This window comes from Notolabrus celidotus, chromosome 10 (genome assembly GCF_009762535.1).
Source record: "Notolabrus celidotus isolate fNotCel1 chromosome 10, fNotCel1.pri, whole genome shotgun sequence".
Classification (NCBI taxonomy): domain Eukaryota; kingdom Metazoa; phylum Chordata; class Actinopteri; order Labriformes; family Labridae; genus Notolabrus; species Notolabrus celidotus.
This window is the reverse complement of record NC_048281.1, coordinates 13,625,093-13,697,181: the sequence shown is the minus strand read 5'-3', so window position 1 is coordinate 13,697,181 and position 72,089 is coordinate 13,625,093. Positions and strand designations below refer to the sequence as shown.

General features: G+C 41.0%; 4 protein-coding genes and 3 long non-coding RNA genes across 9 annotated transcripts in view; 4 read left to right on the top strand and 3 right to left on the bottom strand.

Moving 5' to 3' along the window:
• Nucleotides 1–1,086, bottom strand: part of LOC117820214 (rho GTPase-activating protein 6-like) — a 20,366-nt gene extending 19,280 nt beyond the window's left edge. Inside the window, exon 1 of one of the 2 annotated variants that reach the window (XM_034693928.1) lies at nt 766–1,086. In XM_034693928.1, coding sequence (XP_034549819.1) covers nt 766–912 — 147 coding nt within the window. In that variant the 5' untranslated portion in view covers nt 913–1,086. The remainder of the gene's footprint in view (nt 1–765) is intronic. The other variant, XM_034693927.1, reaches the window with a different exon arrangement.
• An 8,747-nt stretch (nt 1,087–9,833) lies between these two features.
• LOC117820222 lies at nt 9,834–11,593 on the bottom strand. The gene is made up of 3 exons (XR_004632726.1): nt 11,480–11,593; nt 10,365–10,464; nt 9,834–10,245 (listed from the first exon to the last, which is right to left on the bottom strand). It is a non-coding gene; the product is annotated as an uncharacterized LOC117820222 (long non-coding RNA).
• Nucleotides 11,594–16,263: 4,670 nt separating this feature from the next.
• LOC117820221 lies at nt 16,264–18,023 on the bottom strand. Its single transcript, XR_004632725.1, has 3 exons — nt 17,910–18,023; nt 16,795–16,894; nt 16,264–16,675 (listed from the first exon to the last, which is right to left on the bottom strand). It is a non-coding gene; the product is annotated as an uncharacterized LOC117820221 (long non-coding RNA).
• A 4,141-nt stretch (nt 18,024–22,164) lies between these two features.
• frmpd4 (FERM and PDZ domain containing 4) lies at nt 22,165–53,069 on the top strand. Its single transcript, XM_034694016.1, is given in 22 exon segments — nt 22,165–22,205; nt 30,604–30,720; nt 37,997–38,157; nt 38,458–38,532; nt 38,535–38,559; nt 40,654–40,699; nt 41,666–41,770; nt 43,957–44,064; nt 44,292–44,423; nt 45,041–45,160; nt 45,340–45,445; nt 45,448–45,475; nt 45,766–45,892; nt 46,101–46,190; nt 46,312–46,494; nt 46,656–46,834; nt 46,926–47,848; nt 48,336–48,360; nt 48,362–48,434; nt 48,436–48,492; nt 48,494–48,856; nt 52,420–53,069. Coding segments are annotated over 22 exon segments (3,606 nt in total). The 3' UTR covers nt 52,942–53,069.
• A 3,966-nt stretch (nt 53,070–57,035) lies between these two features.
• tlr7 (toll-like receptor 7) lies at nt 57,036–68,563 on the top strand. Its single transcript, XM_034693926.1, is given in 7 exon segments — nt 57,036–57,402; nt 57,639–58,260; nt 58,263–59,114; nt 59,117–59,419; nt 59,422–60,084; nt 60,087–61,256; nt 65,305–68,563. Coding segments are annotated over 6 exon segments (3,150 nt in total). The 5' UTR covers nt 57,036–57,387; the 3' UTR covers nt 60,782–61,256; nt 65,305–68,563.
• LOC117820215 (toll-like receptor 7) lies at nt 65,393–68,563 on the top strand. Of its 2 annotated transcripts, XM_034693930.1 has the most exons (2): nt 65,393–65,428; nt 67,434–68,563. In XM_034693930.1, the coding sequence occupies exon 2, from the start codon at nt 67,527–67,529 to the stop codon at nt 68,379–68,381; it is 855 nt and encodes a 284-aa protein (XP_034549821.1). In that variant the 5' UTR covers nt 65,393–65,428; nt 67,434–67,526; the 3' UTR covers nt 68,382–68,563. The 2 variants fall into 2 exon arrangements, with proteins under 2 accessions (XP_034549821.1, XP_034549820.1); XM_034693929.1 differs by lacking the exon at nt 65,393–65,428 and having other exon boundaries at nt 66,474–68,563.
• Nucleotides 68,564–69,997: 1,434 nt separating this feature from the next.
• LOC117820219 lies at nt 69,998–71,362 on the top strand. The gene is made up of 3 exons (XR_004632722.1): nt 69,998–70,050; nt 70,767–70,879; nt 70,975–71,362. It is a non-coding gene; the product is annotated as an uncharacterized LOC117820219 (long non-coding RNA).
• The last annotated feature ends 727 nt before the right edge of the window (nt 71,363–72,089 follow it).

The following is a 72,089-nucleotide window of genomic DNA, read 5'->3' as shown; positions in this document are numbered from 1 at the left end:
TATAGTATAAGCAACTTTAAAGAAAGACTTCTTTTATCTGTGGTGAAGTAAGTATGAAAAATTGTTCTGTAAAGATAAAGGGCTTTGCAACAATTCACAATGGACTTTTTCATTTTTACAATTTTGATGTCTTCCTTTTTCCCAGAAATAAACCTTGTTTTTTTCATTCTGAAACACTTACCATATGTGTCACTAAACACTTGCCAAATGTGACAAAATTTTCCAGTCACACTTTTTTTTCAAAATAATCTGCAAGTTAGAACTAGATGTGGTTTCTACTGACATCATTCCATCAGGAGTAATGGCCTCAATCAATTGTTATGTTCAGTGACGCAGCTATAAAGCTACACAGAGCATGACTGGGTCACACGTGAAGCTTCACTGTTTGTACTGTTAGTCACAGACTTGGGGATGTTGCAATACAAGGGGTGCAAGAAGACTTAGATTTTCTTCATTTTGCAATCTCAGAAGGAAATAAAAAAAAAATGAAAATAAGCATTGCATGTGATATTCAGCGATACAATGTTAAAATGGTGTGTATTTAAGATCAAAGGGAACTGCCGACAATCCTTAACTAGGCGACATCATCCTTCAGGGAATTTCAGCCACTTCCGGAATTTAGATAGTATGTTTCTACAGCGTTGCTCATAGTTCTTTTTTTGAAAGTGGTTATTCACATGCACTAATTTATTAAAACATCATTTCCAAATCTATATTAGCAAAAAATACAAACCTGCTGAGGACACAGATACTAATGTCACTTACCTTATACGGCGTCTCCTCAACTTCTGTCCCATAATGTCGCATCAACACCGGGTCCAAACTCCTGGTTTGTCTCAGTTTCCGCTTAGAAATGATTTTGGGGCTCAGCGAGCATGAGAAAACACTGCTCAACAATCCGTGAGCGGACATGTCTTGTTTAATATTTCAACTTCTGCTTTAAAGAATTGTAAAAGTCCTTCATTTCTTCCAGCACTCCAAGCACAAGGAAGGGGTCAGCCTCGACTCAGCAGCAGCAGCAGCAGCAGCAGTCCCACGCGTCACCATGATATTATGAAATACGCGCGTGGAGTAGTCACCTCCCACTTACTGTAACTTGGTTCGACCTCCTTTTATGTGATTACGATAGCAAATTAAATGTTAATTTTCCTTAAAAACAACACAAACAATAAAGCATTCCCCTGGGGCATTATGGGAACAAATATTACTGTTTTATCTACGGGTGTGACACAGTTTGTTCCTGTTACAGTTTGACTCCTGCTGTTAAATTAATAATGGGGAATTTTTATGCACCGCAGTCAGAGTAAACACCATGTTAATTAAGCTCACTAAAATGAGTCATGCTGTTTGTAAAAAAAAAAAGAAAGAAAGAAAGAAAGAAAGAAATGACCCATTTAGACCAAAGCAAATGTTCTCAAGTAGTAAAAGTAGTATCCGTTTAAATGAAACCAAACCCAAATATAATGTGAAATAAAACATCATTTTAATTATGAAACCTGTTATACCCCATTACTGCCTTAAATTATTCAGTACACAAACTTAAAAACAAACCTTAGAGGTGATAACAGTGAGAAAAATAAATACCTTTTCCTCACTATCATACTCAATATACTGCATACTGAATTAAAGGTATTTTCGTTTGCAGGCTGTAACACTCTGTGTGACACTGACCTGGTAGCAGTATCATGCATTAAAACCTACCTGGAAACCAGAGGTTGGAGCAGGGGGATGATCGCTCCCCCTGGTGCCCTCATGTCCAAAAGAAACAGCGCTAAAGTGCCCTCTTTGACTAGATAAACATAGAAAATTGCCTTCTCTGGAGCCCTTTCATTGGAAAATGCTTGATAAAGTGCCCTCCTGATGCACCTCCAATGTATAATATTTTAAAAAGTGCCCTCTGGATGCCCCTCAAATTTATAAAATATAAAGAAGTGCTCTCTGGATGCCCCTTCAATGTACAAAACATAAAAAAGTGCCCTCTGGATGCCCCTAAAATGTATTAAACGTTTTTTCAAAAAAGAATGCCTGGATGCCTTTCTATTGAACTTAATGTGGAAAAATCCACCTTGAAGTTATGTTATATAAATTATGTAATATAATCAACATTAAAGAAAATATATCAATAGTTATATGTTTTCCTTTTCATAATTTAAAATTCCCACCACAATTGGTAATAAAAATCTTCATCATGATACAGGGAAATTAGTGTTAGATGCTCAAAATGTTGAGACCGCTCTTTTGTCACCACTGCTTCAATACATTTAAATTCTTCCTAAGCTGTGAGTATGGGAGTTTGAAAGGAGGTGCCCTTATTTTCAGCCCTGCCCCTCAAACAGCCTGATTACGCCACTGCTGAAAACAATGAATCATATTCCAGATTTTTATATTCCCTTTTGTAGATCATTTAGAAGTATCTGTATTAATTTCAGTCTGTTTCGTGCCCAGCTAAAAGTTTCTCATAGATGCTTTAATCTGTCGTCAGTCGTGTTAGTTCTGTCATGGGTTACTTTAGTTTTGTATTTTCTTTGTAATGTCCTGACTTTGATTTCTGGTTTCACTTCATATTCAACCTTGTGTCTTCCCAGTGTTGTGTTTTAGTAATTCATGTTCTGTGTTTTATTTGTTACCTTTTTTGTGTTCTTGTGTGTTTAGTATTTGTCTTGTTACTCCCTGTGTGATTTCCTGTGGTCTTGAATTGGTTTTCAGTGTTTTATTTTGTAGAATAGTCAGTTTAGTGTTACTGTGTTTTCCTGCCTTTGTGATCTTCTTCAACTGTGCCTTGTTGTCCTCACCTGTGTGTCCTCACTCGTCATTACTCCCTTCTGTGTTTGCTCATTGTGCTTGTGACGTGTTTGTCAAGTAATGGTGTTTCTAGTGTTCGTGTTTCCAGAGTTTGTGTTGTTTGAAGTTAGTTTTTGTTTTATCTCAGTTTAAGTTTATTAAATCCTTTTTATGTGAATCTGCACCTGGGTCCCCTCCTTTCTTCACTCGTGACAAGTTCTAGGCAGCCCTCATAGTCGTGCCATTAACAGTGCAGATGTTGGCTAAATTCACAAGCCTTTACTGACCACAGAACATTTTCCCCTCACCATGTGGCAGTGAGGCAGTTGGAATACTTGGCATGTGGTACCCTGGGAACAGATTCTTCCTGTGGGAGCCCTGGGGAAGGGACCTGTGAGATAACATGACATGTGAACCAGCACTGTAAGGCTTCGATAAGGATTCATCAGATACCAGAGTCCACCAAACAGACAGGGGAAGTGGTGATAAGAGGATGGCCTTTGCATTTGATCCACTTATTCGTGTTGGTGGTGAGGTTTGGAGTACGACTCCTGGCAGATTCTCATCGCACTTCCCGTCGTGCCCTCAGCGGGATGAGTGCTGCCCGAGGAGCGCACACATCCAGAAACCTTGTAAAGACATTTTGCCTACTCATGTCATGTTTGTGAGCTTTTGGAATATCTCCGAAATTAATATATGGATTCGGATAAATATGCCTAATTAGAGAGGAAGCTTAAAAGATTATCATCATTTTGCTTTGTAAAATGTAATTCATATTTATGCACATAAATGCTGATTTGACTTAATCAGCTAAACAGTTTTGGAGAGGCACTCAGCTCTACAGTGCTGCATTATAAAGTAGGAACATAATGAGCAGTTTGTGCAGCCTGCTGGTAGTGATGGTGTTAAGGAATCTGTCTCTCTGGAACCTTGCAGGTTTCTGGGGATGTATGTGGGAGGTAATTTTTCAGAGTGATTTATTAGGTCAATTCTCCAGTGCCGTGAAATGTTGAGGGGGTTTTGAGATAAAAGCAAACCAGGCTCTGTTCTAGCAGTACGATTTTCTTATGTAAGCTTCTATGTATGTGATGAGGTTGAAAATGTTTGTTAAGTGTGTAAAAATGTCTGTAAAGCATGTAAAAATACCTTTTTAATGAACTGTTAATATTATGTATTTAATATAATGTCTACATTTTGTATATTTTAATACTCTGGGAACTGTCCACATCAAGTTTAATATGAATAAGTGGTACAATTTGAAGATCAAGACCATGGGCTAGGATTTTGTGTGTGTTAGACAAGCTCCAGACAATCATATGAGTCAGCATGGCATGAGGTGAGCATCCTCCCTGTGTCGAGGGGAAAAAACACGGCATTCCAGGCCACTAGATGGCGGTAGTACACCTTTTAAAGATTTAAACTGGAGAGGGTATGATGTGATGAACTGAAGACTGATTCAGGGAATAAACCCGGGTTGTTGATGCAATGACCAGACTAAGCTGCTTTCAGAATCCAGGAGCTGAAATGATTTGCTGAGCTCTAATTAACCTCCAATTCAACCCTTGTAGAATAATTATTTGCAAGAAAACTACAGCCACAGATTCAGTTTTGAACTTGATGCAACATAACTTAGTTAGTAATATGATCCATAGAGTACATTTTAAGACTTTATCCTGCAGAGTCCCCTGAGGGCAAAGCCTCAGTATCTGTTAACATAGTAGAACCTACCCTAAGGCCATCCTAATATGAGTGAATATTATGTTTTAGTGGTGCATATGATAGTCCCATGTACCCAAACAAAATTACACTTTATCATATTTCAACATAGTGAGCCTGCAGCTTCTTGGGCCCTTGAGGAGGCGTCAGCCGATTTCCCTTCTTTTTAACCATAGTTCAGATATAATGAGCGCTTTACCTGTGCAATACAATGCATCATAATCAAGCAGCATGTTTGAAGTACAGGTTTGCAGGTCTGCCTGACTGCATGAAATAAAAGAAAAACACAAAGCAACCATGCAATTTGAAGAAATATAATTGGACAATGTTGAAACTGTGCCCCTCAAAATGATCCAACTGAGGATTCAACTTTATGAGCTTTGCAAAGATACCCCAGATAGCAATTTTTTGTTCTAAAAATGTTCTTTTAATGTTACAGAGATTGTTACTGGAATGTTTTAAGCAGGACGTTTTATTTGTGTTCAAAGAAAGTTCTATGATAACATTCTCTAAAAATATAGATAAAATGTTAAGTGGCAACAGTGCTTGAATATTATGCCCAAATGTTCTAGAAACGTTCTCAGCAGGAAGTTTACTTTATGATCACAATATGATCTCAGATAATGTACTCTAAATACATTCAATAATCAACGATCCAAAGAATGTTATGAAACATCCTTTGAATGATAAAGATAAAACGTTCTTTGTTCTAATGAAATATCACCTGAATATTCTTAAATAAAACATTAAGTGATCTGAGGCGTCAGAAACACCCTGAAAACATTTTTTCCGTGTTGCTTTCAGAATGTTGCTTCTTTTTTATTGAGAAACATTATGTGAAAATTTTATAGAAAACCTTCAATAATCTTTTACCTAAATAATAATATCAAAACATCATCTGAATGTTAAAGACAAAATGTTCTTCTTCCATTAAAAGTTAACAATTTAGGAACATTATCTAAATTTTAAAACATCCTCAAGATGTTCTTTGAATATAACACTCAAACCCTTGTCTTGAAATATAATCAGAACGTATAGGGAATGTTAGCCAATGTGGTGAGAACATTCCCTGCTAGCTACCACAGGTATCACATTTGAACGATCAATCTTTATTTGTATAGCCCCAAATCACAACATACCTTATCTCAAGATGCTTTTACAAACATAGCAGGTCTAGACCATACTCTATGTTATTAACAAAGACCCAACATCAAGACAGGATAAGATCCAGTCCCCTCTTACTGACAGGACTCGATCTTATCTCATCTTAATCAACATGAACATTGCACTCGGCAGTTTTTAGCTAGTTACAGTGGCAAGGAAAAAATGTCCTTTTAACAGGCAGAAACCTCGAGCAGAACCAGACTCATGTTAGACAGCCATCTGCTTTGAGCAAGTTGGGGTTGGAAAGACGGATAGAGGAGAATAAGAGGGAGAGAGATATGTCTCTTCTCTGTACGGAGGCTACATTGCAACCCTTACAAAAGAAACAACTTAACAGTCTTGAAGTTATATCATGCTGTATGCAAGTTCTGCTTGTGTATTGAGCTCTTTACATCAAACATATCACTGCATTATCAGTCCATCTTAGCTTAGTCCTGATCAAACGCAGTGCCCCTTCTCTGTCACTTGTCTGTGCTGGTGGGCTATCAGGCACAGACCAAGCAGAGGCAGCCAATGGCATGCTAGTGTTATAAACCTTTAATTACACACATTAAAAAGAGAATCTGTCCTTGTGGGCCTGCAAAAGAGAATGAAACAGCACCTTTGGAAGTGTTGCATATGCCGTTCTCTTTATCACACCTATTTCTCTGCCATTAGTGTGCAGATATTGAGAAACAACACCAATAAGCTGTAATGTAAATGGCTTGGTTCTGTCTCAAATGACAGCTATATGGGAGGAATTTCAAAAGGCTTCATGTGTAGGTGGGAGATATGTTTTGATTGCATCATGTTGCTGTATTTCTCCCTTTCTTTATTTAACATCTCAACAATATAGGAAGGTTTGCTTTAACAGAGCAGAAATGTCACATTTTAACTCTGTGAGTCATCCCAGACACCCCATCATTTCCAGGAGACTGCACACTCAAGAATCAAACATGTGTATGGCTCGTGTGTGCCGACCTGTCTTAGAAGTGAAAAACAGTGCCTCTTGAAAACTGAGATGTTGAGACAAAACGCTACTTTCAAATCCCTTCATTAGAGTGCAGCTTTATCAGATTGATCCCCACTATTATAACTCTGATTACCATCTCTTACATTCGATAACACATCTTCCCTACAGTGAAGGGGAAAATGGGAGTAATGGTGAGAGGAAAATGCAATCTAGATGTCAGATAAGCACTTGATTAACCACTTACAGAAGCAGTGTGTGCGTCAGGACCCGGCCATGCCATCTCACATTTCCACTCAGCCCCATCCTTCAAACATTACTGGCCACAAGGTATTGATTTTTCATTCTTCTAAATATCCCTTTGCCGTTAATAGAATTTACACCGACTATCCATGTTTCAAGGAGGCCTCCCCTCCCCTTGCAGTGCTGCCTGGATCTTCTAACCCACAAAGAGGTTCACTTGAAGCTTGCCGCACATTAGCTTCAGTTTGTGTGTGTCTACCTGAGAGAGAGGACATGGAAATGGACAGTACAGGCAAAAATGAAATTTGTGTTGGCGCCACATTGGACCAAAAGCAGGAGCAACAGAGGTGAGTGAGGCTGTCTCATGTCTTTTAAGATTTAAACTGATTCCCAGCAGGGAGGTCTTATGTTGAGCAATTTTGATGTTTAGAAGTGGAGCATGTGCCCCACCCATCTGTGTTTGATCATCAAGACGTTGGCAAATCTAATCTACGACTGGATCAAAACAGATTGTGGCAAGCTCTGCTTTCAAGTTCAAGTATAAAGGCATTATGTATCAAATTAACGACACTTAATTTAATTAGGAGTGGGGCATAACTAACTCAAAGGAATATGACTGCCAATGCTAAATATTGTGTTTGACAAGCATGTTCCACAAACTCAAAGAATGAACTTTATTCCTGTTCAAAATGATAATTTATACTTCTGTTTATAGAAAACTATAATCTTTGATGACCATCCATTATACACATGCAATAAACAATTATCTTCCACACCGTCAGGTCAATAATTATGGTAATCCATGGCAGTACAAGTGATGCGTGTTCTCACATATACGTCCTGATTGTCTCCAAGCTCAGCCTGCAGCAGCACAGTGCTTCTGATTCAAGCAGCAACGCCGGCTTGGTGACCTTAGCAGCTTTCCATGGGCACATTGATTTTTCTCCCACATTACAGATAATTGCTGGATGCTGCGAATCCTATCCTCCCAGGCCAGCAGGGAGGAGCTTCTGTAGTGTGTTGACACGAGAGTAGCTATCTGATTTGAGGAATGTGATATCCTGGGATCTCATTGACTGCCATCGACTTCTGTGTACTTCCTGTCTATGGTATAAGTGTATTTACGGGTTTATTAGGACAGTTGTTGTGTTTTTATGCCTGTTGGGCTTTTCCACGCTCTACTTTACTGACAGTTAATTGTGCCCCAGAAAAAGTAATGAGAGGTAGAGTGAAAAAGCAGTTTCATGAAATAGTGCACTTTGACGCTGTTTGATTTAAACAGCACAAACACCTCAAGAGCAATTGCTTTTTCAAACTTTACTAATTGGTTTCTTACTTGTTGAATTAATCATGATCAACAGCCTATTAAGCATCATTCTGTGATGGCAAAAAAAAAAAAAAAAAAGAAAAGCTAATTATGCCAGCACAGATTTGTAGCCAAATAGTGTAAACCATGTTATTAGAATAAATGCAGTCAAAAGCTTCTGAAATACTTCCCTAACCTTTGGTGAGGGCCAAGCAGCAGCTCTTATTATATTAACTTGTGTTTTTCCTGTTCTGCATCGAGCGACTCTCATCAATTTATGCAAATGAGTGCATCTTCTGTTTGTTCTGCTCCATAAAGTAATGAAAAAGTAGCTTCCTTGTTGTTATGAGAGGGCAAATCTGCTTTGATGGACTGAAAGCGTGATTGTGCTTTTTGCATGTGGATGTTACGGCACCTTTTGCTTTCTCTCTACCCACTGTTAATTAACTATTGTTTAAAGCTGTGAAGTAAAAAAGTGATGAATGTTGATTGCTGTCCTACAATCTGTCAGAGCTATTTGCAAAGAACCTTGCAGCCTCTTATTGTTCTAAAGAAACAAATGAGCAACCCTCTCCTACGCACAGCGCACAGCACATTAAATCAGATGAGTCTCAGAACACACACAGCCTATCATCACAACATTAACTCATCTGTGTTGTGACCCCAAGACAACACACTAAACGTGATCCTGAGTCGTGTACACTGCGCGGGGTTATTGCACTCTGAACAGCCCCGCTCTAAGTGATGCGCCCTGTGTGTCACGGAAAAAAACAGGCCACTGATGTAGCACGCTGTGGCCCAGGGGCGGGTGTCAGGCCACATGATTGGATGGATTCATGTGCGGTATTTATCTCACAGAAAGGTCTGCTTTTGTCTGCTTTAACCTCACGCAGCGCTCCATTGTGGCCATATGGCCCTGCACAGCTTCTGTACATGCATAAAGAGAAGCAGTGTGCTCCAATTTGCACAGTGCACTTCTTAAGGAAACAGTCGCACAATTTTGTAAATATAGCAAGGAAAGTTGTCACTAGGAGCCTTTCTGTTCCACAGTGCTGTTTTACAGAACACTAAACTTTCAGTTGTCACAGCCTGCTGTGTGTACATGGCCTGAGATGTGTTATGCAAGCAGTTATATTTGCTTGCAGAGGCAAAGACACGTGCCTCAGTTCATAACTAATGGAAGACTTTGTATGCCATTCATGCATGAGAGAGCCTGCATGGCATAATCCAGCGTGAACTATCATGATGTTAAAGTGCCACTGCTCCATGGGAAAATACTCTAAAAATCCCCAAAAAGTGGACTTTATGAATATATTAAACACACTGTCTTTTTAGGTTAAAAATACAGTGTGACAAGCGCAGAGTCTCATCATTACCAATCATATAGTGCAGTGATACCTGATGCTATCCGGCAATATTTAGGTTGGGATTTAATTCTCTGGTTTATATAGGATTTACTTTTGGCTCTGTTAAGGGTGACAGTTGGCAAGCAGATAGTGATAGAGTTTGGATTACGGTAGAAGCTTAATTTTTAAGCTCTCATGGATGATAAAACACATGCCATTTCCAAATGCCTCTCACAGGGATTAGATTAATATTTCAGATACCGCAATTTGGTTGTGTGCTGCAATGTTGTAAATGATACCATCAAGACAAAGCACTCCAACACTCAGCTGTGTTTTAACTCCATCTATTAACAATCAAACTGAGTTGAACCATAACACGTCACAGGTGAACTTCACCCAAACAGAGCATGATTTTCACGACTGCTGCGTTTATCGAGGCAGCCTGTACGAGCACAGCAGCTCATTGGAGTCCAGCTGTTAGGCATTGATCCCTCTTGTGTTTTCTGATGCACTGGCCCGGAATGTGATGTTGTTTCATTACCGAGGCAGAAGCGACGGGCTCGGTCTCCACCCCCAGGGCACTGGACACTCACTTGGGCAGGGGCGCTGTATGTAATCACAACTGAACGGCTTAGTCAGACAAGTTCAGTTGCCTATGGAGAGCCTAAATCAAGCACAGAGGAAGTTTGGAGGCAGGAGGTAAGACGGGAGCACACATCAGTGAATGAGATTTGAAAGGCCTGGACAGGAAAAAAACAGAAACAAGCACTGCATTAAAGACTTGTCATCAGCAATGGACCCAGACGACAATGAACTCGGCGTCTTCACTGTCATTCAGTGAGTAGTGTGCTGTGCTTACTTTATTATTCGGTCAGAGTTGATTACTCGCAACTGTCATATCTCTGAGTGCACCAGTGGTAGATATTGTACAGGGAGTTCTGAATGTTGGGACCAAGTATCTGTGTGCAGGTAAAAGGTAAACAACAATCAGGATTTAGAGAAAAGGAATGATTCATTCAGTTGTGGCATTTGAAACAGAAGAACGGATCTTGCAATTGTAAGCTATGCTATAACATGTGACTGAAGGCCACTGATTACTCATCCTATTCTAAGTCTGCATTGATGCTATGATGTATTGTGTGTTCCTGGGGGGAAAAGCAAGGTTTTCCTTGAAGATTCAAAGCCCTCTTTGATGCACTGTTTAAATTATGCACATGAAACATGCACATATTTTCTATTTTGCACTTGAGTGCATGCAACATCATGCTGAAACCATTGTGAATGGCTGCAAAGCAATAACATGAAAACTACAGATTATGACGCAGGTGGTGGATAGAATGAGATATCAATAATACATGCTTAAGCTTCGGTTTTTAGGGCTGCATTTGAACATGTCATTGTAGGAAAATAAAAATAACAGTAAACATTTGTTGAATGCACTCCATGTAGATTCAGTAGTTAAAGGGTGAAGATATAAATAATGCTCAATCACTATGCTTGAGGCTAACATGTGGCTAGCTGCTGCTAGAACAGGGACGACAATTGTCTTATTGTCCAAAGGTATCATGTGTGCACATATTTTCAACAGTGAAAAATAAACAGTTGATCTACATTTTAAAGCTACAATTCTGTACTTTATAAGTCACCATTCTGAAGTACATGAAGAGGTCAAAACTGCTCAACATATTGTCATAGAAATCTTGTAGCCAACTTCAGCTTCAGGAGATGCAATACATCTCCTAATGCTAATGTAGGCTTTGGTGCAGGCTCAAAGCAGTATGAGTTATGCTGTAATGACAGCACACCCACATTAGTGAAAATTCAAGATGCCTGTTGAAGCTTGTGTGTATCCTGAGAGAGCAATAAATCCCAAATTCAGCTAGATGTAGATCTAGACATGTAGTGAGTTAGCAGTAATCGGTACGAGGTTCATGACAATTCTACATAAATTAAAGTAGTAGTAGTGATACTCACATATCATCAGTTGGTGAATCAGTTAATCAGTGAATGCAAGCAATCACTTTGAGGCAGTGCTTTGAGCGGGCCAGTACGCAGACATTTTTTTAACATAACCCCTTGGTGTATCAAGAGATTTTTTTTAGTTGCTGGTACCCCTTCTTGTCTTTTTGGAGATTCACAACAGCATCTAAAATGCATTACCCAAGGTGCACTATGTAATGCATGCATCCTTTCGTGGATGCTCACTTTAATGGTTTGTGAGTAACATCAAATTAATGCAAACTCGCCTGGAGTGTTGGATGAATATCTAAGCCAAATGAACACAGAAGCAACGTTAGCCTAGCACCACACTTCATGATACGTATGTCAACATGGGAACAGGGGGAGTACCAATACCAGCAACTATTTTCTTTCACTTTAAGCACTGCTTTGAGCAACAAAACACATTGAGTGTGCTGCTTATCTAGTTGTCTATCCTCTCATTTTCATATACATGGGCCTTTAGTTTAGCATAACACACAGCTCAGTACAGTCAACACTTGACATTTTGTGCAAACTTAAGCTAATGTAAAACACTCTCCAGTATCTTTTATACTCATGCAAAAGTGAATAATATCAGTTTAATATCAGTGGCAGCCATCTTGGTTGTTTACAAAAATGCCTCAACAGCTCTCTCTATTGCAGGGAGTTGTTTGTGACCTGACTTGAATCAAGACGGGTAGAAATCTTTCCATGCAGGAGGAGAACAGATGCTTATGCCAGAGCAAATAAAACACAAGGTTGCAGATTGGTCTTGTTTCCAGGCTGAACATGCTGTAGATCGACTGCTGAACATCCATGAAGCATGCGGGCTGTATCCTGTGAGAGCTGGGAGAGGCCTGAAGAGACCCTGAACAGGATTTAAGCGGATGCTGAGGATGAATGAATGAATGGAAATATCAAATGTGACCTGACAATGACCCACATGAGCATGTGTTGTAAACCAGGCTGCTTGTGTGATTCTCTCCACGCAAAATAGGCTACAGCCTCCCAGTATCACTTTGAACTTTATCAGCAGCTGTATTTAAACTGGCATACCAAATCTGTAATCTTTTTAAAGCGAAGCATAACTCTGCCAGGTAACACTTCACTTCTTATCCCAATTAGTCACACCGCTGAATATCCACGGTAAAATTGTGTTCAGATCTTTAAACTCCCTCCTAAAAACTGTTTAATTCACTGAATAATTCAGGCGTGGCACAGGCGTAATTTGTGCCGCACTAGCAAATCCGGAAAGTTAAAGCACCGAGGTGGCTCATAGGCAGATGCATGCAGACAGACACACAAAACAAACCAAACACTGCAGATAAGACGGCTGTGTGTTGTTTTTTCTGAGGGCTGTTTGCTGTTGTGGTCTCTGGCACACATCTGGTTGAGGACCAGGGGCCATTAATGCTAAGTTGGGATCAGAGGGCAGTAAATGCTACAAAGTCACATCACTCCACTGCACACTGCTGTCTATAATGCTGCTCAATCTGCAACACTTTAGATGAAAATATTCTCAGGACATTTCCTGATTAAATCCAGTGTTTTGATGCTTTTTAGCATTAAGCATTGATGCCTGTGCTGTTAAGCATGGTGAGCAGTTTATGCAAAAGGGTTATGCTTTGCTTGTCTTAGCTTTAAAAGGTGAGCAATGTGACCTAAAGGCAGGGCTTGCAAAATTTGAGCACCGCTGGGTTTAAAGTGGCCAAGTGTGCCAGAATGAGTGAAATCAGCTGTTTTAAAGGGACTGAGAGAGCAGAGAGTTAGGGATCAGCGGGGCAGCAGGGTTTTATCGGTCAAAGCTTCTGCCGTAGTCTCCTTAGATCTCGCTCCTGTTTGACCCTAATATCCTGTGCCATTCGTGTTGGCCTCTGGGCTGAAAGCCCACACAGACAAACATAGCTGTCCAGAATACGCTGAGTCTCTCAATCTTCCCGCCACAGGACCCCACGGTTGCATTTAAGGCAATTTGTCAGACATGTTCTCCTTTGCTCATCAGTGCATCCTCGGTGTCTGGTGTGTGCTCCACAAAAACAGACTGCCTGTTCCCTCTACCTGAGAGAGAGGACATGGAAATGGACAGTACAGGCAAAAATGAAATTTGTGTTGGCGCCACATTGGACCAAAAGCAGGAGCAACAGAGGTGAGTGAGGCTGTCTCATGTCTTTTAAGATTTAAACTGATTCCCAGCAGGGAGGTCTTATGTTGAGCAATTTTGATGTTTAGAAGTGGAGCATGTGCCCCACCCATCTGTGTTTGATCATCAAGACGTTGGCAAATCTAATCTACGACTGGATCAAAACAGATTGTGGCAAGCTCTGCTTTCAAGTTCAAGTATAAAGGCATTATGTATCAAATTAACGACACTTAATTTAATTAGGAGTGGGGCATAACTAACTCAAAGGAATATGACTGCCAATGCTAAATATTGTGTTTGACAAGCATGTTCCACAAACTCAAAGAATGAACTTTATTCCTGTTCAAAATGATAATTTATACTTCTGTTTATAGAAAACTATAATCTTTGATGACCATCCATTATACACATGCAATAAACAATTATCTTCCACACCGTCAGGTCAATAATTATGGTAATCCATGGCAGTACAAGTGATGCGTGTTCTCACATATACGTCCTGATTGTCTCCAAGCTCAGCCTGCAGCAGCACAGTGCTTCTGATTCAAGCAGCAACGCCGGCTTGGTGACCTTAGCAGCTTTCCATGGGCACATTGATTTTTCTCCCACATTACAGATAATTGCTGGATGCTGCGAATCCTATCCTCCCAGGCCAGCAGGGAGGAGCTTCTGTAGTGTGTTGACACGAGAGTAGCTATCTGATTTGAGGAATGTGATATCCTGGGATCTCATTGACTGCCATCGACTTCTGTGTACTTCCTGTCTATGGTATAAGTGTATTTACGGGTTTATTAGGACAGTTGTTGTGTTTTTATGCCTGTTGGGCTTTTCCACGCTCTACTTTACTGACAGTTAATTGTGCCCCAGAAAAAGTAATGAGAGGTAGAGTGAAAAAGCAGTTTCATGAAATAGTGCACTTTGACGCTGTTTGATTTAAACAGCACAAACACCTCAAGAGCAATTGCTTTTTCAAACTTTACTAATTGGTTTCTTACTTGTTGAATTAATCATGATCAACAGCCTATTAAGCATCATTCTGTGATGGCAAAAAAAAAAAAAAAAAGAAAAGCTAATTATGCCAGCACAGATTTGTAGCCAAATAGTGTAAACCATGTTATTAGAATAAATGCAGTCAAAAGCTTCTGAAATACTTCCCTAACCTTTGGTGAGGGCCAAGCAGCAGCTCTTATTATATTAACTTGTGTTTTTCCTGTTCTGCATCGAGCGACTCTCATCAATTTATGCAAATGAGTGCATCTTCTGTTTGTTCTGCTCCATAAAGTAATGAAAAAGTAGCTTCCTTGTTGTTATGAGAGGGCAAATCTGCTTTGATGGACTGAAAGCGTGATTGTGCTTTTTGCATGTGGATGTTACGGCACCTTTTGCTTTCTCTCTACCCACTGTTAATTAACTATTGTTTAAAGCTGTGAAGTAAAAAAGTGATGAATGTTGATTGCTGTCCTACAATCTGTCAGAGCTATTTGCAAAGAACCTTGCAGCCTCTTATTGTTCTAAAGAAACAAATGAGCAACCCTCTCCTACGCACAGCGCACAGCACATTAAATCAGATGAGTCTCAGAACACACACAGCCTATCATCACAACATTAACTCATCTGTGTTGTGACCCCAAGACAACACACTAAACGTGATCCTGAGTCGTGTACACTGCGCGGGGTTATTGCACTCTGAACAGCCCCGCTCTAAGTGATGCGCCCTGTGTGTCACGGAAAAAAACAGGCCACTGATGTAGCACGCTGTGGCCCAGGGGCGGGTGTCAGGCCACATGATTGGATGGATTCATGTGCGGTATTTATCTCACAGAAAGGTCTGCTTTTGTCTGCTTTAACCTCACGCAGCGCTCCATTGTGGCCATATGGCCCTGCACAGCTTCTGTACATGCATAAAGAGAAGCAGTGTGCTCCAATTTGCACAGTGCACTTCTTAAGGAAACAGTCGCACAATTTTGTAAATATAGCAAGGAAAGTTGTCACTAGGAGCCTTTCTGTTCCACAGTGCTGTTTTACAGAACACTAAACTTTCAGTTGTCACAGCCTGCTGTGTGTACATGGCCTGAGATGTGTTATGCAAGCAGTTATATTTGCTTGCAGAGGCAAAGACACGTGCCTCAGTTCATAACTAATGGAAGACTTTGTATGCCATTCATGCATGAGAGAGCCTGCATGGCATAATCCAGCGTGAACTATCATGATGTTAAAGTGCCACTGCTCCATGGGAAAATACTCTAAAAATCCCCAAAAAGTGGACTTTATGAATATATTAAACACACTGTCTTTTTAGGTTAAAAATACAGTGTGACAAGCGCAGAGTCTCATCATTACCAATCATATAGTGCAGTGATACCTGATGCTATCCGGCAATATTTAGGTTGGGATTTAATTCTCTGGTTTATATAGGATTTACTTTTGGCTCTGTTAAGGGTGACAGTTGGCAAGCAGATAGTGATAGAGTTTGGATTACGGTAGAAGCTTAATTTTTAAGCTCTCATGGATGATAAAACACATGCCATTTCCAAATGCCTCTCACAGGGATTAGATTAATATTTCAGATACCGCAATTTGGTTGTGTGCTGCAATGTTGTAAATGATACCATCAAGACAAAGCACTCCAACACTCAGCTGTGTTTTAACTCCATCTATTAACAATCAAACTGAGTTGAACCATAACACGTCACAGGTGAACTTCACCCAAACAGAGCATGATTTTCACGACTGCTGCGTTTATCGAGGCAGCCTGTACGAGCACAGCAGCTCATTGGAGTCCAGCTGTTAGGCATTGATCCCTCTTGTGTTTTCTGATGCACTGGCCCGGAATGTGATGTTGTTTCATTACCGAGGCAGAAGCGACGGGCTCGGTCTCCACCCCCAGGGCACTGGACACTCACTTGGGCAGGGGCGCTGTATGTAATCACAACTGAACGGCTTAGTCAGACAAGTTCAGTTGCCTATGGAGAGCCTAAATCAAGCACAGAGGAAGTTTGGAGGCAGGAGGTAAGACGGGAGCACACATCAGTGAATGAGATTTGAAAGGCCTGGACAGGAAAAAAACAGAAACAAGCACTGCATTAAAGACTTGTCATCAGCAATGGACCCAGACGACAATGAACTCGGCGTCTTCACTGTCATTCAGTGAGTAGTGTGCTGTGCTTACTTTATTATTCGGTCAGAGTTGATTACTCGCAACTGTCATATCTCTGAGTGCACCAGTGGTAGATATTGTACAGGGAGTTCTGAATGTTGGGACCAAGTATCTGTGTGCAGGTAAAAGGTAAACAACAATCAGGATTTAGAGAAAAGGAATGATTCATTCAGTTGTGGCATTTGAAACAGAAGAACGGATCTTGCAATTGTAAGCTATGCTATAACATGTGACTGAAGGCCACTGATTACTCATCCTATTCTAAGTCTGCATTGATGCTATGATGTATTGTGTGTTCCTGGGGGGAAAAGCAAGGTTTTCCTTGAAGATTCAAAGCCCTCTTTGATGCACTGTTTAAATTATGCACATGAAACATGCACATATTTTCTATTTTGCACTTGAGTGCATGCAACATCATGCTGAAACCATTGTGAATGGCTGCAAAGCAATAACATGAAAACTACAGATTATGACGCAGGTGGTGGATAGAATGAGATATCAATAATACATGCTTAAGCTTCGGTTTTTAGGGCTGCATTTGAACATGTCATTGTAGGAAAATAAAAATAACAGTAAACATTTGTTGAATGCACTCCATGTAGATTCAGTAGTTAAAGGGTGAAGATATAAATAATGCTCAATCACTATGCTTGAGGCTAACATGTGGCTAGCTGCTGCTAGAACAGGGACGACAATTGTCTTATTGTCCAAAGGTATCATGTGTGCACATATTTTCAACAGTGAAAAATAAACAGTTGATCTACATTTTAAAGCTACAATTCTGTACTTTATAAGTCACCATTCTGAAGTACATGAAGAGGTCAAAACTGCTCAACATATTGTCATAGAAATCTTGTAGCCAACTTCAGCTTCAGGAGATGCAATACATCTCCTAATGCTAATGTAGGCTTTGGTGCAGGCTCAAAGCAGTATGAGTTATGCTGTAATGACAGCACACCCACATTAGTGAAAATTCAAGATGCCTGTTGAAGCTTGTGTGTATCCTGAGAGAGCAATAAATCCCAAATTCAGCTAGATGTAGATCTAGACATGTAGTGAGTTAGCAGTAATCGGTACGAGGTTCATGACAATTCTACATAAATTAAAGTAGTAGTAGTGATACTCACATATCATCAGTTGGTGAATCAGTTAATCAGTGAATGCAAGCAATCACTTTGAGGCAGTGCTTTGAGCGGGCCAGTACGCAGACATTTTTTTAACATAACCCCTTGGTGTATCAAGAGATTTTTTTTAGTTGCTGGTACCCCTTCTTGTCTTTTTGGAGATTCACAACAGCATCTAAAATGCATTACCCAAGGTGCACTATGTAATGCATGCATCCTTTCGTGGATGCTCACTTTAATGGTTTGTGAGTAACATCAAATTAATGCAAACTCGCCTGGAGTGTTGGATGAATATCTAAGCCAAATGAACACAGAAGCAACGTTAGCCTAGCACCACACTTCATGATACGTATGTCAACATGGGAACAGGGGGAGTACCAATACCAGCAACTATTTTCTTTCACTTTAAGCACTGCTTTGAGCAACAAAACACATTGAGTGTGCTGCTTATCTAGTTGTCTATCCTCTCATTTTCATATACATGGGCCTTTAGTTTAGCATAACACACAGCTCAGTACAGTCAACACTTGACATTTTGTGCAAACTTAAGCTAATGTAAAACACTCTCCAGTATCTTTTATACTCATGCAAAAGTGAATAATATCAGTTTAATATCAGTGGCAGCCATCTTGGTTGTTTACAAAAATGCCTCAACAGCTCTCTCTATTGCAGGGAGTTGTTTGTGACCTGACTTGAATCAAGACGGGTAGAAATCTTTCCATGCAGGAGGAGAACAGATGCTTATGCCAGAGCAAATAAAACACAAGGTTGCAGATTGGTCTTGTTTCCAGGCTGAACATGCTGTAGATCGACTGCTGAACATCCATGAAGCATGCGGGCTGTATCCTGTGAGAGCTGGGAGAGGCCTGAAGAGACCCTGAACAGGATTTAAGCGGATGCTGAGGATGAATGAATGAATGGAAATATCAAATGTGACCTGACAATGACCCACATGAGCATGTGTTGTAAACCAGGCTGCTTGTGTGATTCTCTCCACGCAAAATAGGCTACAGCCTCCCAGTATCACTTTGAACTTTATCAGCAGCTGTATTTAAACTGGCATACCAAATCTGTAATCTTTTTAAAGCGAAGCATAACTCTGCCAGGTAACACTTCACTTCTTATCCCAATTAGTCACACCGCTGAATATCCACGGTAAAATTGTGTTCAGATCTTTAAACTCCCTCCTAAAAACTGTTTAATTCACTGAATAATTCAGGCGTGGCACAGGCGTAATTTGTGCCGCACTAGCAAATCCGGAAAGTTAAAGCACCGAGGTGGCTCATAGGCAGATGCATGCAGACAGACACACAAAACAAACCAAACACTGCAGATAAGACGGCTGTGTGTTGTTTTTTCTGAGGGCTGTTTGCTGTTGTGGTCTCTGGCACACATCTGGTTGAGGACCAGGGGCCATTAATGCTAAGTTGGGATCAGAGGGCAGTAAATGCTACAAAGTCACATCACTCCACTGCACACTGCTGTCTATAATGCTGCTCAATCTGCAACACTTTAGATGAAAATATTCTCAGGACATTTCCTGATTAAATCCAGTGTTTTGATGCTTTTTAGCATTAAGCATTGATGCCTGTGCTGTTAAGCATGGTGAGCAGTTTATGCAAAAGGGTTATGCTTTGCTTGTCTTAGCTTTAAAAGGTGAGCAATGTGACCTAAAGGCAGGGCTTGCAAAATTTGAGCACCGCTGGGTTTAAAGTGGCCAAGTGTGCCAGAATGAGTGAAATCAGCTGTTTTAAAGGGACTGAGAGAGCAGAGAGTTAGGGATCAGCGGGGCAGCAGGGTTTTATCGGTCAAAGCTTCTGCCGTAGTCTCCTTAGATCTCGCTCCTGTTTGACCCTAATATCCTGTGCCATTCGTGTTGGCCTCTGGGCTGAAAGCCCACACAGACAAACATAGCTGTCCAGAATACGCTGAGTCTCTCAATCTTCCCGCCACAGGACCCCACGGTTGCATTTAAGGCAATTTGTCAGACATGTTCTCCTTTGCTCATCAGTGCATCCTCGGTGTCTGGTGTGTGCTCCACAAAAACAGACTGCCTGTTCCCTCTCAGAGATGTATCATCAGCTAGAACTGTTGTTTTCAGAATATGATTAGCATAATGATTCACTCCACTCTCTTTTAAAAAAATTTTGTTTTTAAACAATTTCTCCTCAGAGGGTTTTAGTCAAATCCTAAATCTGTCAGGGACAATTGGTAGCTTCACCTTTTTATCCATCAAGTTGCATCCTCTCTGCAGCAGCAAACAGGCCTGAGTCTGAGTGGAAGTGACAACATTCTTTATTGCATGTATCACTCTCAGCAAAGGCACATTGACTCACCCTGCAGAGCCTTATAAGTTGTGGCATTTTAATATAGGATGGCTGCTACTTCACTGTGGAAGCAATAACAAAATTGTAGCTCCAAACTCCAAACCTCAGCTCGGGGTTTGCTTTCTGTGCATTTGTATTTATTTACCCATTAGCAGCTGACATTTTTATTGATCAGAGCATTTATTATTCTGTCTAAGTCCAAGCTGATATTCACAACGAACATAACAAGGTCCTTTAACCCTTTAAGTTTTATTATTTTAACTGTGCTTTAGTATTGTGGATGCTTTGCCGTTATTGCCTTTCTGAGCAGTGTTTATTGATGACTGCAAAAAGCTCTGTTTAAAAGCACATTTCAAGAAGAGTAGATGCCTTTTCTTATCAAACACATGTGATGCTAGCTTTATCTAGCAGTGGTTTCCTGTAGGTACATCACAGATTGTTCGTTTCATTGAAACTGTCTGAGACACAGGGAGAAATATCAAACCTCCTCAGATCAGAGACGAGGCTAATTGCCTCTAGGGAGGTTTTCGACAGACTTGCCTCATCTGTGCTGTTTGATTAATGATTCTTCCTATTTGGGGAATAGACATAAATATGTTAGGATAGAAATGTAGCTGGAGTGGTTTGAGTTTGTATAATTTCAGGACTCTCATTTAAACCCTGATAGGAACACAGCAGAGTCCAGAGAACGATCAAATCTGCTTTCTTCTTCCATTTTACGAGAGGAAGACATGAAAAATCAGGGGAGATATTTTTCAATCGAAAGAAACATCACAAAGGAAAACAGACTCGGAGCATCTGTTAACACGTAGCTGACTCCTGGAAGCACAATGAATCACGTAATGCAGGAACAAAAAGAGGAGCATCTTCTTATCTTCTCCCTTCGGGCATCGATTAATCACACACACGTTCATCTCTTTATCTGCTTCCAGTGTGCGCATGACGATCCAACAGTCCTGATCTTCTTTGGAGTCCATTAGCTCCAAGTTGTGTTGGGATTTTTCGAATGTGAGGACGCCTCTCATGAATGGCCTCATTGAGAGTGAGCATATAACAGCTGAACTGTTTTGAAAGGTTAAAAAAGAATGCAGTGTACAGTATGGGCATCCTAATGTGCAGCTGCTTGGAGGCACAGACCTCAGCTGGGGAGGGAGACACATTAGGTCCTCCTGTCTGTCCAGCTGCTCCCTCTGCTCCTCTTTGCTCTCACATTATGAGCCCATCATGCAGTGTGCTTCTGTCATATCATGCCTCCCATCCCTTTTCAACCTCTCCCTGCTGTCTGCGGACCCACCTCCTGGTTGATGATTGATGAGGTTAGCCTTTGGGGGATTCTTGGAAGCTGGGGCTGCATCCCTCAGTAGTAATTCTTTTGGTTCTTCATACACACATACACACACACACACACACACACACACACACACACACACACACACACACACACACACACACACACACACACACACACACACACACATCCTCTCACATTCCTCTCTCCTCCACTCTCATCTCCCACCTCCACCCCTGTCTCTCCCTCCCTCCCTCTCTCTCCTCTCTGCCCCTGGCTCCGGCTCTCTTTGCCTCCCTCCAAAGCTGTTGTTACTGCACAGCTCCCGCGCATCATTCCACCGCGATGGAAATTAAATGAAGGTGGCTTAACACAGCTAACACAGGCATGTAACCAAGGGGGGGAAGCTGCTCTGCCAGATCCTTTTCCACGGGGCTGTGGATTTGCGCTGCCGAGGCGAGGACACAGCAATCACTCAGCCATGCAGAAGCCCAGACAACAGGACTAATCTCTCCACCTGACTTGTGGAAGCTCCACTTTTTCCCTGAATTATTTATTCCTCGCTGCCAAAGAGTGTTGGGACAATGGAGCTGGAGTGAAGTAGATGCTAGATTTGTAGCTTTGACTGCAGTCTGCAGCACACATGGATGTGTTCAGCTTTGTGAAGATGCCAAAGCTGTCAGGGTGAGTCCGACCGACGCTGCTATGTGTGTTTGCCTGCCTCTGTATGTGTTCTCATGTAGGTAGTGTTTGGCGTGTTCACACAGGGCACGACTCAGAGTCACACTGGAATCACATGTTGATTAAAAATGCTGAGTTATTGATCGCTCGGGGGAGCAAGTTGTGCAGTCATGTATGATGAGGAATGAATGAGCGAGTGAGGGAGATGAGAGTGGGGGTGGATGCAGGAGCTTTGCATCTTAACTGTCTGCTTTTAAGTTCATACATTCCTGATATTGCTGACAGCAGACATGCTTGTTGCTTTATGTACGTATTTAGTGATGTAATGGACCCATACGTGTTATGAAATTCTACAAAAATCTACTTGATTTTCCCCGGGTTCTAAATCACATCCACGAAAGAGTCCATGAATAGTGATTTCTAAATTAGGATAGAGTTTAAATCAAAATCAAACGTCATATTTTGGCAGAGGAATAGAAAATATTCATGTTGAGTTCAGCATTATTAGTCCTAATAATAAAAATATGTGTGTTTTTTATTGTGGATTGTCAAGTTAACACACCTTTGGCGAAAGCAGAGGAACTCTATTAAAAAATGCTGTCTTTTATTAAAAAAATAGATAAAAATCAGAAAACTAACCCCACAATTTAACACCCCTCTGACTTGAATTCTTAACTTGTTTCGGGGGATTTTATTAAAAGAGAATAAAAAGTGGAACTCTAAGTGATGGAAGAGTATTCAAAGTATAAGCTAAACACCATTCCCCAAGAATCTATTCATTCATTTCCAGGGCAGACTCCTCACCTCATGCACCCATGGGTCTGCTAGATTGAGTTGATCTGCCCCAGTGGACAGTAATCCTCCTAGGGGATTTGGCTCCATCAGAAACACCAAAGACCAGAGGTGGTGGGAACAGCTGATCAGAAGAGGGAATCATTACATTAGACACCGTAAGTGTGACAGGAATGCATGTTAAGAGCCTGTCATTTCACTTATGAGTCATCAGCAGACTGAGGTGGTGTGTTTGTATTAGTTTGTAAGAGTTCAGACACTTGATCACAGCTTTTTACTTTTAGTTTTGTTGAATTCAGCTGTTTCTACTCTATGGAAATGCTTCTTTTTAAAGTAAGCAGGTAGCAGGGATTTTCCATCAGATGATAGGATCCTTGTTTCCCACTTAGTATCCCTCCATGGCAGCATTTCTGATGCGTCTCCCAGTGGACCCCAATGTCACTGCATCCTGTCACTGTTAATAACACCACACACTGCTCTCCCTGATTATGAGCTACCACTGCTACACAGGCTTTTTTTTTGGGTGTATGTGTGTGTGTGTTCTCCCACTAAGCTGCCAACAGGAATTTAAGTCAGCAGGATGCTGTTTTGCCAAGGTTGATGTTACACTTTACAGAGAGACCCACAGTGTGTGTTTAGAGATGGGAGAGAAAGAGAAGTATTTCTTTCATTGTGCCTTCCTCCTGCCTCACTGTGCCCCCAGATGTGTCTGATGTAGGAAACAAAACTATCTTTTGGCTTTTATTTTCTGCATTCTTTGTTGTGTTTCAATCAAACAAGGATTCTTTTTCACTCTTGAATAAAAAAAGGGGGAGTTTGAGCTTTCTGATCTTTGCTGTGTTTGAAGCTTTCCTTGTAAGAACTTTGGATTTACTTAGCTTGAAGTGCAGCTACACTTTGAATACATCCTGCAGGTGTTTGTCAGTCACAACACTGTGGGCTTGAATATGTATTCGCAGAGAAGATTCAATTATAATGCAATATTCGTGTGACCCAATATGGTTGCTTAACTGTGGGCTTGTGTAGGCGATTTCTAAGCATCCTTGCAATGCATAAATTAGAAAAGATCTACATTATTTCTGCTTGTATGCAACTATTTTTAGTTGTCTTTATATAACAGATAGATGCATTTACTAAATGCATGAGTGGAAATGATTTATCTGGATGGTGAGATGAACACAGTTCCTCACACTGGACGGCAAGACTTCACCCCTGACCGCGTTTCTCAGAAGAAAATATATCTATAACACGAGCAGTTGTTCATTATGTTTTCCTGCAAACTTATTCTTTCTTTTTTTAATGCACAGGAAAGCACTGGTCCGGACACAAATTGATTAGCCTAAATGTTCATCAGGGTACACAAAGAGCAAAAGATCCGGCATTCTTTCGGAGGAGCGGATCAGAAATCGCTCCGGGACAGAAACAGGAGCCAGCTGGCTAGTGGACCAGGTCTCAGGCAACCATTTGCTCTGCTTTGGCCTTTGGAGCTTTTAGCATGAAAGCAGTGAGCAGCACAATGAGGTGGAGGAGAATGCGAGTGGAGCTGAGTGCCCATGGGCTTAGCTCATTGCTATATTTGGTTAATATTTTACATGAGGCTATGTGGAGCAAAGGAGGCCTTGGAAAAAGTTACAAAGAATCAGGATGAAAACCCAAATATCCTCCTTTTATATTTGAATATGTTAGATGTGAAAGTAGAAATTCAGTCTCAGAGGGAGAGAAGATCTACTTCAGCGTGATGACAATCGTTTGATTTATTTCCTGTGTTGTGAGTGCTGCAGCAGGCTATCAGGTGTCAGCTCTTCAGTGAGGTAATCGTGTTAAACAGGTAAACCAGAGGCAGAGGGACCGTGAGGATCACTCACTGTCTGTAAAATAGCAGCAGGATCGTAGTGGGTGGGTTGTTTCCCAGATGCAGTATTATTCCCACCCAGAAGAGATTAACAAACCAAAAAACCCTTTCTATATAGAGGCAGCAGAGAGCTGCTCAGGATAGTGCGGTTGCCCATGGCAACAATATCAGTGCTTCCAAAGACAAACACAGAAATGTAATATTCAGCTGGAATAATGGGGGAAATAGACTCTCTTATTCTGAAGTGAGTGTTATCGTGCAGAACATTTCAATAAGACGGCATAATGAACCAGATTTAAGTCGCCCCGGCTGCCTGATTGGGCTGTCTTGATTTATTTTTTATTGTTCGCTTTATATGAAAGTGTTATTTTATATATTAAAGAAAGCACTGTATTTCTTTTTGTTGTCGAAAAATGAAATGTTGAGCTCTGAAAAATCTGGCATGTATAAGTCATAGATAAGGTGAGAACAGCAGCCTGAAACGAGGATCCTGGATAGCAGTGACTGAAAAAACACGGTGCACAATATGAAGAGCAGGTTGTACTACTTTCTATTATGCTGAAGTATTGAACCAAGGATTAGAGCCAAGGTGGTGGTTGGAGAAGTCAAGCAGAGGGCAGATGATTTCTGAAACAAAAGGATTAAACAGGATGGAGGTTGTGTAAAAAACAGTCGAGGAATAAGGCCTCTCATCAGAGCGGTTCCTCTCTGTCTGAGCCACTTCTCCGCAGCAATCCACTCCCCGGCCTCCTCCCGGGAGGTGGACAGCTCATCTGCTGCCTCTCCGCAGATTTCATATCCAAACAGAATCACATTAGCCATCCAGCTCTGCATAAATGTCTCTGTTTAATTCAAGAGTGCCGTAAAAGCAAGCACCACTCCTCTCTTCAATATGAAAGTCACACTTGAAACACCTCACTCCCTGTCTCACACTGCGGGAGGGAAATACCTTTGATGTTTGTTTGATTTTGTGCAGAGATTGGCTTATGTTTAGAAATTCAGTGCCAGAGATAAAAGTTATTATTATGTAAACCAAGAGTTTAAAAAACATGACTTGCAACTCACCTTGTATTCTCTGAGTGAGATTCAAGTGTTTCACGTGTCCATGTATGCTGACGACTCTCTCCTTAAGTGATTAGAGTGAGGAATGGTAGAGGAAGGGATTTCAGTCTGCAAATAGTAGATAAAAGAAATCAATAAAGATTCAAATTAATTATCCTCACATATCTCTGTATTGACACAACTAAATGTTGCAAAATCTTATAACAAACAGCTTTTAATACAGTCGTTCTTAGACCTTTATAGACAATCCCACACACATTCAACTGGCTGCACTGTAAGAAAATAATGTTACATCATTGTATAACAGTTATATAATAATTTTTAGTCTATTTGTTTCATTTAACACTGTGAGAGAGTATGAGCCTTTTTTGTACTCTTCATCAGGGGCGTGTATGAAGTATGTGTGCAAACACACACCAATGAATTTCACTAATTTACTTATCATATCTCCACCAATCATATTGATTTTAACTACTTACACTATTATATTGTACAGTTGTTATACTCCTTTGTATATATACCATTTTCTAAAGTATCACAACAAAGTGGCAACATTTAAACCTTGTAAGATAAAGTCTTTGAGCTCACGTCTCATAGTCCCAATTTTTGATTGATCGGAGCGATCAAAAGTGCCCACTATTATTATGCTTGCAGAACCAAGGCTGCAGTTTTAACACAGCTAATCTGGGACCACATCTCTAGTGTTGTTGCGTCAAGGTTAAGATTAGCGTAAAGGTTAGGGTTACAACTAGACACTAAAAATGTGGTCCTTGGCGGCGATCCAATGCACTAGCTGGTGCTGCCTCAAACCACAAGGGTCTTTGAATTATAGTCCCAGACATACGGCCCTGAATCTGCAGCTTCCAGATCTGCAGACACATACTACTCCTACCTACTCCCCTGCCTCCTTAATGCCGGGATGGATGTTAAACAGTGCATCTCTGATGCATTGTTTAGCATTTTTTATAATGCACTAGAGGGCACTCAGACAAACTACTCATACGGATCTGTACTTCTCCTTCCCGTCTGAGCTCTGCCTAGCTGTGGTTGTTTGTCTCTTTGCCTGGACAGGGTAACATAATTTTGTATAATTATAGTGCACATCATAGTGCATAGTGTAATTTCTAACCGTTGACTGTGTATAGAATGGACAAAGTGCCTTCATGTCACCTATATGAACTTAGAGCCAAAAGGCTACTTCGATTGGTGTTGACATATTTGTGCACAGAGGCAACATGGCTGGTGCATCCAGTCACTAGGGGGGATGTGAATATTTTGGTTTCACAGTCAGTGAGCACTTATGACATCCGTTTTAATATACAATCTATGTTTCTAACCAATACGACCAATCTTTCCTCAAAATGTTCTGCCAATGATTTTTCTTCATCATATTTTTCTGGTTTGGCTAGAACAGTTGGCTGCAATGCTCAACACTGCCCCAATGATTCCAGGGGTGGTTCTGGGGAGGGGCCAACAGGGGCCAGTGCCCCTGTAAAACTGAACCTGGACCCCCCCTGTGGCCCTCCCTCCACACCAAACAAATATTATACAATAAAAAAAAGCTTTGGTAACGCCGATGTTACATGCGTGTGGCACTTGGTTCCAGTCCCTTAGAGCACTAAGGGACTCATGTTGAGTGTAAACAGCCAAACAGCTGCTGTCAGTCTGTATTTTGATATAGTACACAGTAGTATATATGTCTAGTATATAGGGATGCACTGATGTTTTGCCAGTTTGTTCTCAGCCAGTCCTCGCCCTTCTCAGTCTCTTTTGTCAGGGTTGAATGTGTCCCTCTGACAACACCCTTGGCCCCAGCCTGCCGCCCCCCCTAGTAAAATTGGTCTAGAACCGCCACTGCATGATTCCTAAATGGTAATGCAATGCTTGGCGTGTATCATTAAGCTGCCAGAACACGAGCAGAAATACAGAGGAAGTCAATGCAGAGTACGTGCCGAAGGCTTTGTTCATATCCTTATGTGTATAGGATGTAGAGCATAACTTTCTCATGGAAAACACACACATCCTTAATTCTCAGTACATCTAATGGCATGCATGTCGCACCACATAGCGGTTTCATATAGCCAACCCTCATTGAGACTTCCAATGTAAATAATTCAGCCAACTTGAGTGTCTGTGTTGGAATGTCCCCTTCTTAGCTGAATGCTTGTCTATAATGCATACTAACCCGCTGCACTTGCAGGACCTCAGCCTTCAAGGCTCACCATAATGCTCCTGATGAACTTGTATTCAGGGAGAAGAGAGGGAAAGTGAATGACTGTGATAAAGCAAGGATCACATGGTTCATGCAATTTTTATGAAGGACTGAAAAGCGATCTTCTACCCTTCTCTCAGACAATTAAATTAATATCTCCCAAATTAAAGTCATTTTGAAAAAGTTAAGAGACACTTCTACTGAACATTTTAATCAGATATCAGAAAAGAAGCAGGATGTGAAGCTTTTTGATAAAGTGATGCAGTCTTTGAATATAGATTATAAAAAAAAACATGTTTGTTGTTGTGGTAGCAGACTTTCATACAGTTGTTGACATTGATTTTTATGAACTATGAGTCATCTTTTCTTCTCCTTTTGTAGTTGTGGTCTGTAAAAGGTTATTTTTACTCACTACTGACTAGTAAAGAAAACAAAATCCTGAGACAAACCCTGAAAGTCACTGTGCATTTTCTACTTTTGAGCCCAATTTGTCCTCAGAGAAATCCTTTGAGATCTTGCTTGCAGCTTTGTGTCCTAATTGTCCTCGCTCTGACTCTTGGGTAACCTGTTCATGAATTGTGCAGCGTGGCTTGCCCACTTGGCGCTCGATTACTTAGTCCGATGTGACTGTGCAAGGCATCATTTATTAATGTAAGCTGTGGAAGATCAGTTTCACTGTCCACCAGCGGCTGAACCTTCTCAGCCTCTCTTTATGCCGGAGTGCTTCGACTCAATGGCATAAAGCGGCTCCCGCCTGCAGACAAAAGAAATCAAAGATCACATTATCTTTGACTGTGCTGTTAATACAGAGACTCTGTGGCTGAGGGACAGGAAATGGATTTCGGGGAGCTATTTGTCAGTTCAGAAAGATATTTTGAAGGCAAATCATCTGAAAGAGTAAGTACGAAAAGCTTCATTATGATGTAAATCTTTGTGGATATGTTGAACATATCTTTGCTGAAGGTGTTTCTCTCCACAAAGGACTACCATCAAGAAAATATGTTTTCAGGCGAAGTCTCTTTGGCCTTTAATGCGTAACATCTCTTGACTTATTTTGGTAATTCCGCGACATCAAACACTGCTCATGTTAACGCGGGTGTTAGTTTTATCCCAGAGGCTGAAATGGAGTGCACAAGTAGGACTCATCAATGGGGTGAACACGGCTCCAGCGGTGTCAGACAGTATCCAGTTGTGTCCACACACATCATTTGAGCTGCAGGAAATGTGTTCTAAATATACTCCATGGAGGCCAGCTCCCAGCTAATGTACTGTGGGTCAAATAAATCCATATCCATGTGGAAACAGTAATATCCCCCAAACACACCCGCCGAATGAGAAGGAAACACACTGCTTCCTGTGTCCAACTTCCAAAACAGCGTTTCCAGCTGCTGTAGTTGTTATTTATGAATTAAATATGATTAATGCGTACAGGAGCACTTAGGTGTGTTTTTTGGTTAGTTGAAGTGAATATGCATCAGCTTAGCTTGCATTATTCTGCAGCCATGCGCCTTAACCTGTCACTCAGCTTATACATTGTGATGATAAGTTGGCGATATATTATTAATGTCTCATGATTCGACACGTGGGCCCACACATACACACACATACACACACTCTCAGGGAGATACAAGCACACTGCGCAGTTTATTATCATCGGTACAGTAACTGGGGAAACATTTAGAGGGAAAGAAAGAGGAGCTTTGAATAATGAATGCGAAGAGCCCTGTTACATGGCAGACAAGCCTTTGAAGTGACATAACTTACTGCCACCGCTTCCATAGCATCGCCAGCATGCAGACACAAAGACAGAGATAAAGGGAAGAAGTAGAAGAAGAAGAAGAAGAAGGAGGAGGGGGGGAAGCAGACAATGAGACAGATGAAACATTTTTAACCAATTACGGTTCCGTTGAATTCCAGCACCTTTACAACTTAGTAGAAGGGAAGAGTCAAGCTTTTGGGGCTGAAATCACACAAATCAGCAGATTTCCCACAATACACTGGGATTATTGTGTTGTGAATGGTGGTTTTAGCTGGTTGATAAACTTCAAATCTCCCTGGCATTGAGTGAATCAAATAAGCACTTTATAAGGAGATTCCTCTGGGCTCCTTGTGTAAAGAATGTGCTGACATCTCAAAAATAAAACCAATTTCATGCCTCTCAAAGCACAAGAGTGAGGCATGACAACTCCGCCTGTGTGTCAAGCTTATGTAATTAATTTGATTTGTATTCACTGAGTGAACTGTAGCTATGGGACATTGTTTATCACGCTGGAATCTCTCGTCAATTGAGTGGAATCGCTTCGTATTAGTCCATGACGCTTTTTATTTCTATTATGATTTAAATGTCTCCGTGACAAATATTATTACGAGATTAGATCTCTTCTTTTTAATAATCTTTGAGCTTGCAGTACTTTTAAATGAAGCCACGATTTAAGATATAAAAATGCATGCTACATTTCTGCTCTCTGTCTCCCCCTCTGAAGCCACAGGACCAAATCCTCAGGCTGGCCGCCGCCTTCAGGGACCTGGAGCTCTTCACAAGGACCCCCCAATGGCTGGGACATGGGCAGCAATAGAGAGGGGCGTGACTGCTACATCAAGTAAGTGCCCTGTGTTTAAAGAAAAAACAGAGAGGAACGGTTTTTTCTCCGTCCCAGATGTTTCAGACGCTTTGCCAACCTGTGATTATTCCAGCCACGTCACTGCCTCCACACTGTCTCCATCTGTGCGTTCAGAATACTGATTGTCTGTTCCCTCCACTGCTGCTGCTGCTGCTGCTGCGCACACTCTGCCCCTGCCTTCTCTCTCTCTCTTTCTCTCTCTCTCACTCTCTGCTCTCACACACCCACAGCACTCCTCATGCAGTCTCCCAAATGCAGAAGAGGGCTTATGGGAGAGTGTGTGTGCAGCAGCTGATGAGAGAGATCCACCTGTGTTTTGATGTGTGAGTCTGCGTGAGTCCTCAGAGGATGCAGGGTTACTGTGCTAGCAGCGTAATTGATCCCTTGTAATTGGCACTTCGGGATATCTGCACAGGCAGGTAAAGGAAACTCTCTTTATACTGTATGTTTGTGTGCACATGTTCTGGTGTAACAAGTGAGTGTTTTCTGTTGATTTGGCTTGGATTTCCTTTATTTTTCGCACCTGAAATGTGCAATTATGAATTCACACTAGATCTGTAAATACTGCTGTGTTTATGAACTCTTCACATGCCAGATCAGACTGTTGTTGCTGTTTTTTTGCTCCTTCATTTGCTCATTTCATTTTTATTTCCGTGCATGCTAGTTTTTCTGTCTTCTACATGCATCACTGAACAATATGTGTATATTTGCATGGGAATAGGAGGTGAGCACTTGTCACACACGGGTTATAGCATGAGAAGCGTGATGTCAGAGGAGTTATATAAGAAGTAAGGAGCAGTGAAAGTGCTGGATGCAGAGTGCGCCTGGTTGAGGCAGATCACGGAGGCTGTTTTGGCTCGAGCTTCAGCTTTCTAAATTTGACAAAGACTCGTGAACAATCGAACATCCGCTCCTCTTGACTGTTCACGGCCATCTGAGTTGCTCAAGGCTTCGGGGGGCTTTTACCAAATTGTCGTATTTCTCAAAGGAACACATGTCTAGTCAGCGTGACAGGAGCGCATGAATAAAGCAAGAGCCATTTAATATTTACAGTGTGACACAAGGTTTTTAACAGAGATGTAATGCACTAGAGACTGCTGGGAAAAAAATATTCTGGAGAGCAGAGTACGTAGATCTATCAACGCAGGGAAGAGGAGAAGAATTTCTTTAAAAGACTGAGCATGAGAGATAAAATAAAATCCTACAGTGAGCTATAAAACTTGAGGCATTATCATTTAATCAAAGTATTTAATAACACTTCATAGACACAGCTTGATTTTAATTTAGCTCTACAAAAAAATCACAGGAGGAATGACACAGCAAAAAATATGGCAAGACAAACCAGCCGTGATTGCATAATTTTACCAAAACACTATGTTCCAAACAAGACAAATATAACCGCCTCGGCAGTACCAACAAAATGTGAGCCATGTCAAAGCAGCCTTTCAGGATAAGAGTAACAGGATACTGCTTTTGGTAATGAGCTTACTCCACTTTGTCCAAAATATGTTTTATCAAAACAGAGTGAAAACAAGTGACAGTCAGGCCAGCGTCTCTCTCCACTTGTTTCGGTTCGTCTTGTTAACTGCAGAGCACAAAGTGCAGCGTCTGATTGCCGTACAGAGGGTTGTGGAGCTACAGTAGCAGTTAATGAGTATGATTAGGAACCATTAGATGCATGGCTGTCTGCACAATGGGAAAGCAGCCATGTTTAGCAGGTGGCCGTGCAAAGGGAGGAGACAGCACTCTTCCTGAATGCACAGGTCCATATGGTTTTGGTGGTGCACAATCTGTTGGTTATGTCATATTAGAGATAAAACTAACATGCAAAATCAAACTGAAGTTCACTTTGCAGTAACTACTATGTGTTGTGTCATAGTAACAGCCTAAATGCTTGTATGGTAATAAATCAAAACAAACTGATTCCTGTTTTTCTAATTTTATGGTGAAAAGGGTGATGACGTCAGAATGACACGAAGACTTGGCGTGCACGAAACACAATAAATCAGATCGAGGCTTTCTGACTTTTGAAGGCGGCCTTGAGTGTGCCACTAAAATAACATTGAAATTGCGCAGTTAGACTCTTTATCACTGGGGTGGCCAAAGTAGAGCACCGACTTATGTGTGACGCATGACGACGTATGTGCACGTAAATTGGAATTGCATTGATTTGCAATTTTGTGGTGGTAGATTGATTTTAGGGGGCAGGCCATAGTATGGAAATGCCTTTGAACTTACCAGACATCAAATATTTGTTGCCTTTAACTATTAAAAATTTATTACTGACTATGAATAAAGCATTTGGTTTTCGTGTTCACACATTGCCACAATTTACGACTGATATAAAATATCAAAAGGGGTGCTTGTTTAGATTAGTGGTTAAACCTTGCGCCCCATGTACAGAGAATACAGTCTTCAAAGTGACTCCCATTGGACCATTGCCCCTCAGTCATCACTCATTTGTCCTTCCCTGTTTCCAACTCCATCCACCATTCTATCTTCCAAAATAAAAGGATGAAACAGCCCCAGAATAATCTTAAAAATTGTGAAAATGGGGATGAGAATAAAGCTGAAGATTGTCTATTTCACCGCCAAATGACTCGCCACTTATTATGCTGGAGTTCCATGACTCGAAAGCAAACTAGTGCTGAGTTTTTATGTATTCATTGAGTCTCTAAGTGTTGATAGCATTCTCAAATTTGTATGCGGTCCCATTATAACATCCTATACAACTTTCATGACAGACGACTACTGGAATAATTTCTATCTTATTGTTATTTCAGCACGTAGAAATGGAATCTGTTGAATAATCAACTTGGGTTATTCGAATTTACTTGACACCAACAACTTTTCGAACTTTGGTGATTGAGTGAGTTTTCTCCTTATATGACCTCAGGTGAGGACGGTACATGAACAACCCACTCACCTCATTATTTTTAATTCCACCTCTCTAGTTACCACAGCTTACTGCCTGCCCATACTGTCCATCTCCATCACTATTCATTTGACCAATGACACGTTTTGAAATGAATACACCAATCAGTGGCTAATTAATGCAGATCTTTTGTTGCTCTTTTTTTAACACGTGCCTCCCTTTGGAGTGGCATTTTGTGAATACAGTGTCCAATAGGGGCACTTTTACTGTAGATCTAGTGGTTGCACATGACATTATTCAGCTAAAGAAGATGTGTGATAGAGCTAGAAAGCCTCCTGGCAGCCATTTTTAATCCTTCTTCACTGTCTTTCTAAAATATTGATGTACCTAAGTGAAGCTGCTTTACACGCAGTGAACACACAATTTTACAAAGTGTGTCAAGCATCCACATTTTTTCTAGATCTGTGATATTTTTGTTTGTTTGTTTATTCTACACATCGCCCAGGAATTATACAAACAGTATAAAGAGAAATATTCAGCAGCAGCATCCTCTTTGCTTCATCAGAATCTGTACGCAGGAAAGAGCGTGGGTGCAGTTTTTATCTTTTGATTACACCTTCATGCAGATGTGTTACCAATCCCACTAATGGCAAGCTCGGGGCTCTGTTGTTTTTAAAAGAAACAAAGAGGATAATGTCTTGATTGTGTACAGATGTATTGTGGTATCAATAATACAAATTATATGAGCCTGTGTTATTGTTTGTGTTGAATCAGCAGCATATTACCATTGAGGCATTTATTTGATCACCATAAGAAGCAGATCAGCTGCCAGCATGCAATGTCTAACACGAAGACATCATTTTACTAGTCAATAAATAAAGAAATAAAAGCTTTTCCGTTAATGTTTTCCTACTCGTTAAACACACAACTTTGGTTTTCTAACGAGTAAACATTTCTATTGTTAAGAAAAGCCTCAATTTTCCTTCTTTCTGCTCTTTAAGAGAAGCACGAAGAGCAAAACAGGCGAGTGGGAGGAAGGAAAAGAGCATCGTCCTTGTAACAGGGAAGCAGTCAGATTTATGTATGTTGACTTCATTTTGAGAAAACCTTCAAAAAGACGGGTCTGTAATAGCTTTTCAAATTGAGGACTACTCCAGCCCTTTAAGAGTGTCTTTTTTTCATCTTCAGCCAATAGAAAACAAAACATGTTGTTTTTGATCTTCTTGTCGTAACTGTAGCTCTTTTAACATCAGCCTGTTTTAGGCATAACTCGGCTAGAATGAAAATCAGTGGCTCAGATTGTATCTGAACGAGAAAGGAGAAGACCATTTGGTTCGTTTAGGGCAGTGTTTCTCTAATTACAGTCAAACACAGCCCTTGGATGAAACCATATTATATTTACAGTATTTAAATTCCTATAATGCAACCTCTAGCAGCTGTATATTGTCTACCTTCACAACAACTGCAATCATATTCTAGTTATTTGCGTTTTACATTTGTGCAAAGCTTTCATAGCATCACTCTTGGGAGGAACTTAAGGTTGTGTCCATTTTTGGCAACTCCTGTGAAGACTGCACGATAAGTTCACTCTTTCTCCAAACTGCTGCGTTCCGGCTCCCTGCTCTCTCATCCGTCAACACCACTGGTTGCGTTTTCAGAACTCAGCATGGAGCAGGACCGCCAGACAGCTGGAGTCACGTGATCGAGGTTTTCCCGCGGTAATTACTCCATTAATGAATATCCAACTCCTCTCTTCATCCATGTTGACTTTATTGGCCAATAAAAACCTCTGACCTGATGACTCCAGGCCTGGCTCCACTTATTAGGACGGTTTGTTGTCATAGTTAAGTGAAAAAAAATCTGGCAATAACACAGAGTGTTTGGTTTGGTGCCTGACTTCCTGTCCTGCTCGATCTTCTCTGTTGAGATTGATGCGTCGTGCTCCAGCATCCGGCAAAAATAGAAGCCTTGCATATCTGATCCGGAGGGCTCCAATGTGCCGGATAAGAGACGCAGCCGGAATGCAACGCGGATCAGGTGGAAGTTAACACATTGACTAGAATAGAAACCTACTCCGGTGCCATGACGGCTCAGAGACGGACCGGACACAGATCAGGTGGAATTTGGCTGTTAGTTGATTTTGTGTATTACGTATGTTGGTGGTGTTTTGTGACAAAATATCCATCCTTTTTATTTTCAACATCGAATGTGCACATCACAATTTTAAAGAAGGCTTTTTTAGCAGTGTGCTGTTAATGACAACTATACTCAATGGCAGTTTTGGGCGCTTTTAATTACAACATGGAATTAGTCAGTCCTGTCACTTGGACTTGTGGCCTTGTTTGCTTTTGTAGGTCACATAGACGAATCAATGATCATTTCGGTTTCATTACCAGCTAAAACTCCCAACAGGAGCTTTGAATTTATGAAGAAAGTCAGACAAATGGATTTGTAGTTTAAGTGTAGGAGCAGGAATCAACAGAAAGAATAGCTTTCAGTGTTTTTTTTATCTTCACTGGGTTGTGTGATTTTTTTGCAGATAGAAATAATCCAATAATTGCTTTTAGCCAGCTACACAAATGTAGTGTTTTCAGTCACAAAGCTGCAGTGAAGTCAATCAGTTGTATATCTGTTTTTTTAATACTGAAAATACTCAGGTCAGGTGTTCAAACAAATGGATTTCAAAGGAGGTACCTTGTTCTAAAAGGGTTGGAAAAAAATATGTATTCAGCCATCTTTGTGTTATATGAGTAAAGTTCAAGTTAAGTTAAAGCAGTAATTCTATGGCTCAGCAGTAGATGTCTTAGCTCCACTCCAAACAATAAAGGCTGTCTTACAAGAACGGGCGAGTCAATATAAAAATCGATGTTTGCATACTGCCTGTCTTTCTTTGTCTTATCTCACCTTCAGGTGAGGGTTACTAAAGAGCTGAACGCTTTATTGATACATTTAGAGTCTCTATTTCTGAACTTACTTCTTGTTGAATTAGAGAGTGTTTAAAAAGATTGGGTTCACTTTTAGTTCAGCTCTGACACTTCCACCAAAAAACAAAAGCTGGGGGAAATAAACCCTATATAATCATTCCTTCCCTGTCCTGTCATCTTTCATTCCGTCTGTTTAGCAGCTGCATTCTACATCCCGATGACAGATCCCGTGTTTTTTTTCCCTTCCTCCTTTTAGCTCTGGGAAAGAATTGTTGAATCCTCCTCCAACATATCAGTTGACTGTCACCTAGCTTTAAACATCTTGTTTTTTTCATAGCACTGGTTTCGCGATTGACAGATCTCACTGTGTCTTTTGTGCCATGAAGGATAAATTGTTAGTATTTAGTGTTGAACAGTACATGTGTCAGGAGTAACTGTGAATTACACACTGTCTGCCCACGGCTTTAATTAACCAACATTGTTGGCACCATACGGAGCTGCTGCTGCTTCTGCTTTTTGCAGCAAGAGAGAGCAGAGGAGCCCTGTAAAAACTCTGATCACAGAATGTGTTGGAGCTACAATTTGTGCAGCTTGTTTACAGCATTTGAGCACAAAAAGACTCTTTAAAAAAGCATTGATTAAGGTGTAAAATGTTTACAGGGAAGTCCTGCAGCTAGCTTTTGATTTCTGGATTCTCACAAATTCGAGTAAGAAAGCAAACCTTAAACCTCAGGCAGCTGCAAAACACAACACTCCACATCAGATCTGTTCAGCATTTTAATCAGCATGCCAAAGCAAACATCTGTGCGGTAATACATGACAGTGTGTGAGCACTACAGAGCATTGTAACTGATTCTTTGTAAAGCACACAGTGGGTTTCTGCAGTGGTAGAATAGTACAAACATTGGAGCTTGATTACGGTCGCCCACATGTTCTATTTTTTGCAGCGTAGCACTAGTTCTCCAAACAATACCTGGCATCATATCTTTTAACATTGTGGGGATTGAGACATCAGGTAAATAACTTGACTCTGTACAGGTAGCAGTTAGAGGTCACACAAGTTCAGTATATACGGAACTTAGAGCTGGGAATGAAATGTTTTATTATTGTGAATCTGAGCTGTAAATGTCTTTACGAGGTGTAGGGGTGATGCTCTGTGCACTTGTTAAAAAGGTTTCGGCTGCTTTGATATAAACAGCCTGAAGAAGCAAATCTCCAAGCAGAGAATCTTTGGAGATTTTGCCTGAAAATTGGATATAAACAGTGAATAAATTATCAGATATTAACTGTATATTTTTCTGTTGATCTGCAAATCTGAACCACAACTAATTATTTCAACTTTGGTGGAATTCTTTGCCTTCAACATGCATCTAAACTTGTTTACTTGAATCATTCGCAATGCCCTGTAACATGCCTGTCATTTCCAATGTAACATTAATTTATATTTCCCCCACAGCCACGTCTCCCAGAGCAGCTCCCTGGAGGAGGTTCGCCTGGACGGGGACAAGTTTGTGCCACCAGCGCCCCGCAAGGTGGAGATGAGACGGGACCCGGTGCTTGGCTTTGGATTCGTGGCAGGCAGTGAGAAACCTGTTGTGGTTCGCTCAGTCACACCAGGTAAAGAGCCCTCAGCTCTACACCGAGCTCTAACACTAACAGTGACTCATCCGATCCATGGCCATTATCAACACATTCCCCCAAGGAGATGTAATCCTCCTAAAATGTAACGAGTAAGGAGAGATGAAAACCCACTCAGGTTGCAGTTTACGTCGATGATTCATTGATTTTAACAGTCCTCAATGAGTAAGCATTCATTAGAGCCTTGTGCCATTAGACAGGAGTCAAGAAACTCCAAGAAAAACGGCATGACTGTGCACCGTTTGTGGCACTTAACTGGTGTTTGGTGTGTGTTTGCAGGGGGTCCATCAGAGGGGAAGCTGATCCCAGGGGACGAGATCATCATGATTAATGATGAGCCAGTCAGCTCAGCTCCAGGGAGAGGGTCATCGACCTTGTCAGGTATGACAACACACCAAGGTGAGATGCCATTTACCTGCTGTTACTCCTGTTGTTTATAATTACAGTGCCAATTTATCACCCCTTCTTATATGGTTTGAAGTATTATTGTTTCATAGCAATGAATCAAAGCAGATTTAACTCTGATTTCTTTGACTCTGATCTACCGTGCTGCAGAGAGAATAGATTCTGACTAAGTTGTATTATTATATCTCAATTACAGAGGTGTAGTTTGCACAAGAACACTATATAAAAAAGTAAGGAAAAGATTTATCAATGGTGCACCATATTTTAAGCCACAAAAGTTGCACTTTAGTCACCTGAGTTGAATTTTCTTTGTTAGGATTGCTACAAGTCTCATGTTTAACTTCAACTGGACACTTGAGGTGCCCTACAAAATCAAGGAGACCCAATAGACAGTATGAAAAATAAACATGTGTCTATGATGTCACCCATCTGTTCCTAAGCACTGTTTTGAAGCCATTTGTCAGAGGGTGCCATATTGGAAATGCTGAACGCAATCAAACTTGGTCTGAGCTAGTGTGAGGTAAAGAAGCTACAGGGTGCCCACCTGTCACTCAAGCCAGCCATGTCCTTCTGTTATCCCTATGAGTTATGAAAAAATACAGCCCTTGTACAGTGTGTGCTAATAGAGAAATTAGCCACTCAGACCTAAACCGTTTTTTGAACCAGGCTGTAAACATGTTTATTAATGCTGCAAAGATCCTCTTTTTTTAACGGGTGTGTATGTGGTTTCTGGTGTTTCTGCAGCCAGCCTCAAGCGGACGCTCGATGAAGTACAGTTTTTAGCACTTCTGCATAGTGTATGGATATTTTACTCTAACGCATCCATTAAGATAATTTTAGGCCATAGATAACACAAGATACATTTGCATAACTAAGGACATAGGTGAGCTGACAGGTGGATGCAGTAGCTTTTTTTCCATAAAGCCAAAAGCCTGCCTCAGTTCCACCTCTTTGCCTGTTTCTAGACCGACCAAAACCTAGGTTGAGTCAGCATTTCTAACATTGCACCCACCATTGTTAGGCTCTCTAGAAACCAAAGTGAAAACAATCCCATTATCACAAAAAACAAGCTTTTTTTTAATCCCCAAATAAAAACATAAATGAATCCATTATAATGAGGAAACTAGCATTGTTATCCAGAGATAATGAGAAAAGTCAAGATGTCAAAACAACTTGTCTACTTGAGGCTTGTATATTATTAAGCCGAAGCTGGGAGTTTCAACTTTAAGGCAAAGTAAGCAATGACAATGGGGCAATGCTGTGCTAGCGCTTTGGCTGCGTGCCCCATGTACAGAGGCTGAAGTTGTCATCGCAGGGGTGAATGGTTCGACTCCCAGCCATGACTATTAGCTGCATGCCTTCCCCCTCCCTCTCACCCTCGCCACATTTTATGTCTCTCTTCATTTGTCCTATCTAATAAAGGCAAAATTGCTACAAAAAAAACTTAAAAATAAAACAATTATTAAAAAACATGATAACAATTATTAAAAACAAGGAGAAAGTAAGCAAACATGAAATAAAATACAAGTATTTAAAAGCCAAATTTGATCACCATAGTCTGATAAAGCGATAAAACATGGAAACTTTCATCAAACTTTCTTGTCTTAAAGTTTAATATTAGATTCGTAATATTTAACCAATATTCTATGCAGAATAAGAACTCACTGGATTGGGTCCATCACAGTATTAAATTGTTGTTTTTATTTTATTTTAAACTGGTATTAAACCCTTTCCTCTCATTTACAAACTGTAATAACCGGCTCCATTCTCTCTGATTTATCTGTATGCTGCTTTTGATGCTTCTTCATGTGTCACATTAGATTAATATCAGTGACAGAGCTGAGTGACTGGCTGTGATCTGGTCCTCGTATGACCTGTGCTGCAGTCTGTAAGCATTCATTAGCACAGGGGAAAGTGCTCCTGCAGCCTCGACTGGTCTCAGTGTCTGCACCATGCTCGTCCTGCTGCAGTCCAACATACCCAAACATCAAAATCTAACCACAATATTTTATTTTTTATCTTTCATCAGAAATAAATCCATCATGAAACATCTTTTTTTATGTCTTACAGGAGCTGCAAAGAGTCCATACTGTTGACTGTTGTTCAGCCATACCCAGTAAGTCTCCCCATCCTCTATGAATGAGTCGGAGTGCATTCCAACAGGATGCTTGAGTGTTTGCAGGGGGATTATTTTGTTGACTCCACGAAAGCAAGTCATTAATCATGCCATATGTTTGTACTGGCACTGTATCAGTAATGCCTTAGCCGAGTGTTAGTCCCCATAACTCAGAGGGAGTTCATGCTGCAGTCCTTCCAAGTCGTCTCATGTTGTGGCGTCAGAGCTTGCCGGACCTCGCATGAACCAGCCATCGACATTTAGAGTCATGGCGCATCAGATGGTGATGAATGCAAAGTGCCAGGAGCCTATGTTTGCCTTTGTTCACACTTTATATAATAATGAAGCTAAAAAATAATTATGTTTGAATTCTCTCCCTCATACAAACTGAATCATCTGTGAGTTCTCACGGACGGCGACACAGACACACACGCTGTGTCTTGAGCCACATGGTTATGAAATCTGATAATTGTCCGTACAAAGAGGCGGTAATTGAAGTGTCTACATCATGCAACATTTCAAATGCTTGAAGACTTGATGTTTAATTACAACTATTCATGAAGCATTTCAATTAATCATTTTATTCAGTATCATCGTTTAGCCTTTTTAAAAAGACAAACTGAATGTGGGTTTGATTTCCAGAAATTAATGGTGTTGTATTCCACAACACTCGGAGGAATAAGTAGCTCTTAGGAAGCAGCCTGTAATTTCCCCTGTTTACCGATGCCTCACTGTCACAGCAGCAGCAGCAGCAGCAGTGATGGTGTGCTCCCTTTCCTATGCCCTTGCACAGAGCCACCTTAATTGTATCAGCGCTGAGTGGGGAAATGTGCGGTTGTCATTTTTTCAAGAAGGGAACATGTCCTTGAATTGTGTGCAGCTGAAAAAGAAATACACAACCCTTTCCTGAGGAACTGACTGTCCTTTAAATGTCTGTTTTTTTGTCTTCTTCTTTCCCTCCGAAAGTCACCAAAATCAGCATTCATAAGCGCAGCCAAAAAGGCCAAGTTAAAGACTAATCCTGTTAAAGTCCGCTTCGCCGAAGAGGTCATCATCAATGGCCAGGTTCCCGTAAGTCACACTCAACAGCGATACATTCTGCACACATCAAGGCTATGATCAAGGGATGACAGCAGCAGGCTTGAACTCTAAAAGCGGACAGAGAGCATAATGAAAAAATTTGAGCTCGGAAATCACCAGCTGTAGAATGATGACACGAACGAGCAGGCAAGGCACCTCCTCCTCTCATTTCTTTTCTAACATCACCAAGATGTAATAGAGTGTGGGTATGAATGACAGAAAATGGGGGACTCTCTCACAGAGAGCTTCCCTGATTTGTCGGATGTGTCACACAGAGAAGAGGCTTTTTTTAAGAGAGCAATCACAAAGAAAAGGGACTTTCAGGCAGCTGTGCACTATAACCAAAAAAGGGAAGCTTCATAGAGACCGCAGAATGAGACGATTATTACTGAGGACAAGCTTTCACTGCTTTTTTTTTCACTGCTTTTTTGGCTCAAAGGGAATCATGATAGGACTCCTTTATTTAAAAAAAGTTGTCATGAAATACCAAACTAGCTAGCTTTGTCATAATGTTGGAGAAATTAACTAGCTAATGTTGGAAAAACAAACTAGCTAGCTTTTTTTAACGAGAATTAAATGAGAGTATCCATTCAAACCTTATTGAGTTTCTTCCCATGTTCAATTCCAAGCTTCTGCCAGCTAGCATGAGGGACAGAAGCATGAAAAAACTCCCCAACTGCGCAAATACTCTAATATAATCTACCTACGAGCTTTTTTAATGCTAACTCATGTAAATGTTTTATATTTTTCTTTTGATTGATTGATTCTTTTAATGACCACACAGCCAAGCTGGTGGAATTTGTTATCAGTACCGATGCAGGTTCCAACATTACATTTAACAGTAGACATAGAAACATAATTGTACATGTAGACATAACATTTCAAAATACACAAATACAAGAGCCATGCCTAATCCTTGGTGTTTAGAGTTCAGAGTTAATAAAGTTGATTGCAAGGGGAATAAAGCTGTTTTTAAAACGGGTTGTTTTGGAGGCAATTGAGTTTATCTATACAACAACCATGCTGTAAAAGCTGTGGTTTCATAGGGCTGGCAGGTGACCAAATTATTTGCTAGCTAGGTCAACTTTCTGTTCTGTAGCCTAACTAACTTTCTACATACATACATTTTGCATACACAAGAAATTTTGGGGTGTAGGCTAAATTGTCAAAATTGGTAAGCATGAGACGGGAGCTCTGAAGTCATCCTCAGCTGCCCCAAAATGCGCTATGATAGCAGAGCTAGCTGTATAGCTATATAAGTAATGCACATTTGCATATTTTTGTTGTATTATATATACACACCCCAACAGGCATGCTAGCTTAGTCATCATTGCTTGAACCAGAAATTTAAGTTTGAGAATACACCTGCTTTTTCCACAAAAAAAACCCACCTTAGAAAATACTACAATAAATGACTGTAACTTGCCTTGACTTTTTAAACTTCTGTATTTTCATCAACTTTCAGACAAAACAAATGTAAAACTGTTGCTTTAAATGCAGCACAGTGAAAGATAAGGTTCTCCTGATTAAAATGATGTATGGCACTTGATGCTGAGTGCTTCAGTAGGTTAGAAAAACAAAATAAATACAGGAGAGTCTGGCACCCCCAAAAATGGTCTAGGTCTTTAAGGGTTAAGTCACATGATGTGGAAGACGTGCATTACTATGCTGTTGAGTGTAACCATCAAGTTAGTAGTCAGTATACAGTACGCACAGTTTGAGTTTGTAGTCAAAAGTCAGTTAGTATGTGGTTCAGAACACAGCCTTATGTTACTGTGAGATAAAACATGGCAATTAGGGAGCTGTAGAGGTGCTGGTAGGCAAAGTTTGTAACCTACACAGCCCGGCTAGCTGTTCCCCCTGCTACATTTCTCTATGCTAGGCTAAGCTAGCTGACACCTAGCTAAATAATCATAGCAACGAAAGAAAGAAACTGATGTGAGTCTTTCTATAACACAATATATTAACCTCCCTGCTACATTTCTATATGCTAGGCTATGCTAACTGACACCTAGCTAAATAATCATAGCAAAAAAAAAAGTGGTATGAGTCATCCTATACAACAATATGTAAGCCACGCTTTCATGAACTGTTTCTACAGTATAAAATAAATAGTATATTTTACAAAGAACAGGTGTTTGTTTATTCAATAACATGATTCTTGTTTCATTCTAAAGGAAACGGTGAAGGACAACTCCCTTCTTTTTATGCCAAATGTGCTAAAGGTGTACCTGGAGAATGGGCAGACTAAATCATTTAAATTTGACTGCAACACATCCATTAAGGTATGAACACAAAAGTGCCAACTCATCTCTTCACAGTGGTCCTATACCTGAATTTTAAAAAGTCTTACATTTTGGTAATTCTGTTTACACTTAAGTAATTGCCACATCTCTGTTGCGATGCAGCTGTGAAAACTTTTCACACTTGTAGCACTGAGCTGGGTGTGAGCAGAATGCTGCATCTGCACATTTCCCATGTTGTATTAACTATGACTTTGTCTTTGTGGAAGGATGTCATCTTGACCCTGCAAGAAAAGCTATCTATTAAAAGCATCGAGCACTTCTCTCTGATGCTGGAACACAGAGCGGAGGGATCTGCCAGCAAACTCATGCTCCTGCATGAGCAGGAGATGCTAACTCAGGTGAGACAGAGCTTTTGGCTGCTACTTGACAGAGGACAGGCATTTAGATGATCTGTACAGTATAGTAATAAAAGTATTAAGGTATGATGGTTAAACAGAGTAAAAGTACCAGCTTTGTCTTCAGGATACAGTCAATTATTTTTGTATTCATCCTACATGAGAAATGTTAAGGCCTAGTTTGACATTTTGGGATCTATACTTATCCACTCTTGCCAAGAGTGAGAAAAGATCGATACATGTCAAAAATAATCCTTCAAGATCACTACACTTGATTTTACTCTCCGTATTTTGCAGGGATTAATAAAAAAAAATGAAACATATAAATTGATTTTACAGGTACTTGTTGAAGGATTCTTTTTTATGCCTTAGAGAAACAGCTATAATCTGTATTTCCAACATTCTCCTGGCTAAAGAAGACACATGAGCTTATTTCCCAAACTACCTCTAGCTTCACTGTCAAAGTGACATTCCATAGCAGACTCTATGGTTTGTCTGTAATATTGAATGTGACATGTGAAGCACTGTTCCTATTTGTCTAAAAATGAGTAATCTTGAAAAATGAGTAAGCAGATTGCTCGACTAATGGGATCCTCCTTCTCATCCAACTTGTGCTCTAGGTGACACAGAGGCCAGGGTCGCACAAGATGAAATGCTTTTTTCGCATCACTTTTGTCCCAAAGGATCCTGTGGAGCTGCTAAGGAGAGACGCGGTGGCTTTTGAGTACCTTTATGTTCAGGTGAAATTTCAGCAACATGTTAATCTGAGAACACCTCAGAAGCAGACTTTTTTTCTGTGTAACACCAGTGGTAGCTAACATGTGGTTGCTGTAGGTGTGAAGCTGTCTTGAGTTTAATGATAAGAAGAGTAACTGAAGTGTAACCTCCTCCTGTCCTCTCCCTCTCCCGGCTCCTCTAGAGCTGTAATGATGTGGTGCTGGAGAGATTCGGGTCAGAGCTGAAATACGACACGGCACTTCATCTGGCTGCCCTGCAAATGTATATTCTAACCATCAATACCAAGCACTCCAGAAAGTTTCCCTCAAGTATATTGAGTAAGTAGATTGAAATTCAGACTGTGTTTTTTGTTTCCAATGACTTCTTCCAACTATCGTGGACATCATGCTGTTAGACAATAAAACAACAATGAGTTCACTTGTGTTCTACTACAGAGCCAGATGATGCATCCCTGCTGGTTAGTTAAAGATTCTTAGTGTAACATGTCAGTTAATCAATGCAGCACCTCTGGGTGAAGTAAATACGTCACTGCTCAAGAGCGATGACTGGACTGTTTTTCTTCGTGATCAAATGACCCTCTCTAACCTTTATGATTTTACGTCTGCAGGAAGGAGTGGGGTCTGGCGTTGTTCCTGCCTCCTGCTGTGTTGTCTAGCATGAAAGAGAAGAACATCAAAAAAGCCCTCACTCACATCCTCAAAACCAACCAGAACCTGGTGCCGCCTGGTAAAAAGGTAGTGTCTCTTTCTCTTGGCTCTCCATCTCTCTCTATCTGCCTGGCCATACACATGAAAAGACTCTAGACTACCACCTAGTGGTTTTGAATTTCAAATAATTGAGCTGGCTACGCAGATAGTGCTGCATCTCAGTTGAAGGTTATATTCAGCAGAGAAGAGTTGAGTTTACTTCACATTCTGTGTCTCTTTATTTGTCCTATTCCAGCTGACTGCCCTGCAAGCAAAGGTCCATTATCTGAAGTATCTCAGTGATCTGAGGCTGTATGGAGGACGGGTGTTTAAATCCACACTTGTTGTGAGTGAAACCGTCCTGCTGTCATTTAAGAAGTATCAAGTGTGTCAACTAAAAAAAAATATTCTTGGTAGCATGCAGGAAGTGATGGCTTTTTTTTCAAACTTTCTCTTCCTTTTTACAGCAAGGCGAGAAGCACACAGAGGTTACGTTGCTGGTGGGGCCCAAATATGGTATCAGCCATGTGATTAACACCAAAACCAACCTGGTGGCGCTTCTGGCCGATTTCAGTCACGTCAACCGAATAGAGATGTACACAGAGGATGAGAACAGGGTTAGAGTGGAACTACACGTCCTGGATGTAAAGGTTAACAATCACTTCACTTTATTGACAGTAAAATAACGTGCTTCTTTTCTATTGCTTTATAACAGCAGAAGGTCTGTTCAGCAGTCATAATTGCCTCTTTCTAGAGTTCCCTTTTCCCATTTGTTTTGTCCTCATTGTCTTCTTATCTTCCTCTTTCACAGCCCATCACTCTCTTAATGGAGTCCGTTGATGCAATGAATCTGGCCTGTTTGACTGCTGGCTACTACAGATTACTGGTGGACTCTCGGCGCTCCATCTTCAATGTGGCCAAAAACACAGACGGTATGAAGACAGGCACATCTGATACCATCACAAGATGACTCATCAGAATGTGTTTAGTGTTAAAATAGACATGTTCATTTCTGTTTCCTTTTTGCAGGCCATGCAGCGAGAATAAAGCAGAACTACCAGGCCATAGAGTGTACATACAGCACACACATAAAGTATCTGAAGACAGGAACAACATGAGGTGCAGCCAAGATTATTCCGACCAAGAGTTTGAATACCTCGACCACGGGAGGTTGTGAAATCCAACCGGTTTATGTAACCGAGATCCACCAGACCCATTCAATGCACATGGCAGAAAGAGCGGAGTGCTGCAGAATCCCCTGCTCCCAAACTTACCTCAATATCCCAAGACCCAAACCCCAAGACTCCTCCAGGGGTGCAAAGGTCTCCTTCATATTTGGAGATCCCCCCTTGGACAGCGTAAACCCCCAAAATCTGGGCTACCAGAGACTGATGGATGAGAGCCCAGAGATTCTAGACAATCACAGCCCCATGTACAGGCGACTCGAGGAGGACTATAAGATGATGGATGCCATAGAAGAGGGGGAAGGGTACCCCTACTCCACCAAAATCTTTGGTACCACTGAATGCATCGAGGAGCCACTGCTGCACGACATCTGCTATGCTGAGACGACAGATGACGCAGAGGACGAGGATGACATCAGCTGCGAAGAGGACTTGGTGATGAGTGACATTGACAAGCCCATGTTACTCTCACTCTCAGGGTCCAGCGATGACATCATTGACTTGACCTCCCTCCCTCCCCCGCCGGAGGGGAACGATGAGGAGGACAATGACGTACTACTGCACTCTCTTAACCTGGCCATCGCTGCTCCTCCTCCCGGTTTCAGGGACAGCTCAGACGAGGAGGAGCAGCAAGGGGCCGGGTCCAGGGCCAAGGGGGCCCGCAATGATATCCCAGTGTCTCTTATTGATTCAGTGCCCACCCACAGAGCAGAGGGCCACGGGGAGCCTCTGAACGATGCAGTGGTGTCCACCTTACAGGCCCTCGAGGCGCTGGCTGCATCTGAGGAACAGAGTCCGGCGCAGTCGGAGAGTAGCACAGGTTCTCCTTACACAATTGTAACGTTTATCCATTAACACCACACATGTTCCAGCCATTCATTTTTGATTTGTTGTTGTTTATTTTCATTTTTCAATAAAACCCATTTTATTCTATGTTTCCATTCGTGTGTGTATTCCTTCATTTTTTTGCATTTAAACCGTTGTGTTCTTCATTATTTTCATTTTCAAGATTTGTTGTTTTGTGCTTCATTTCCTTTGTTTTCTCCTATGCAGACTGCATTATGTTGGATGTTTGTTGATTTTATAGGAAGCTGAAAACAAAAAAGCCATTTATGACACTAATTTTAAATAATATCTTATTTTGTATTAAAAAACAACAACATCATTTTTAATTTCATCCGTCAACTGGTGGTGTAATGTAGAAGTCATCATTCATCTCTCCTAATAACTATTTTAATGTTCAATCTTTTACAATTTCATGTGCCGTAAATGTCATTAATGAGTGTTTGTCTCTCTGTGGTACACAGGTGTAGAAATATCACGAGCATTTAGTCACTGACTCCTCAGATTCTGGCAACGAGACAAATTCCTCGGAGATGACAGAGAGCTCCGAGCTGGCCACCGCCTCAGAGACACTCAGACAACCACCTGAGGCTGCATGTGGCCATGACAGAGGGATACCATGCCAATGAACGATGAGAAGAGAGAGGGCACTGCAGCTGCTGGTGGAAGTGTGGGAGCTATGCAGTACAACCCCCAGGATCATCCGGAGGAGGAGGCCAAATCAACTGCCGTCGCCTCCTCTCAGATCTTTCACTCAGACGGCGGTGAGATGGAGCCAGAGACGATGGAGATAAAATCAGTCAGTGAATACTTCACCAAAATGCACATGGGCTCAGTAATGAGCAGGCAGAGAGGGAAACAGAGGGAGGCAGAGAGCAGAAGCCAAGGAGAAACCTGTGAATCCTCTGATAGAGCTCACGGGACTCCTCAGGACATAGCCAAAGAGGAGCTCCCTCACCTTGTCGGGAGGTATAACGCTTTCACTGTGAGAGATTCCTATTACATGAATCAACTTGATCTGGGGCGAACTCACTTTAAAGATAGGCATCAAAAATGGCAGCAGAGAGCGCCTGGAAACAAAATGGCAGAGAGTCTGTCTCCAGATTGTGTGAATGACTCACAGGCTTCCCACGCAGAAAGGTTGACAGTAAAAGGAGAGAAACAAGACTCGGATGAACGAGGCCAACAGTTAGATGCACACGTTCGCTCCCCATCCAGAGGGCCTGCAGAAGGAGACGCTGCTTCACAAGAGAACGAGCAGCAGCAGATTAAGACTCAACCGCAGGAGCAAGATGTCACGCGTTTGCTACGAATACCACTTGAGCACAGCGCATGTCATCGATTCAGAGTGAAGGCGTTCATTCTCTCCAAAGCTCACAGTGTTCCTCTATAGATGCCGGTTGTAGCACAGGCAGCAGCAGCTGCGTCACTCCCATGGATTCTCCCCTTTGTGCCACCGACAATATGCATGTTCTGTCAGAGTCAACGCTCAAGGGACCTGAGGTTACGTAACCGCTGAGGAGAGAGCTTATGGCCCCCAGGTCAGGGGAAGGTGGGCCATCCCATAGACCCCACCTGCTGAGGAAGATCCATGCAGCCACCAGTGCTGAGCCAGGAGTACGTGTGGCCGGGGAAGGAAGTCACAGACTGCCCAAGATAAAAGAAACCACAGGTAAACTAAACAGGAGGGTGCTTTCACTCTTTGTCTGTCTGTGTTAGTGCATAAAGAAATCAAAGAGAGTTATTTCACTCATTCACGGCCTACAAGACACCGACAAAACATTTTCCTCAGCTGTATGCAGAAAGATTTGCTCAAAGTGCTTTTATTGAAAATATCTGTCTCAGATTTCTGTTTCTCAGTCCCATTTTACAGACAACACTCAGTCTTACCCTTATCTTAATCCCCTATGAGCAGAGCACTTTGCAGCATAATAGCAAGTTACAGTAGCAAGGACAAACTTCCTTTTAACAGGCAGAAACATCAAGTAGAACCAGACTCAAGATGAAACATTTGGATTTCAATTTCGTTGTACAATGTACAATGACAATAGATATATGTTCTATTATATTCTATTCTAAGTAGTCTTAAGAGGTGTACATAAGAAGTAGGCATTGGGGACTCAGGTTTAGCCGAATGGTTAAGTTGTGTGCCCCATGTACAGAGGCTCAGGCTATGGTCCTACACATAGGCAGCCTGGATTCACTTCCAATCCTTTCCCATATGTTACTCCCCACTCTCTCCCAGTGTCCTGCTTATCTGCTGTCCTATCCTCTCCAAATGAGGCATAAATGTCTGAAACTATATCTTTAAAAGAAATCTGTAATGTCATCTAGTATAATTGACATTGATTAGGGTACAGTTTTCGAAGCCGGATGCATCATTATGGCTGTTTCCCATGAAGGCCCTTAAAGCTGGGGTTGGTAGTCAGATTTAGATACACTTTTTGTTATACTGGTTAAAATGATCTTTATGTCCCGATGGCAATCAATTTATAATGTGTTCTTAAGAAATAGTGAAAAAAGCCGCTATCTACAGCCGGAGTAAACTGGGAAAATACCAACCAATCCCTGCCATCAGGATCCAAATTACGAAACCAATCAAATCCCCTCCTGCTGTTCTGCCAGCCTCCTGCGCGTACATTTCATGTTTGATGGTGTTTTTAACTTTCACTATGTTAAGGTTTTGGTGTTTTCTTACCACTGAGTAAGACATGAGTTGACGTAGTGCAAAACCACAAACGATGTGCTGAGGACCGGTTTTGAATAAGTCACGATCATGTGGTCTCAAAGCTGCGGCGCTCGTGCATGTCAGTGGCTGCGTTGTTTTGGAGGGGGGGGGGTTAGACGGAGTCCTGAGGGACATGCTACATTCAAATTCATGATAGTTTTCCGTGACTACCAACCCTAGCTTTAAAGCTGGAAGTGACCATATTGGAGTGAGAGGGTGAATCTTGAGAGTAGGTAAGGAAATGCTATTCGATTAACGTCATATTTAGGGCATTTTCCCTTTTATTGGATAGGACAGCTGAAGAGAGACAGGAAATGTGGAGAGAGTGGGGGAAGATATGCAGCAAATGGTTGAGACTAGGAGTCAAACCTGCCCACCGCTAAGACGAGGACTATTCTCTGTACATGGGGTGCACGATGCTAAAATTGCTAGGCCAATAGCACCCCAATGGCGGTTAAATACAGTAAACTATCTGCTCATGGCTAGTTCATTGGCTGGTTAAATATACAGGAAAAGCTTACAGTAGTTAGTAACCTGGTTGTTCAACCCCACACATCTTAGAATGGAAGAGTGAGTACTGGACATTACAAAGTGGGAAGACCAAAACAGCTACCCCAATCCCCCTTTCAGATCTCATGAAATTAAATTTTTGTAACGAGGTCAAAAAATATTATCCAGTGTGTTAAGATGTTAATTCTACTGAAGAGCTGGGCACTGAAATAGGGAGCTGAAAGTGAACTGGCTTGCTTCTAGAATAAGCGTCAAGTGGCTAATGGAGAAGAAACAGCTAATTTTGGCACTTTTGAATTGGCTTCCTCTGTCTGCCGAGAGTTTGCTGCTTTATGTGGCAAAAGGATATCTTGAATATAGATATAAAAACCATGGCAAACAGTATCCACAATTATCTGCATGATGATAAAGTACTGAGACAGAAACATTTTGGGTCCTCTAGGAGTCCCAGAATGAAATGGAGGGCTCTCAAAATGATGTCAAACATTATTATTTTATTGGAAAATGTACTTAGAAAAGCTAACATAACTTGTTTTTCTTAATATTAGTGTGTTTTAAGAGAGATGCTTAACAGTTCTCTTTGTTTTCCTACTACCCCTAGTGTAGCTTGCACACAGCTGAAGAAGGTTGGAGAACAGTCATCTTTAGCTCTCTATGAGACCAGAACCACCACCACAACTACGTCACCATCATCTTTAAGAAGTAGCACAGAGCCCAGCAGGCTAACACAGGCCATCCCAGAGCCGACCCACACATTGTGGCTTTCCCCATAAGCGGATCTTCATGCGATTCTACAACAGGAAGCCTCAGGAAGCCACGCAAGGTTCGGACACTCAGGAGAAGCTTGAGCACCCATAATGCCGGGTTCCAGGAACTTCGAGGCTCTGTTCGAGAAGACAAAAACCTCACTTACAGGAAAGAATGGTGGTCAGAGTGGCCCAATCTCAAGATCCCCCAAAAGTAACAGAGGATATTTTCTTCAAAACCTTGCCCAAGAGCTTGTCCCAGGGTTCAGTCGCGTTGAATCCATCTGGTAGAAGGCTGACAAGAGGAGCCTCTCTGTCGCTTCCCAAGTCTACAACAACAAGGTTGGATGCAGGTACGTGGAGGTGTCGTGGACCGTTCAGTCACTGCTTCCTGAGGAGGAAGTCAAACACAGAAGGCCATGATGGAGACAGAGAAAAGCCCTCACATGCTCTGTTCTCTGTTAGCTCTGTTTCTTTCAATCGTAAAGAGGAATGCAGTCTTGAAAGCTGAGCAGAGAAGTGCAGCTTTAGCTATGACTGACACAAGCCTTAAATCAAGGCTAGATTGGTAAATCAATGAAGGGGAAAACCTACAGCCTTCACACAGGGTTTGCACTTGCAAGAAAGGATGCCTTAGATATGGTTAGCGTTTTGCGTTCCAGCCCCGGTCATTTTTCCAGAGGTGAGAAGCTGGAAGTCACTGAGGCTGACATGGATACACACTCCCAGCTGCTCTTGATGCAGGCCAAAGTGTTGGGCAGCGCTTGCGCTCAGATGGCCGTGGAGTACAGCAGCCCAGAGGAGCTACTGCTCACTCTGACGCACAGTTTTCACACGCTCTGCTGCTTGACGCAAGCCTGCATGTCGCTGGTTGAAGGCCTGAGCAGCGAGAGGGAGCGGCGTGAGGTGGTGACCAAGGTGGACGAGGTTGTCATGAACTACGTGTGTCTGCTGAAAGCTGCTGAGATGGCTTCAGGAGGCTCCCCCGGTGACCAAAGTGTGAATGCATTGACACATCACTCTGCCACCATGTCTACTATTATTAACACTCTAACTCACTCACTGCAGACACTGTTTGAAAAGTAAAACTGTTGTTTTTTTGTCAAGATTCTTGATTTGAAAGCCATACATAAGAGACATGGGTTTTAAAAAACCAATGTCAACTGCTGTGAAAAAGAAAACTTGCCTTGTGTATACAGTATTTTATTATGTAAAGTTAAATAAAATTATATGAATCAGTAAAGTTTTAAATAGATTATATTAAGGCCTTTATGAAGAAGAATAAATCACTCCTCTCAAGTATATTATCTAGTATATCAAAGGGATTATTTTAAAGATCAATTGGTTATCGTAGGGATTTAACATTTAGATTATCAGACTCTTAAAAGACACTTGTTTATATTGTAAAAATACTTTATGTTGAAGAAATGCATACACTATATTCAGCTCTTGACAAATCATTGCACATACAAAAAGATGATCCAATATGACCTTTTAATTTGCTGACTTCACCTTGATTTAATGAATACTTTACACATGAACACTGAGTCCTGTTATTTTTGTCAACATCATTAAATCATTAAAACTTTTCAGCAAGTCTTTTCTCAAATAACTTCTGTCTGACTGTTTTAATAAACACGTGTTTATCTGTTTATCACTATCCTCTCACACAATACCATGAATTTTATTAAATTGTGCAGTGGTTCATACAAATTCATTATTCCTGATTAGCTTTTCAGTTGACCTCTGAATCATTAAACCAGAAACAGAGCTGCACTGTTAACTTTTTTTTAAAGTTTGCTGCCGAAATTGCATTATTCATGCAGAAACATTGCTTGACCCTTGTTTAGTTTTATAACTATGTTTAAAAAATTCATCATATTACAATTTACTCAAGCCCGAGTGGAGGTAATGCATTCTGCATTAAATGATGATGAGGACCCATTTCACTTAGGAACTGGAGTGTTTACATGGGGACGTGTGAGAGGAGTAGAGCACATGCTGCATAGAGGCTTGTGGATCTGAGAGTCTACAGCTAAGCTAGCATCTCTGTGAGGCTGAGTGCTCATACAGAAAGCTCACAGTCAGTAACAAAGTCGTCTTTTCTGCTATATCAACCATATTTAGGTTGGTGGCACGCTTACATTGGTAACTTGCAGAGAACAACCCAAACTCGGTCAAGGCAGATGGTTGTCTAACATGAGTCTGGTTCTGCTCGAGGTTTCTGCCTGTTAAAAGGAAGTTTTTCCTTGCCGCTCTAACTAGCTAAATACTGCGAGGTGCAATGCTCATGGCAGATTAAGATGAGATAAGATCGAGTCCTGTCAGTAAGAGGGGACTGGATCATATCCTGTCTTGATGTTGGGTCTTTGTTTATAATATAACATAGAGTATGATCTAGACCTGCTATGTTCGTAAAAGCATCTTGAGATATCGTTTGTTGTGATTTGGCGCTGTACAAATAAAGATTGATTGATTGAAAGTACAGCTAAGGCTGATTTGCAGGGATTTTAGTCCTGAACCAAAGTATTGGACAAATTTGTTCTGTAACCTGATGATGGCAGTGGATGGAAAATCACAGACATGATTACATTTTATCATAAAGGTGGCATAAATGTTGGTGACAGATTGCATTCCAATCTATTCTACAATTGTTGAGATATTTTAGTATGGACCAAAGTAGTCGCCTTCCCTGAATCATGTCTAAAAGATTTTCCTGTCCTTGATCTTTTATGGTTTAAATACCACTGACAAGGTAGATGCTCTAACTAAAACAACAGTGTTGATTACTGGCTAAGGACATTCACTGAGAGGCCAAAATGCACACACACTGTCCAGACAGATTGTGTGTATGAATATTCATCAGCTCTAAAGCAAGGCTGTCAACGTTAACACGACAACTCCTTAATGCAAATTCCTTTTAACACCACACATTTTTTGGACAAGGGATTAATGCACGCATGTTCTGTGATTATGACCCTCGGCCCCGTCCTGTGGGAAATAAAGGCAATGCAACTGGATGACAAACAGAAACGAACCTGATAAGAAAGATGGGATCACTCAACAAGACCAAAGCTAGTTGCATTTACCATCAATGGCAACTGAGTCACCACTGAAGCAGATCGGGTCTCAAATAGATAGTCTGCAATGAAGACGCCTTGACAACTCTAAAAGCAACAAACTTTTACCAGTAGTACCTAAATGGCTGGCCTGGCTGGCTGCAGCTCACAGGCCAACGAACATTGTGTTGGATCCAATAACTGCACATATGATTAGCCTTCAAGAGCCACCATTGGTAACTTAGATCAGTGGTTCCCAAATTTGGGGCTGGATACCCCTGGTGGGTCGTGGAAAACAGTCATAGGGGGGTTGCAAAAATGGCCCTCCAAAATGATTTAAAATTGCATATTTTAATCCATCATTATAAAGATATAAGCAAAATAGTGGTCACATTTTGATCAAAAATAAAAATGTTTTATCTGTTTTCCATTTTTCTTTGTTGCCTCAAGCCCTCTGAGGTGACTTGTGGCCCTTTTCCACTACACAGTTCCAGCCATACTCGACTCGACTCATTTTGGGTTTCTTTTCCACCAGTATGAGTACCGACTCACAGTGGGCGGGGTCGTCATAAACACTGCTGCGCGAAACTGCGTTCACGTCATTTTGAACGCAACACAACAATCAGAAACAATGGAGGACATGGAGGCAGCTGTTCTTGCTGCTCGGTCTGTGGCTTTTTTGTCGCAGGCCGGGTGAGAGAGAGGAAAACACAAGAGAGCACAAAAATACTGATGTTGTTTTTTTAAAATGGCGGGTTGGATTCCTGTATTGGGCGTCGCGCTCATGACTCTTTGGTGACGACATTCTCTGACCAATCAGTGGCCGGCAGTCCGTCGACGTCACCCTTTAGTATCGGCTCAGCTCGCTTGGAACCAGAGCAGAGCAGGTACGAAAAAGCGCCCGTGGAAACACAACACAAACCGAGTAGAGTCAAGTCAAGTCGAGTAGAGTAGGGCTAAGATGGGCCGGTGGAAAAGGGCCATAAGCCAGATAAACGACAGCAGGTTAATTTATAGCAGCACAGGGAACACAGCAATTTGTGCACAAAGGTAGTTGGTATAAGTAGTAGTATTTTTTTTTTACTGACCAGCAAAATTAAGTATCTTTTATTTTGTTCTATTTTGTCAATTTTTGGTTTTGCCTAGTGTATTCCCACAGCAGTGAGGAACATTTCAACTCCTCAGGGGACAGTATGGGTCGCTGGTCTCCGGCACTGCTGTTCTGGGGGTCAGGGGTTGAAAAGTTTGGGAACCCCTGACCTAGATCATTTGATTCCCAATTTAAGATAAACACAAGGCACTTGTAAGAATGGATGAGCACTCAGTGAAGAAACCCACCAAACTATGCCCTTTACTGATCAATTTAGTAGCCTACCCCATGGCTCCTGATGTCCCCCAAAGCCTGAGATAGAAAGGACAGATGGGGAGTTAGAGCCAGCACATCACTGGGGTTATCAAGTGGGCACCTCACTTCATTTAATTCAGCCCACATCACCTCAGAGAGGTTAACAGTTAACTCTGGCGTCCCAGAGCAACCCCCCTCCATGCCAGCTCCCTCTGTCCATCAAATCCACTAGCAGAACACCCCAATTGAATAGCCAAACCCATACATTATTGTCACGTTCAACAGACCCAGGCTCTGTAAATGTAAGCTCCAGGTAGTGACAACACCGATACTACCAACTCTATCACCTGGCCCCTAGCATACTCCACCACGCAGCACAAAACAAGAAGAGTCTGCAGCTAGATATTACAAGACAGGGGAGGCAGAGCCAAGATGAGATGCTGGTCTAGGCTATAACTCATCCACGGCAAATGTAGGTACTGGTAAAACATTGTTAATAACTACTTAGAGACTGTCTTAAATCATACAATTTAAAATGTAATTAATCACAATTAGTTATGATAATTCTGTGATTAATTAGGATTCAAATTTTTTGACAGCCCTACTGTTGAGCCAAATTCTATCCGCACCACAGAACAGAGGATTCTACATGATGCCAGAATAGAATGTTTACCATGAAGAGTTGGTACACCTCAACCCATGCGCTGGGTTTCACTTTCCAACGTAGGCTAATCAGAAATGAAACTGTTCTTTCCATTCCTGGGGGCCACTGAATAACCACAACTCCTCCAGGTGTGTTTTTCTCTACTCTCGACAAGACTCTTTTCTTGATCTTGATACTCCAAAGCAACCCTGTCATGGAAACTTTGTCATGAACCATGTTCGCAGCACTATATTGCAGAAAGCAATAATCAAGTGTTTTCAACCAGTAAACGTAAAGGTTGGAAGATTGTTATGTAGTGGTTTTTGACAAAAGGGAAGTGGTGCTGGCTAAATATACACAAAATGGGCTTACCCAGCCATCTGTTGCCTTCATCAACTTGGGACCCATCATCAATGTTATGCTTCTCTCGGCACTTGATTCACTCAGAGCTCCTAGCAGGACTGCTTTTAATACTCAGGTGAACAATGTTCTTCCATCTGGTGAGTGACGTTAAGTTTTTTTTTCCATATGCTGGTATTATGCAGGCGTTGTTTCTAAAGAAAGGGGAGGAAATTATTTTCTTGTGCTAGTTTTTTGTTATAACATTAACTATCATGTCATATATTTAATCAACTAGAATTGTATCAGTTCTACCTGATGTGCGTCACAAGTAATTTCTTTTCAATAGCATTCCACCTGCTAAACTCTTCAGTAACACACTTATGTTTCTGTTCAGATGTGTATGGTGTGGCTGGACCTGTGGTGCTGTCTCTCTACATCCACAGCCAGCGTTTTTTACCCCAAAACTTTGCCATGTAATGTTACTGAGACCAACAATGGCAGCGTGGTGACAGTTGACTGCACTGAGAGAAGACTCTTGGATATCCCCCTTGGCATCCCCAGAGACACTACCAATCTGACGCTCACCATCAACCATATCCCAAGATTAAACTCCACCTCTTTTCGCGGTCTGGAGAACCTGACTGAGATTGATATGAGGTGCAACTGTGTGCCCATCAAAATCGGCCCCAAAGACAGAGTGTGCACCGCGGGTTTGACGATAGAGGGAGATACTTTCACCAACCTGCTGAATCTGCAAGCCCTGTATCTTGATGGAAATCAGCTCTCCAGTATACCCAAAGGTTTGCCTTTAAATCTGATCCTGCTGAGTTTGGAAGTCAATCACATTGTTGATATTTCAAAAGCAAACCTCTCTGAGATCAGAAATATCCAGATGCTTTACCTGGGTCAGAACTGCTATTTTCGTAACCCCTGTAATATCTCCTATGAAATAGAGGATGGTGCTTTTTTGCAGATTAAAAATTTAACATTGCTAAGTCTGAAGTCCAACAACTTATCTTTACTCCACATCAACTCCCAACAAGCCTCAAGGAGTTGTATCTTTACAACAATAACATTCCCAACATCACTGATGAGGATTTTAAAAACTTAACAAACCTTGAGATTCTTGATATAAGTGGAAACTGTCCTCGCTGTTACAATGCTCCTTTCCCATGCACCCCTTGCCCAAATAATTCCCCACTCAATATCAGCAACGCAGCTTTTAAGATGTTGACACAGCTCAAGACGCTCCGGCTGCACAGTAACTCCTTGACATATGTCCCATCGGAGTGGTTTGCCACCACAACAGAGCTGAGAGAACTTGATCTCTCATCAAATTTTTTAGCGAGAGAATTAGGATTCACCAAATTCCCACTCTCCCTGGGCAAACTGGAGGAGCTTGACCTTTCATTTAACTATGAGCTTCAGAAGTACTCCCAAACACTGAGACTACACCGCAGTTTCTCTTCCCTAAAATCTCTGAGAGTTCTCAGAATAAAAGGCTTTGTGTTTCAGCAGCTAGAGCCGGAGAGTATTGATCCTCTAAAGCCCCTAAAAAACTTGGAGGTGGTAGATCTGGGTACAAACTTCATTAAAATGGCAAACCTTAGTATTCTCATGGAATTACAAAGCTTTAAAATCATCAGTCTCTCTGACAACAAAATATCGTCCCCCTCTGAGGGCCAGAATGTTGTTGGTTTTTCTGGGGTGGAGCCCTTGCAATGGTCTCCCATGTCAGGTTCTGCAGAGTACCAAAGTAGGGAAGTGAGAGAGATTCATTACTTTAGATATGACGAATATGCACGCAGCTGCAAATACAAAGAAAAAGAACTTGGAGTTGTCACATCCTTTGTCAATACACAATGCAGTCAGTTGGCAAAACCCTGGATGTCAGTAGAAACAATATATTCTTTTTGCATTCAAGGTTTTTAAATCTTAAGGACCTGAGATGCCTCAATTTATCTGGGAACGCAATGAGCCAAAGTCTGAATGGCTCTGAATTCACCTATCTGTCTCAATTAAAATACCTTGACTTCTCGTCAAATCGCCTTGACCTGCTGTACTCCACAGCATTTCAAGAGCTGACAAGTCTGGTCATCTTGGATATCAGTAAAAACAACCATTATTTTGAGTCAGAGGGTGTAACTCACATGCTTAACTTCACCAAAAATTTGAAAACCTTAAAGTACTGTTGATGAACCACAACCAGATCTCAACTTCCACTAACACAGAAATGGAGAGTGAATCTCTGGAGAGGTTAGAGTTTATAGATAACCGGTTAGATATGATGTGGAGAGATGGAGACACCAGATATTGTAATTATTTCAAGAAGTTGGTTAGTCTGATTGTACTCGACATATCTACTAACAATCTCAATTTCATTCCAGAGGAAGTGTTTAGTGGTTTGCCTGACAAACTGTCTGAGCTCTATATCAGAGACAATAAACTGACCAGGTTCGAATGGGGGAAGCTACATCTTCTGCATTCTTTGCAAGTCTTAGATCTAAGCGAAAACAGATTAACTACTGTTCCACATGTTCTTTCCAACTGTACCCAATCTCTCCAGAAGCTCATCTTACATAAGAATCAAATTGTAAAACTCACGACAGATTTCCTCAAGAATGCCTACAACTTAAAATACCTTGATCTTAGTTTTAACAGCATACAGTACATCGACAAATCAAGCTTTCCAGATGATGTCATTGATCACATGACCACATTGCTATTAGACAACAACAAATTCCAGTGCACTTGCAATGCCACTTGGTTCATCAAATGGCTCAACAGCACCACAGTGACAATCCCCAAACTCGCCACAGATGTCACCTGTGAGAGTCCAGGGCACAAAGGGGTCACCCGGTCATCTCAGTGGACCTGCTAGCCTGCCAGCACAACTACCTGTCCATCATCCTCTACACCCTCATGACTTCCCTCATCCTCAGCTTCCTCACCCTGTCCGTCTCCAGTCACCTCTTCCTGTGGGACGTTTGGTACATCTACCACTTCTGCAGGGCCAAGCTCAAAGGCTACATGCGCCTGTCCTCCCAAAGCTCCGTCTACGATGCCTTTGTGATATATGACAAAGAGGATCCTGCCGTGTCAGAGTGGGTGTTGAAGGAAATGTGCTTCCACTTGGAGGACCGAGGTGATCGTCCACTGACGCTGTGTCTGGAAGACCGGGACTGGATTCCTGGGTGTCCCCTGATTGACAACCTTTCACAGAGCATCCACAAAAGCAATAGGACCGTGTTCATTCTGACCAGCAGGTATATCAAAAGTGGGAACTTCAAGACGGCTTTCTACATTGCCCACCAGAGGCTAATGGATGAAAAGGATGATGTGATTGTACTGATCTTCTTGGAGAAAGTGCAGTGCAATTCAAAGTACTTGAGACTGAGGAAGCGACTATACAAGCGGTCAGTGCTGGAGTGGCCCACAAACCCTCAAGCTCAGCCTTACTTCTGGTTCACTCTGAGGAGTGTATTAGCGACAGAGAGTCACAAACAGTACAACAACCTGTTTAAAGAGACACTGTGAATACAACAATACACTGTCATGACAGGTTCCTCTGAGTTTTATTTGTCTGAATGAAATTATCTGGGAATTACATAACATCTAAAAGGGGGGGAATGTGTTACTGAATATTTTTTGTGTATACTTTGAATTCTCTGTTCCCTTTTACTCATTAAAGAAGTGGCTGGCATGCTTCGAAAATCAAAAATTATAAGTTACATTCTGTTCAGGCGGTCGATGAAACTGCCAGCAAATTTCAAAACAGGGAAGTGAGACTGATGCACTTCCTCGCTCACATGCTGCCTCTGTGCCCTAACTGTTGTTGTGAGAAACGCACAGTTCATTGCTGCTTTAATTGGCTTCAGAAACAGATGGCTCTTTTTAATGCATATTGTTGATGTGTGAGTGAACATCACAGAGGTTATACTTTTGGAAACAACCTGTTTTTCAAAGCTATCCTTTCAGGATATTAAGGAACCAATACAGTGCATGCACGATGGTAAGTTTTATTGACACAAGTTCCTCTGTACTTTTCAGCTTTGCTTTGTGTATAGCAAAAAAATACAAGTATGGACTTTAAACTTATAAACATGTTACTCATTTGACATCTGACACTGTACTATATGTACTTGTTATATGTGTGTGCATTTTAAATTCATGTTTCTGTTATATAATGATGAATTACTTTGTGCTTTTGTTTTAAGAACATTCCAAATTCCAGTCAATATCCAAATCAAAATGACTCTTTGGACTCATTAACAACTTTCTGCATTTGTTGTTCTCTCATACACATTTATTAAAGATCTCCCAAAACTATGTGGAAAAGCTAGAAGGTGTGCATCTCTCCTTTTCAAGACGACCCCATCCGATTCAAACCTAAATTACTCATCTTGCAACTCAAGTCAATATCTAAAGTAGGGCTCAACAATGTGGGAACTTAATCAAATTGCAATATTATATATTTTATGATTTAATATATTATAATTCATGCTTTTAGAGTTCTGTGATACAAGGCTATCACCATTACACACACACAATTTCTGTCTCATTCTGAAACTCACTCTCGCTCACAAACACACCGTCACACCCTCTCTATCTCACATTTTTAATTATATATATCATCTCTCTCTCTCTCTCTCTCTCTCTCTCTCTCTCTCTCTCTCTCTCTCTCTCTATCTCTATCTCTATCTCACACAAACACACACACACACACACACAAACCACTCATGCCGTTTTGAATGACATTCGTATGGAATTCACATTTTTCGGTCAGTGATCCCTGTGCAGTGGTATTTGGCATACTTGACACACTGGTGGTCAATATTTTGGCCATGCCCCTCTCACACATGGCTCTGTGGTGTATTTTTAGTGCTGGTACAGGGTGGTTAGTGTTGCCTTGTGAAGTGTAAGGGAGAAGCAGTCGCAAGGCAAGTACTGCACCAATGTACTGCTCCTCGTCAGTATCAAGTAAAGTCAAATCAAACTTTATTTATATAGCCAATTTAAAACAACCGCAGTAGGCCAAAGTACTATACAAGCTTAAAAACACAACCAATAACAAAAAAAATGTTAAAAAAGAAGATACTAAAACACAATAGATAACACAAAAAAGCCACAATAAATATAAGCAAAATAAAATGTTGGGATGTCTCACTCAAAAGATGTTAAAAGCCAACGCAAAGCAGTGTTTTTTTTTAGCAAAGATTTACAACTCTCAATGGTCTGAGTATATCTAATATTTGCCTTTTTTAGCCTTGATCTTGGCATATCTAAAAACGTCTGGTGAGTTGAACTTATCTGGATATTATCTCAAACGTAATTGGTTGTTCATCATTAGTCTAAACCATGTGACTATAAGGCCATCACTCCAAAAAACATATTGAAGTCCTGAAACTTTAGCAGTAAAATGGGCAATAGATGTTTGGATAACCAAAGACTTCACTGTGTTTTTATCTGGGAAAAGTGTTCTGTATCATGAGCTGGTGCTTGCTAGTGAGGGTTAGAAGAGAATAAAAGAGAGAGAGCGATGATAGTGATGAGACGGACAGTAGTAGTAGTAGCAGTAGGTAAAAGGTCAAGATCCCAGTCTTGTAAGATTAAAGATGCTGAGCACAGTTTGCAGATAAAACACAGCAACGCCTCAGCAAACCACTCAGAGCTGTTCACTCAGATGTTTAACGATAAGATCGCTTGCAGTTTTGGATTAGCAAATCTTAACACACATAGAAAAAAAACCCACATTACCTTTTATTTATTTTACCAGCAAAACTTTTCAATTTAGAGTCTAACAGCTGAACCATTTGTGAGCAGTGAAGATATTTATTAAAGTCAATAACACAGGATATTTTACAATATTTCCAATCGGTAGAAATCTGAATCATATTCCCCTCAATGTAAAAATAAATATCTTCACTATAGAGGTGAAACATTATACTTATGTATGTGTCAAACTTTTAACAACTTACATCTATAAGTTAACCATCATGGGGTCCAGAGCTTTCAGCCGCTCTGCCCCCCACCTCTGGAACTTCCTCCCACCAGACATCCTTAACATCAACTCTCATTCCATTTCTAAATCCCATCTCAAAACACATATTTTAAACTGACATATTCACTCAGATTACACCTCTTCACTGCACTGCATCTCATCCTGTTCATTTTACTTTTATTTAATATGTATACTGTATCATGCCTTTTCGATTGTATCTGCCTCCTTTTTATATCGTTCTTTTTTAAACTCTGCCCTGTACGGTGGCATTGAGTGCTCAGAAAGGCACCTTTAAATAAAATGTGTTATCATCATGTTTATTATTATGATGATTATTATTATCATATAAGGCGAAGGGAAGCTTGGACTGAGAACTGATGTTCAAAGTATACTGTAAAGCCTTTTGAGGAAGAAACAGGTAGTGTAACGGTTAAAGTCATAAGGAATAAAACACCATTGCATCGTTAGTACCCTCTTCATTTTTTCTGCTACAGTTTTAATTTAGGCTGGAATAAACACAACCTTATGGTAGTGAATTTCCCTAATGTGAGCAGAATTTAGATAAACATTGTGTTGAGTATCTAACATTTGCTCTCACAGACTTATTGACTTCCTCGGAGCAGGTTAGTTAATAAGCACCTTCTTTTAACACCAGGCCTGGCATCCAAAAATACATAACGCTGACAAGGTGCAAATAAACCCATGAACACAAAAAGCATACACAAAACATAGCATCTATTAACTGCAACACAAAAAGCAGTATTTTTTTTTTTCATCTCACACCACTACCACAGACTTGTCCCTGTGGTCATAACACTCATTGTTGAGCAAAAGCCACACAGTCCAGTTGCATATTTCAAAATTTAGACCATAAACCCAGAGCAGTTATTACAGACGCATGAAAGGAAATTTACAGGCTGCTGCCACCTGCTGGTTAAAGGTGTTACCATTCTGGCACACAAATGTTACAGTATTTCTCAGTTGCTAAAACACTAAACCCTTTTGTCTGAACCAAATTCCTTAGCGACCTGAACCCATGTATTCAATCAGTCCCTCTTTTGGAAAAACCATAAACACTTTTCAACTGGTTAGACACAACTTACAAACACATTCTCACTCACTAAAACACATGTTGCACTGTGATGCACTTGTGCTGCATAATGGTTAGCACAGGTAGCAAAAGTTAAACACATTTGAAGCACAGGAGTCACAGCTTAAACACAACCACTCAAAACTGATAACACTTGTGGCTAATGATGTGAGGAAACCAATATAATAATATAAGTCAGTTCAGAGAGCACTGGTTGTTGAAGGTTGTACAATGGACAGAAATAATCTGAGAGGCAGAGGAAGAGTGTGTAAGAGGTGGTCGAGGAGGAAGAGGAGGGGAGCGAAATCGAGAAAGACAAAGAACAGTAACTTCTGATGAAATACGAGCTACTGTGATAGACCACAGTATATTTTTTACTGTATACAGCTGCTAAATTCAAAGAGGATTTTTATTATTGGTAAATTAATTTAGCCTACTGTGAACAATGAACATGATTTCTACAGCTTCATGTCCTGAGCATTGTGATTTCAGTGTTTTGATGTAGTGTGTTATGACTGCTCAGTATTGTTTTAATTCTGATTGACTTGGGGTATGATCTGACAACATTGTTTGGTTTTGCAGGAAGAGTCAGAGGTTTGGTGAACGTAGTTTGGAAATTGGGTTTTGTGCTCATCGTGTTGAGAAAAGCGTGGTGGATGTCAAAAAATGTGTTTTAGCAAATGAGAAATACTGTAATACTGAAAGGATGAGTGCACACTTTGTCACAATTAAAAAATATACATTTAGGCGTAGAATAATGAGTTTGAAGAAGTTGTGTTAGTAAGAAAGGAATTATTTATGAATTAAAAAACACTTTGAGGTCCAAATTTACATCTTTTTTTTTACACACCTGAATATTTCACTCCCTATCATTTGGCACACATTGTATATGGCTGACTGTGAGATATTTACTGCATACTGTACAAGTTTAAGTTACCTCATTTAACCAATGTCATTGTTTATCTACAGACCTTCAAATGTTGGGTGCACCTCCTCCTGCTCTGTCTGTGTTGTCATCATGTACCTGCTGCTAGAAAACCTGAATGGATGAGACCACAGTTCCCATGTGAGGTCACCACATACAACTCCTCTTGTATCCTGTTTGACTGTAAATGGCGTAACCTGAAAAAAGTACCTTTTGGAATAACAAGTAATGCAACCGACCTCGACTTGTCAGAGAACTCCATTAAGAATATTTCTGCTGATTCTTTTTCTCACCTGCTGAACCTGACTCGACTCAACCTCGGCTTGGCAAACCAGGGGGAAAAAGTGATCGTTGCTGCGGATGCTTTCAAAAATCTGACAAAACTACGGTTCCTGGGACTGTCAGGAAATAGTCTGACTGAAACTCCTGGCAATCTTCCTGATAGTGTGGAGCTCCTTGAGCTGGACAGTAACAAGATCATCAGGCTGGATGACAGGAGCTTCGCTGGCTTAACAAACGTGACACATTTATCTTTATGTAGAAACTGCTACTTCTGGAATCCTTGTGGGAAATACTTCACTGTTGTTGACGATAGTTTTAGAGTTATGACTAAACTTGAATTTCTGGACTTGTCCTATAACAACATAACTAAAGTTCCCAAAAGGTTACCTCCATCATTGAAAACTTTAAAGCTGGGTACGAACAGAATACAGTACATTTCTGAAGATGATTTTTTTGGGCTGCCAAATTTGACAGACCTCCATATACAAGGGAACTGTCCAAGATGTCACAATGCTCCATACCCCTGTGTGCCTTGCCAAAACATTTCTATTGACATCCATCCAAATGCTTTTCATGGTTTACCACAGCTTGAGGGTCTAGCCATGGGAGGAAACTCCCTGACCCACGTGAAATCGTCCTGGTTTGAGAGGTTGACAAAGCTTAGGGTGTTAATCCTGTCATTTAACCTCTTGTTCGACGTAATTACCAAAGAGGCAACATTTCTCCAATACCTTCCCAAGCTGGAAAAACTAGATCTCTCATTTAACTTTGCTTCAAAGTGCTATCCTAAATCTGTAAGACTTGCTAAAGAGTTTTCAAATCTGGTGTCACTTCGAACTTTGCACATGGAGGGTTTGGTCTTCCAGAATATTGGGCCGGACACACTCAGAGCTCTGTACGGGATGAAAAATCTGTCCGCCTTAAACTTAGGGACTAACTTCATTATTCACTCAGAGTCAACAATATTTCAAAATCTGTCCCACCTGAAATTGATTTACCTAGCTGAGAACAGGCTGTATCCAACAACAGTGACAACTGCCCCACTTTCATGCGCTGGAAACAATCAGGAGTCAGACTTTTCTACCTCACCGCTCATAGGACATCCAAAGATCAATCATATGAGTTGACACACGGCCTTATCCAACAAGAGTGCTTTGACGCTGGACGAGTGATCATCCTCAGCTCAAATAATCTCTTCTTCATTTCTCCAAAGCAGTTTGAGCACTATGGAAACATTTCATGTCTCAACCTGTCAGGGAATGGGTTTTCGGCAGCACTTAACGGCACAGAGTTCACCTCGCTTCCCAATCTGACATACCTGGACTTGTCATATAATAAGATTGATCTGGCCTATGACTACGCCTTCAATGAACTGAAAAAACTACAAGTTCTAGATCTCAGTCACAATTCTCACTACTTTACAGCATACGGGGTGACACTCAATTTGAATTTTACTCAAAACCTGCCTGCCCTAAGAGTTCTGAATATGAGTCATAACTTAATTTCCACATTAACAACAAAACGCATGTACAGCACGTCTTTAACAGAACTTCGCTTTACGTATAATTATCTGGGCACTCTTTGGAAGGAAAATGAGAACGCCTATAAGATGCTTTTCACCAATCTTACTAATCTCACAATTTTAGACATATCTTACAACAACATCACAAAGATTCCAGACAACGTGTACGAATATTTACCACGCAACCTCACCAAACTACTTATCAACAACAACAGACTCACTGATTTCATATGGGACCGACTGGCACGTTTCCCTCAACTTGAGACTTTAGACTTGAGCTCTAACTCTTTAACTAATGTAACGGGTTCAGACTCGAACATCACGCAAACTTTGACATTCCTTGACTTGAGTCATAACAACATTTTCCAGTTGGACGATGGATTTCTAAATGGTGTAAAAAGCCTCAAGTCGCTAAGTCTTAGTGGCAACAAACTGACCATCATCAACCGAACCACCTACCATATGTGGTCTGGAAGTCAGATTGAGAGTCTGCTCTTACAGGAAAACCCGTTCCAGTGTACTTGTGATTCATTCAATTTCATTCTGTGGATTCAGAGCACTGATGTAAAGATCCCTAGACTGTCCACTGCCGTGACGTGTGACACACCAGCAAATCAGAAGGGTCAAGCTCTGGTGAAATTTAACATTAACCAGTGTGTGAACAACAGTGAAGCGTTCCTGATCTACATGCTCACAAATTCCTTTATTATCATTCTTATGTTTGTTGCAACACTTGTTCACTTGTTCTACTGGGATGCCTCCTATGTCCTGCACTACATGAAAGCTAAGATTAAGGGATACAGGTCTCTGAACTCACTTAAAAGTGCTTATGACGTCTTTGTGATTTACGACACCAGAGATCCGCATGTGACTGAGTGGGTGATGAAGAACCTGCGAGTGAAACTGGAAGAGGAAGGGGAGAAGCATCTTCCTCTGTGTCTGGAGGAGCGGGACTGGCCCCCAGGGGTCCCACTCATAGACAACCTCACGCAGAGCATTCGATACAGCCGCAAGACCCTCTTTGTCTTAACAGAGGACTACGTTAAGACTGGGGTTTTTAAGCTGGCTATGTATCTGGCTCACCAGCGCCTGCTTGATGAAAATGTTGATGTGATAGTGCTGCTGATGCTGGAGCCTGTCCTGCAGCGCTCTCATTTCCTGCGCCTTAGGAGGCGACTGTGTGGGAAAAGCATTGTGGAGTGGCCAAGAACAGCTGCTGCAGAGCCTTGGTTTTGGCAAAATCTGAGGAGTGTGGTGAGAGTAGACAATCAGGTGATATACAACAAGACATATTCAAGGTACTTCACCAACAACTGACGCAGGGATGAAGATGAGCTGGCTCAATAATGTAAAAACTGTTGTTTTCTATTAAAGCTGATGCGATTCTGTACAGTTTTTGTCAAAATTGTGTTATAATCATCCGCTGATACAGTCACATTTACTGAATTTCTATATTTTGTTTGAAAAGGTTTCTGAATAAATCATCACATTAATTCTGAGACTTTTTGCTGTGTGTATTATTTCTACCTGCAGTTTAGTCTCAATGATAACTACAAATTTTAGCAAGGTCACAAGTCTATCTAACCACGGGACAGGACTATTACCACTGGAAAATAAAAAAGATTAAGGTGCAATATATATCTTTTTATTATTATGAGATTAAAGACAGAATTATGACTTTAATCTAAGAATTCTAAGATTGAAGTCAGAATTATGAGTTCAATCTCTGAATCATAAAATAAATATATATCACCTTAAAGTTTTTTTAATCTAATAATTCTGAGATTAATTTCAGAATACTGACTTTAATATTACAATTATGACTTTAATTTAAGAATTCCTTATTTTGAGAAAAAGGTCAGAATTCTGACTTTTTATTTTTAGAATTCTGATTTTTTTCTCAGAATTATGCCTTTAATCTCAGGATAAACCAACAAAATATATTTTACCTTAACTTTTTTAAAATCTAAGAATTCTTTGACTAAAGTAAGAATTCTGACTTTTTTCTCAGATTTATGACTTTTACCTGGGAATTATGATTTAACCTAATAATACTTAGATTAAACTCAGAATTCTGACTTTTCCTCAGAATTATGCCTTTAATCTCAGGATAATCAAAATATATATATTTGACCTTAAAAAAATTAATCTTATAATTCTTAGATTAAAGTAAGAATTCTGACTTTAATCAGAGTATTCTGACAATTAGCTTTGAGATTAAAGTCATTTCTGACTTTGTCTCAGAATTCAGAAAACAATCTCAGAATAATAAAACTATATATATTTCACCTTAATTTTTTCTTTCAGTGGCACCAGAACAAGATACATCTCTATTAAGTGTGCTTGTCCAAATTAAATTATCAGACAAACAAAACAAAAGTTCCACATTTAAGCACAACCACACTAAAAAAGTCCACACTGCACTTCTCCTACCTACTGGCCCAGTCACTTCCTCCTTAGTGTTCCTTCCTGGCAGTTCCTTTGTTTGCCCACATGGGGTCGTCCCTTGCACAGTTTCGATAGTTACAGCCTGCAAGTTAAAAACTAACCCAGCAATAAACTAATTCCACTTTTCTCTGTTGCCTAAATTTTGCTCGCTTAGCGACAAGAAGAGGCATCCCGAGCCGCCATGATGCTAAATCTTATACTGTGCAGACAGGAGAATTGTAATTACGCTCACCTGATATGATGCAGGTGGTCGAACTGAATCAATTTCACTGAAATTAATGCACAAACAACTATTATCCTTACATTTAGTTACTTTAACGCGGGTATATGGTTATTATATATAAGTTTTAACGCGTAAATAGTTTTTTTTTGGGGGGGGGGGGTGTTGTGGAAAAGCAAAGGTTCAGATAAAACGCGTGACGTCACATGCTCATTTGCATGCCACGCAGTATTTATAGAGAGACTGACGCTCCAGACTTCACTCTGCCCCCTGAGCCAGCCAGACGTGTAACCTGTTATCTCTCTGAATCAAACTCCGGTGAGTATCTCAATGCTTATAGAATAAATGCAAGTGAATTAGAGTTTGCTTTTACTAAATCCTTTCTGTTGAATGCTTTTGTGAACGTTTGTGCGTTTTTGTTGCTCCCAAAACGGTCCTGTTTCAACATCAAACTGCAGCCTATTTTATGCGCAGGATGGAAATGAAGCAACTTAAATTTAATCAGAAAGTACCGAAAAATTGACCTACTTTGAGTCTTTGCAAACTAACCTCTTCAGTCACTGAAATTGTGTAACGTCGGAAATTGGCTTTCCTTTGTAACCCAGTTGCATGCTTTTATCAGATTTATATGTTTTGGGTTTTTGCACAAAACGCCACAAACATTCATCAGCCCTCGTAAGCTTTGTCTTGTAGCCAGTTTTTATTCAGGCAGATCTTAAGACACTTGAAGGCGGTCATCTTGATTTCTTAGAAGGGCGGTGGTCCCTCAGCTGCACGCGTTCACTGACTGACACAAAGCTTTTCACAAGTCAGGTGCTGAAAAACAGGAGTAGAGCTCATGTTTACTGCACGAAATGCCATGTTTGTTCTCAGCTCCTGTTCACTGTTTCTGTCAAACAGTCATGTGAATTAAACTTGAAGCTGGACTCTGTTAATTCTCACCTCCTAATTACCTGTCCACATGCTCAGGTGTGTTTATGATTGAACTGGATTGAAGGACAGCATAATTAAATTTCTGAATCTTTCCATTTTAGAGCTTCTGCAGACATGGGTGACAAACCAGACGTCAAAGAGGTCGAACAATTCGACAAGACCAAGCTGAAGAAGACGTCCACTGAGGAGAAGAACACATTACCAACTAAAGAAAGTAAGTCCAAACGTATTACTTTAAAAAAAACATTTTTTATATAAACAACTTGGACAACTGTGTGAATTAATAATCAAAACTTATTTTCTTTGCAGTCATCGAACAGGAAAAGGCAGGGTCATAATGACGACCAGTCCGACTATGCACTGTACATTCCACAAGCCTTGCCTTTTTAAAACCAACATGTATGCAAGTTGAAGTGCTTAATTAAAAAAAATTAAAAAAAAACAATGGCCCCAACACCTCACTTGCCCAAATGTCCCTTGTGCCGGAAGGAGTGTGGCTTCATATCGGCATTGGGTGCCTGGTCATCTGTTGCTGTTGTACCAATGAGCTGGTGTGTCATGAAACAACTGAGGGACCTACACTTGGGGATTCGTAATCCTGCTTGTGCCACTTGTGAATTCTAAGTGTTTTTGTAAAAAAATAAATCTGGAATGTGCAAGTTTGTTAAATATGCAAAATAAAAAAAATGTTAATTGACTTGACTGTGTCTGTGGTTTCATACAGATTCTACTGCTTTATTTATTCTCTACCCACACTCTTTAGTAGTTACTTAAAAAACAAATAAGCAAATAGTTCAGCTTTAAATCTGAAGCAGCTCTGCCAGCATGGGAGCACTTTGAAGTTAGGGCATCTGTCTGCAATGGTGGCACAGTGAAGTTAAGTGACCCCAAAAGAAATGACTAAAAATCTGCGTAGCTAAACCTTAGAACAGCTTGCTCCATATTTAAGCAAGGGCTAGCCAAAAGCCAAAGTTCTAGCTCAGGAGCTATGATGTATTCCTTAATCTCATGCACATCTGGCCTCACTTTCTTGTGCACTTGAGGGATGAGCATCTACAATCCTGGATTCTTCAGATAAAGAAGGCATGGGATTGAAAAAGGTCAACGTTTGGGCTACTTTAGCTATTAAACTATATAATCAGCATTTTCTGGGTCTCTGAAAAGGCAACACTTGAATGTGTGCTTGCTTTACAACAAAACATAACTTGAGGCAGAACTGGGATAAATCTTATGTTTCATACCTCCTCTTTGGTTCAATCAGCCTTGCAGTCATGTTTGATCCTGTACGGTGTACTCAAAAGCTCATTCTTTGCAGCTGCACCAAGCCTGAGCAGGATCCCAGCCTCAGTCCCTCCCCACCCTGCCTCCAGCTGTAGCTACAGCTGCTTCCTACTGTGAAACTAACAGGCGGCTCTTGACAATGT

Excerpts from the sequence above, each read along its gene's own strand:
- LOC117820215 (XM_034693929.1), top strand. The coding sequence starts at position 66,591 with ATGCGCTGGAAACAATCAGGAGTCAGACTTTTCTACCTCACCGCTCAT.